This window comes from Papaver somniferum, unplaced genomic scaffold, assembly GCF_003573695.1.
Source record: "Papaver somniferum cultivar HN1 unplaced genomic scaffold, ASM357369v1 unplaced-scaffold_133, whole genome shotgun sequence".
Classification (NCBI taxonomy): domain Eukaryota; kingdom Viridiplantae; phylum Streptophyta; class Magnoliopsida; order Ranunculales; family Papaveraceae; genus Papaver; species Papaver somniferum.
Genome location: NW_020622492.1, coordinates 17,621,251 through 17,693,339, shown reverse-complemented (window position 1 = coordinate 17,693,339; position 72,089 = coordinate 17,621,251). Strand labels below are relative to the sequence as shown.

The 72,089-nt window shown below is 35.9% G+C and overlaps 1 protein-coding gene and 3 long non-coding RNA genes across 11 annotated transcripts; 2 read left to right on the top strand and 2 right to left on the bottom strand.

Annotated features, from left to right (window-relative positions):
• Positions 1-31,237: 31,237 nt before the first annotated feature.
• On the bottom strand, positions 31,238-35,270 carry LOC113333714. 2 transcript variants are annotated; one of them, XM_026580142.1, is made up of 3 exons: positions 32,798-35,270; positions 31,901-32,134; positions 31,486-31,579 (listed from the first exon to the last, which is right to left on the bottom strand). In XM_026580142.1, exons 1-2 carry the CDS (start codon positions 34,927-34,929, stop codon positions 31,945-31,947), a joined length of 2,322 nt encoding a protein of 773 aa, XP_026435927.1. In that variant the 5' UTR covers positions 34,930-35,270; the 3' UTR covers positions 31,486-31,579; positions 31,901-31,944. The 2 variants fall into 2 exon arrangements, with proteins under 2 accessions (XP_026435928.1, XP_026435927.1); XM_026580143.1 differs by lacking the exon at positions 31,901-32,134 and having other exon boundaries at positions 31,238-31,579.
• Positions 35,271-37,682: 2,412 nt separating this feature from the next.
• LOC113333775 lies at positions 37,683-40,956 on the top strand. Of its 7 annotated transcripts, none has more exons than XR_003352345.1 (4): positions 37,687-38,325; positions 38,877-38,958; positions 40,095-40,209; positions 40,670-40,956. It is a non-coding gene; the product is annotated as an uncharacterized LOC113333775 (long non-coding RNA). The 7 variants fall into 7 exon arrangements; XR_003352343.1 differs by having other exon boundaries at positions 40,075-40,209; XR_003352346.1 differs by having other exon boundaries at positions 37,688-38,325; positions 40,706-40,956.
• An 11,984-nt stretch (positions 40,957-52,940) lies between these two features.
• LOC113333435 lies at positions 52,941-55,948 on the top strand. Its single transcript, XR_003351983.1, has 3 exons — positions 52,941-54,343; positions 55,085-55,168; positions 55,712-55,948. It is a non-coding gene; the product is annotated as an uncharacterized LOC113333435 (long non-coding RNA).
• A 10,518-nt stretch (positions 55,949-66,466) lies between these two features.
• Positions 66,467-67,847, bottom strand: LOC113333529. Its single transcript, XR_003352114.1, has 3 exons — positions 67,555-67,847; positions 67,232-67,316; positions 66,467-66,554 (listed from the first exon to the last, which is right to left on the bottom strand). It is a non-coding gene; the product is annotated as an uncharacterized LOC113333529 (long non-coding RNA).
• Between the last annotated feature and the right edge of the window lie 4,242 nt (positions 67,848-72,089).

Here is a 72,089-nt window from a genome sequence, read left to right as displayed (position 1 = left end):
AGTGATTGTTTATAGACTGAGTCGAGACAAAACAACAAATCAGTTCACATTTCGTGTAATTGTATATGGATACCAGATCGAGACAATGCGACAACAAGATAACTTGTGTGATTGACTACGGATACAAGATCGAGACAATACTACAACGAAGTATGATACTTGATAATAGGTTCGGACTTAACCAAACTCTATAGGATCACTATCAAGTATGTATGAAGTTAATGTTTGTGTAATTTACTTTAAATTATAATAATAACAATTATAATTTCGGAAAGGTAAAGTAAATGACACAACAAGATTTTGTTAATGAGGAAACCGCAAATGCAGAAAACCCCGGGACCTAGTCCAGAATTGAATACTCTCAGAATTAAGACACTATACAAAATCTAAACCAACTTCGTATAGTTGAGACCAAGCAACTAACCCTAGTTCACTTAGTTCCTCAGTATCCCTGCGCTTCCGACTTCGATGAGTGCACGCACTGGAACAATTCCTTTGGATCGTATTCCAAACAGTAAAGGAACAACAAATCTGTTTGGTAACAACTCTATTGATTCTTTAAGATAAAGATATCTCAAGTCATATGCAAAGGATCTTCTGTTTAATCTAATAAACTCCTTTGTCTAGTTAGAACAATCCAATCTCTATTGCTAAGTAATAAGATTCGGATTTGTAACAATCAAAAAATATCTCAAGAGAACTATTAGGCGTTACCGATCTCACACAACTAATCAATCGAATAAATCTGATTCTAGTTGAATCCCAACCGATCAAGGTTTGTGCAACACAACGATATAAGAAACCAATAAGAAATCTTCTTCGTCTTCAAATTTTCTTTAATATTCAATTAAAACCTGCACAACACCACTTGAATATGTTGTCATCAATCATGCACAGAACGGAGTTTGTTAACAATGGATTATCACAAGATGTCTTTAGATCTACAAAAAGTTCTAAAGATACCGTCGATACTTCGATCTAGTTTGAGTGAATCTTATATCAGAAGAGAAGATTCTCAAGAATAAAAAAACTAGGTGCAATCAAAGTTTCAACAACCTTTAGTCAATCAAATCAATCGAAAACTAATAACACTACAATCATCTAGTTTCCACCAACAATACTCGTAGAGCTTCTTTATCCCACAGAAGTCTTTAATGAGCGGTCGTAAGAGATATCACCTGATTAGGGTACTTTCCTTTCCGATTATACGGCTCCACCAGAAAAAACAAAAAGATGAAGTTTTCCTGGCTCTTAGGATAGTTTGCTAGAAATGAAAACTCAGGTATTTATAGACCAAGGATGTTTGGACACCAAGGAATTTCCAATACCGAAAGTATTTTCAAGATATGCAATAAATGCCCACTCGGTTTCCATAATCCCAGTAAATGCTTTCTCCAATATTTCTCGAAATATCTCAATATAAAATCTCCAATTAGTAATTGCACATTACTAATTTTTATTCTCTAGAGATATGCCTTTAATTGTTGGTAATTAAATCATATAAAACTAATAACCTTAATTAAAAGCTTCTTAATTTATTTCAGAACAGGATCTCCTTGAGTACTAAGGAATATCGTTGAACAATAATAGATAAGAGTTATTGTACGTGTTCAAAGAATGTTGACATATCTTCTTTTTAAATCCTCTTTTATATTTACAATCTTGGAATCGATTATACCACACTTCCAAAAGAGTTTAGAATTGGTTCATCTGTATTTCAACACAACTATGTGATTGATCAAGTATCAAATCACATCCATGGGTTCAATCGGTTCTATCAATCACTGGGATCGGTTATACCGTAATATGGAACACTTGTGGTCGGTCACACAAGTTACCAGGACCAGTTACATCAGTTACCAGGATCAGTTACATCAATTACCAGGACCAATACCATATACACATGGTATTGATTTTGATCGGTCACACGACTCACACCAGTCACTAGGATCGGTTATACCAATTACCAGGATCAATCACACCAATTACTATTATCGGTCACATCAATTACAATTATCGATCATACCATCTCAGGTGATTAGTTAGGATCGGTTACACTAATTAATCAAAACTAGTCACATCAAATCATAAGTCATGCATTGTGATTAGTTGTATCAAGATACATAACACAGTTATGATCGGTTCTACCATCTCACACATATTGGTAATCCAAAGATTTGCAACGAATAGCCGTACCAATAAGCCTAGCGATTTCCCTTTTGATTCATAAAACAAGTTCATGAATGTACTTCATTTAAACAAATGTAAAACATTATTTCCTAGGATGAAATCTTCACCTTTACCCATTCACATAATCATAACAGCATTCTTAAGATTATGTCGATGTCATATCTATGAAGTTCAAAAGATAAGCGTTATACTTCGTAGCCTAATTCCCTAATACTATGATCATGTGATCATGCCTCACTACTAGAGTAATATATCCATACACAGCTTCGCAATTGTGTTTTCAATATATCACGACTTGAAAGATACATTAGGAATGAAACATTTCAAGTCAATATTACAAACCTCAAGAGGAAGGATGATGTCGTCTTTGTAGCTCGTTGCTTCTTCACATTCTTATGGTCTTCGAGTAATACTTGTACGTCTCAACATTCCTAGACTTTCTAGTCTAACCTAAACGAAATTGTGTCTAGTACATAATCAAGCGACTCTTAGATGAGTTTTGACTCACTAAAATATAACAAGCAAACTTGACATACCAACGCTTGGTGGGTTCAACCGATCTATGCTCTAAAAATCTCCCCTTTGTTAATTTTAGTGACAAAACTCTTAATACATATGGATAAACAAATTACAAGAATTCATTATACATACGCTTGATTCCAAGTTTCAACAGCACAATAACCTGCATATATTCAATCAATAAATGTCGTTGTTGATATCTGAATAACAAAACTTATACTCCCCCTAAAGGTAAGGCAGGTAGATATTCAATCCGAACATCTTTGTTATTCCACTTGTAGTACAGAATGACTACACAACAATATGATATGTTTCTCCCCCTTAGTCAATGCTTTACTCTTTCGTTATATATAACGTTTAAGCACAATTGTCCTTTCCTTAGTGATTGCAAATCACTTGTTTACTCCATATTTTCTCTCCCTTTTTTTCAAAAAATAACAAAGGTTCGAGCAAAACAGGTCAAACCGAAAGGATCTTACAAATCCAAAAGACTTGTAAACAACCTATAAGAGTTAAGTACGACGGTTTCACATACCACTTTTAGATAACCAACATTAAAACCGAAACTACAAGTAATTTAGTTTTAATATGTTATCAAGGAAAACTATTCCCCGAAGCAATTTTCCCTAATAGTTTAACAAATTGACCAAGAAACTTAGTTCCCTTGTTAAACCGATTGTACACATACAATCGCTTATTTCGATAAGACCAAAATAAAGATCAGGATTAACTTTATTTCTCTCACCAGGTTCTAATTATTCAGAAAATAACTTAGACCTTTCTCTTTAGACAAGACAAGCACTAGGTCAGTTAACTAGTATTTCTTTTCAAGGCATTCGATTAGACTTGAGTAACCGAATCCTTCAATTTGATAAGTCTAACTAAGATCACAATTAGATTAGTTTCTCTTACCCGGAATCGAATTGCACTAAACAAATGATCCTGGATTTTGTTAAGCCATAAACAATACATACAAACCAAAATAAATTGACTTGCACAATTATTTTCTTAACCGGAAGCAATTGAAACAAACAAATACATTATAGCACCGCAATTGCACCGAAATTTCGTTAAGCAAAAACACTTGATACACAACAATAAAGAAGATACCAAACAATAAGCCAAATAAATTGACACAGTTTTTCTTAACCAGAAGCAATTGAATCACACACACACACACACACATCCATACACATCATAATGGAATATATCAATTGTACCGAAATTTTATTAAGCAAAAGCAAAATATGCAATATAAACAGGCTTTTATTAAACAGGAAAACGATTAACTAACAAATTCGTTAACTCAGATTCCGCATCCTCTTATCCCCAGAAAGATATATCATTAAGCGCAAGTTCACATAAGAGCTCTCTCACAGTATGTCGTCATCCTCTCATATTGTGACTTTTCGCATATGAGTTTCAATCGGAACACCTTAGGATCCTTTGATAAAGCCTACCAACATGGGCTAGAACTTAATCCCGCTAAATCAAAAGGTCACACAAACCATAAGGGTTCATATCATATGAAATCGAATATTAAGGTTATGAAAACCGAAATCAGACATCCCATAAACCGAAAACACATAGCAAAAATATAGACATTGAAGCACACGCTATGTAATCGGAAACTATCACAAGAAAAATTATAAAATAATAATTTTATTCATAAATAATGATAGTTTTATTCAAAAATAGACGTTATACAATAATCAAAATAAATCAAAAACTGATGTTTATTTTCTTGTAAATAAAAATCTAATCTTATTTCATATTGTCATCTACTTGTTTCCATACAAAGGGTTTTCTCAATACCACTTGTAATTCCATTTAAGGGGAAATCTCATCGAGTAGAGACTGAAACTCCCACAAAATATCCTCATAATGATTAAAAGTGTTGTTGTTTGAGGTTGAAAATTGTTTCTGCGGTTTTTGGTAAATTTAGGGTGTGTTGACGAGAAACGAATCTAAACCCTAAACAAATGCACTACACGGGAGTACTTTAGATTCGAGATATCAATCTGTACAATTCTGTCCTAAACCAAGAAATGAACGTTCCAGACTTACTTCAGTCACAAAGTGAAGGAGAAGGGTTGATCTTAGGGAGGGAAGCAAAGAAGGTGTTGAGATAAAAAAATATTGAACTTTGAAGGTGCGGCTATTTATGACTTGTATCAGAATGTGGAACTGGATTACATAATGTAAGCTATCAGTTCTGGGTGTTTTCTGGATACTTGTGTTAACACTTGCGTTGTTCGTGTTGTTTTAAAATAGGTGAAGGACCTATTTATACAAGTCATTGAGCGCAACCCTCATCTCGTAGGAAGTGGAGTGATGGCGTAGTGGGGTCGTGTAGTTCATTGTCGCACGATCACGCCTTTGCCCACTTCCCTCATAATCGTTAACCATCCATGCCTCCTGAAACGTTCTCGTAATGGGCGCGTTGCACGCCGCAAGCTGTAAACCGCCAAAGCAATTCCCCAGTAAGTATCCCCCAGTTTGTGACATGTTTGATGTCTCGAATGAGCGAGTCGTGGTACCCACCGCAATAAATAACATGTGGTGCTATTAGGTTAAATAACCAAGTTATTTATGAAACTGATATTCATGAAACATCGTGCATGCTCGATGCATGTAATGCATCGCTTTTAAGCAAGCATCTCAAAACAATCGATATGCATGAAGCATCGTTGTTTTATAACTTGATTGAGTAAGTCACGGATTAAGCGTCTTAAAATAAAAGCACGTCCAACCATCTTCGAGTGATCGTTTGAAGGCCACATGGGTGGGCCATCATCTGGTCGATCACTCCCCGTGACAGAGTGGCAGACGACGATCATTGAGGCACTTCATTGATTGCCTAATTTTTAATCCAAGCCTTCCGACCAAGCTGGCAAAGTTGGACGGACGAGATGATTTACGGCACATGTTTGCTGCCGTTGAAAGAATTTAGGGTTTTTAGAGGTGCGCTAACATACCTATTTGACTTGATCGAGTTCAAGCATTGGCGCTATTTTTTCAGTGGGCCGATCGGGGATGCGTGGAAACGGCTCACTGGCGTGCATGCCTACACCTCTCGGTCCCACAAAGATTCGATTTAGTCCACTCAACTTGACCTGCAAAGATGAGTGGTTGTGATCAATTTGTGACACAAATACATTGTTGCAAAGAGTTTAAAAGCCGTATGGTATGCCACCTTTGGGGCGCATGTTTCGAGACGCCGGGCCCTAGTCTGCATAGGCTGGTCGGTCACATGAAAAGGTGGTCCCACAATGATCACGTTTGCATCCTTGGGACCTCTTGAGTCTATATCTACACCTTCCGTTTAGGCTGGTGAAGATGGATGGTCACGATTAATTTACGACAGATGTGCATTTCCGCAAACCCTAAATAGGGTTTTGAAACAGCCACGCCCACACGACTTTGGCCAAGCGGTTTGGCACGTTATGGGCCTCCTTTTGGGGAGATCGATCATGTGGGGCCAACGTTGGTCTAACGGTGAACGCACGTGCACCTTCATGATGGTCCTAAATGCGATCTAAGCCATCCAAATGGGCTGGCTAAGTTGGATGGTTGTGATTAATTTAAGACACTAGTGGAATTACGCAATTCTTAGAAGCATCACGCCCGTCATGGTTTGAGCAAACGTTTCATTGATCCATGGCCTCATCGTGAGAAAACCGATCGGGTGAGGGAAAAGTGGGCCCGCCAACGTGTGCGTTAGCGCTTCCCTAATCATCCATGGGATGATATAATCCGTCCAACCAGGATGGTGAAGTTGGACGATTGCAATGGTTTTAAGACTGCCCTGGACAGTCTATGCTCGTTTGAGCTTCTCCAAGCAGCGCAGATACCTTACTTTGGGATGGCGTTTGACGGCGCTGGAGAAGTGTGTATGATGTTCGACCGACTGGGCATTAGTGGGCCCGCCGGTGGTCATCACGGTGATCACCTATTCCTGCCAGGGTTTGGCTAGGCTGGTTAAATCATGCGGCCAACTTGTGTGGCCGTGATCGTTTCTGAGACTGACATGGACAGTCTAGAAATTCCCTTAAGCATGCTCGATCGGGTTAACCAAAAGCGCGTCGATACGAGATTCTCTTTGTTAGAGAATGATGTAGCATGTGTGGTTATTTAACGCCTGCTACTCTGTTGAGAGTGAACACTCAGTCGTCACGTCATGTCAAATGATGAGAGTTCGGCTGAGAACGTAGCACGGAAAATACTAGGCAAATCATACACTAATCAATAATGCTAATAAAATTCATAGAATATTTGGGATTGTTGTTGCACGCACCATTCTGGGTGAATTTCGTGTATTTATTGAATTGCCTCAAATAAAGTGAAGAGGTTTTTTGTACTCATAACTTCTTAAATTGCTTTTCTCTTTGCATGGTGACAACGCATAAAATACTGGTTTTACAATTTTAGCCCTGAACTAAAATCCACCATCAACATTAAGTCCCCTGCTTAGCACGTAACAGTGACATTGTTGTGGGGGTAAGGATGAGATGTTGACAGACAAGGATGAAAAATCGAAAGGGAAAGACATGAGAAGATTACCAGGAAAATTCGATTGACCTTTGGGAACAGGTATGTGCAATTTGTAATCTTTGTGCTGGCGCGCTTCTGTCTTGGCCACAGAGTACTTGTGCCATGTAGTGTTGGTGCAGCGATCCGTGAATACAAAGACGAGTGTTGAGGTGGTGGAGCCCTCATCACTATAATGTATTGGGGCTGTTTTCCTGGCAACACAGTGAGGAATCTCAACACTAAGAGGAGAGATGTGTTGAGGCAGTTTGTCTGGCAACACAATGGTGAGTGTTTAGAAATTTTTCACGTCTCAACACTAAGAGGAAAAAATGTGTTGAGGCAGTTTTCCTGGCAACATAGTGACGAGTGTTGAGGAATTTTCTCGTCTCAACACTAAGAGGAAAAATGTGTTGAGGCAGTTTGCCTGGCAACACAGTGATGAGTGTTGAGAAATTTTCAAGTCTCAACACTAAGAGAAAAAATGTGTTGAGGAAGTTTTCCTGGTAACACAGTGATGAGTGTTGAGGAATTTTCACGTCTCAACACTATGAGTAAAAATGTGTTGAGGCAGTTTGCCTGGCAACATAGTGATGAGTGTTGAGGAATTTTCTCGTCTCAACACTAAGATCAAGGGCTATGGAGTGAGGGTTCTCATTTAAAATGAATGATTTTCACTAGATTTGATCAAATTAGGTGCTGCTATGGAGTGAGAACACCCACTCATTCATCAAAAATCACTCACATACTCATTCAAGCAAATGAGTGGTCGACAGTCTTCACTAGGAGGCTGATCTTCTGCCTCCTAAGAAAAACTTGAGTTAGGAGGCTAATCTTCTGCCTCCTGGAGAAAAAATTATCCTAGGAGGCTGATCTTCTGCCTCCTAGAGATAAAAAACAAAAAAAAAATATTAAAATATCTAAAATCATATTGGGGAGGCTGATCTTCTGCCTCTTGGGTGATTTTTTCTCTCTTCAAGAAATTTTTCCTCCAAGAGGCTGATCACGTGCCTCTTAGTGTGTATTTTAGCCTCTCTCATGGTTAGAAACACACTATTTCACTCAGTATCTCACTCGTTTAGGTAGTGAATGAGTGTTAAAAACACTCATTCCATAGCCCTTGATCTAAGAGGAAAAATGTGTTGAGGCAGTTTGCCTGGCAACACAGTGATGAGTGTTGAGGAATTTTCTCGTCTAAACACTAAGAGATTTAAAATTTATTTGATATGCCTAATAAAAAACATTTAGTTTAAGGATAGTTACTTAGCTCTATCTCCGCTAGGCATGTACTTCGCATGATTGGGCTTTGAGTGTATCAGTCTCTCCTGTGAGGAAGCAGCGTGACAAAAGTCCCCATGTGCAATTATCCTGAGCTCATTTCCTCATGGAAGATGTGCTTCTATTGCATTTGCTGGTAAGGCGGAGTCTGCGTTTAAACTTCTAAACCTGAAGTAAGCTTCAGTCCCCAAGTCTAGCTTACTTCGATTGTACCACCTTGAATCCACGTCTCTGTGATTTGATACAAGCTTATTGTACTTTCCAGGATGCGATGTTGGGATGCTTGGAATATCACATGGACGAAATATTCTTTGTAGTGGTTGTTCCTATGGTGAAGCTCTGGATGGTATCAACAAAACGAGCAGCATCGGTTCTTGGCAGCAACTTGGCTGGCTGCGATCACGATCCTGGACAGGAAGAAGTGGGGCGGCAGCGGCTCTGGCTCTGGTGATCGAAGGCGTAACGCCTGAGGGAACGCTTCCTACGCTGCTGGTGTTGATCATGCTGACAGGTGGTACTGTTAGAGCATTGCTCGGTCGAACTCGCATGCGTTGCTATGTCAAGCATGTTTGTCAATGTTAGTGATCAAAACTACAAGTCTTGATTTCTAGTCTATTATAGCTAAGTCTCGGACTAGGATAGAAAGTGTAGTTGAGCTCAAGGAATTCATGGCGATTCATCATACAAGTAGAAGAACTACTCAAGGAACCGGTGGAACTTCTCGACAAAAAGGTATGTGAAGACTTGAACTTATCGATCACTCAAAAGTCTATCTACTCTATCTCCTACTCTTTGAGACAAGTAGTCGTATGCTATATATGTAGACTTTGATTATACACATTTGGTATTTCGAGCCAAGTATACCTCGCCTATCTATATATCGAAATATGAGTTGGTAAGCTTTTCGGTTTAACCAAGTTTATCTTTACCATGTGACGAAAGTCATGATATGTTTAAATCATCTTGAAAATTGGTTTGACGAGAAATGGTGTAACAACTACATAACGTCCTCTAAGAATGTTTCAATGATTGAATTGAGTGTTTAGATTGCATAACCAATGGTGGACATCAACATTATTGTGGAAACACATTTATGTATAAGTCCTATTCCTTGAACCAAAGTTTGCGAACTTTGTTGATCAAGAGAACTGGAAGAATGGCGTGAGCCAAGTCCGCGAACTGCCGAAGTTCTCAAACCCGAGAATTTCTGCTGGAGTTGACAAACTATTTGCGTCAAACTAAGTCCGCGAACTCAGTCCGCGAACCGGCGAAGTTCTCATGCCCGAGAATTTCTGTTGGAGTTTGTAAACTCTGCCCGGTAACTTAAGTCCGCAAACCTAGTATGCGAACTTGAGAAGGTTATATCTGAAGATGATTTCTGAACTTAAACTTAAAAAGACTAAGGAATGCAGTTTGCAGACCGTGGCTATAAAAGTTCATGAACCGATTCGAGTGAATCAAATCATCTTTGCTTCAATTGTGTCTTGTGTAGTACATGAGATTTCTTTGCAATTGAACAACTCTCTAACTAGTTCATTTGAAATCATTTGAACTAGTTATGGTGAAGAAGAACGTGGTTGATATGGAATGCTCATATGGCTAACCTTTTGTTTAACTATTGTTGAACCAACAAGTGCATACGTTTGGGTACGGTTAACAAACCTAGAAGCGTGCATTTTCAAGTGTGTGTAACAAGCTAAGTTTTCGATCTAACGGTTTAGAAATATTAGCTTGAATCTAAATCAGGTTTTCATCTAACGGTGGATATTGATTTCTTTGTTACCAAGGTAACTTAATTGCAAACCCTGATTTGAAAGACTATATAAGGGGAACTCTAGTATCTGTGAAAAACTAATCCCCACACCTCACGTGTGATACTAGTTTTCATACTAGAGTCCGTTCTCCTTTAACCTTTGGTTTTATTCTTCTAAAATCAGGTTAACGACTTAAAGACTTCATTGGGATTGTGAAGCGAAACCGATACAATACAACTTTTATCGTAGTTGTGTAATCTGATCTTGCATCTTCTATATCGTACGAGTACAATCAGATTGATTGGCTTGAGATTGATATCTCCGATAGGAAAGATATAAAAAGTAATCACAAACATCTTCGTCTCGTTGTTTATGATTCCGCAACATCTTGTTTCGTTACCATACGATTAAGATTGTTGTGAGGTGATTAATAACTCTAGGCTGTTCTTCGGGAATATAAGACCGGATTATCAATTGGTTCCTGTTCACCTTGATTATTATCAACAGACGGAACAAAACCTTTTAGGGTTTATCTGTGGGAGACAGATGGATCCTTTGATATACTTGTCGGAGTGAGATAGATTTGTTCATTGTCAAGTCTTCGACTTTGGGTCGTAGAAACTCTTAGTTGTGGGTGAGATCAGCTAAGGGAATTAAGTGCGGAGTATCCTGCTGGGATCAGAGGCGTAGGGAGTCCAACTGTACCTTGGATCAGTGGAAGACTGATTGGGGTTCAACTACAATCCATTCCTTAGTTAGATTGGAGTAGGATAGTGTCTGTAGCGGCTTAATACAGTGTGTATTCAATCTGGACTAGGTCCCGGGGTTTTTTTGCATTTGCGGTTTCCTCGTTAACAAAATTTTTGGTGTCTGTATTATTTCAATTTCCGCATTATATTGTTTTATATTTATAATTGAAATAATACAGGTTGTGCGTTAGATCATCAATTAGAGAATCCAACCTTTGGTTGTTGATTGTCATTGATTGATCCTTGGATATTGGTCTTTAGTACCATCCAAGTTATTCTTTGTGTTTTATTAAGGACTCGCTGATTTCTGTTAGCTCGAGTAAATCAAAACAAGAGAGATATATTAAACTCCTCGATATACTTTAATCTAGATTGGAGTTAGTCCATACAGATTGCTAAGAGAAATATTGGGTGGTGTTGTTAAACCCCCGCTTTTTCAGGTACATTGATGTTGCTGGAAGGAAAGTTGACATCAAGGGCGTTTTCAGCGCCGGCGGCATCAGGGTTTGTTGCTGAAATACTTCCCTCGAATACTTGTGCATTTTTCTTTTATATTTCCCTTTTAGGTGTCTTGAGTGATGTAAGGAATTCCTTTCACAGTTTGATTTTCCGGTTTTTGAACTAGTAGGTTATTGAATTTTTGAATTGGTTTATTTTTGAGATGATTTTATGAATGACTTTCTGAAAGGAATTATGTTTGAATCGGTTGAAATCCGGCATTCTGGTTTTGAATTCGATCATTCTAAGTATCTCGTAAAAATTGCAAATGTTGCGTAAAAAGGGAAACATGTAAAAGGGAGATAATGTGGTGTCTAGGAATAACTGCATCATTGAATTCCTTCCTCGATGTGGGACGCATGTGTCAAGTCCCCAGCAGTCTTTTAAAAAGTAAAATTGTTTAACGAAACTTACTTGTTCACAAGATCTCGGTTGAACGAGACTTGAATTCTCCAAGGGTGATCGCTTCGAATCCAAGTTGTTATGGCGCGCCTCGAGAAACCCTTAGTTGGTTCAATCACTTCGATGAAACTGCACACGTTAATCTTCGGATAAAGGGGGTAACTCTCCTGAGTTAATCTTCCTTTGTAGAATATGTTTCAGGCCGTTGCATTCACTGGTAAAGCGATGAATGAATCTGCGGCAGCGGCAGTACCTTGGGTCCGTCATCTCTTGACGATTTGGATGTTCGTTGTTTCGCTAAAACGTTCTTGAGTGATTCACCCAAACTGCGGATTCTTTCTCGACATGATGACGCGGGCATCCTTATCTTCTTGAGGATATTCTCTTGAGGTGTCGGCTACAGTAGACCTGAAGATGTCCCGGGCTCGCTCCTATCCGGGTTGACATAATAGGCGAACCCTTTATGATGATTTGAAGACGTGTCAAGCCTCCTTTGTTATTGTAGATATACGAATTCTCGGGATTACACCATATTCTAGATCTACACATTTTGTTGATGAAGTAATAGTGGATACTCATGATCTTAAATTGGTAAAAGTGGTGGAATAGAGATAGACATTTTCTTTTGTGACCTCTGCAGGTGTATTCCCAGGACTCCACTGGTGTTGAATTTGTTGTTGACTATCTCCATATTGAAATAACGGCTACCCGAATGTTCACTTCGTCTTTCTGGGTATGGACCCTTTGAGGCATTTCTGGCTTTCTCCATACAACACTTGTGGTGTTGCAGAAAAGGTGATTGCTCCATCCGGATCTCGAGAGAAGTCGTTGCGTTCTTCTAAGTAGTAGTCGCATCTTGTGCCTCCACGCGGCTTTCTGGTCCTTTCAGCTGGGAGATTTACTGGTGCTCAGCTATCCAAGGTATTTCCAGTAGAATTGCTTGAAAAGGCATTTTTGTGAAGCTTCTTAGTGAATGGAACACCGGAATTGAAATTGGTTGTTGAACCTAAATTGAATCTAATGATTGAATTGAATCTAAGATTTACCCTTTTGAAATTGAGAAAACTGGAATGAATCTTGAGAAACTGATTTTGCAACCGAGAGATCAATCTCCTAATGTGGTCGCCAATTGTTTGAGGGTGAAAATTGTTTCTGCGGTTTTTGGTAAATTTAGGTGTGTTGATGAGAAACGAATCTAAACCCTAAACAAATGCACTGCACGGGAGTACTTTAGATTCGAGAGATCAATTTGTACAATTCTGGCCTAAACCAAGAAATGGCCGTTCCAGACTTACTTTAGTCACAAAGTGAAGGAGAAGGGTTGATCTTAGGGAGGGAAGCGAAGAAGGTGTTGAGATCAAAAATATTGAACTTTGAAGGTGCGGCTATTTATGACTTGTATCAGAATGTGGAACTGGCTTGCATAATGTAAGCTATCAGTTCTGGGTGTTTTTTGGATACTTGTGTTAACACTTGTGTTGTTCGTGTTTTTTAAAAATAGGTTAAGGACCTATTTATACAAGTCATTGAGCGCAACCCTCATATCGTAGGAAGTGGAGTGATAGAGTAGTGAGGTCGTGTAGGTGATTGTCGCGCGATCACGCCTTTGCACACTTCCCTCATCATCGTTAACCGTCCATGCCTCCTGACACGTTGTCGTAAATGGAGCATTGCACGCCGCACGCTGTAAACCGCCATACCAATACCCCAGTAAGTATCCCCCAGTTTGTGACATGTTTGGTGTCTCGAAAGAGCGATTCGTGGGACCCGCCGCAAGAAATAGCATGTGGTGCTATTAGGCTAAATAACCAAGTTATTTATGGAATCGATATTCATGAAACATCGTGCATGCTTGATGCATGTAATGCATCGCTTTTAAGCAAGCATCTCAAAACAATTGATATGCATGAAGCATTGTTGTTTCATAGCTTGATTGAGTAAGTCACGGATTAAGCTTCTTAAAATAGCAGCACGTCCAACCATCTTCGAATGATCGTTTGAAGGCCACATGGGTAGGCCATCATCTGGTCGATCACTCCCCGTGACAGAGTGGCAGACGAAGATCATTGAGGCACTTCATTGATTGCCTAATTTTTAATCCAAGTCGTCCGACCAAGCTGGCAAAGTTGGACGGACGAGATGATTTACAGCACATGTTTGCTGTCGTTGAAAGAATTTAGGGTTTTTAGAGGTGCGCTAACATCCCTCTTTGGCTTGATCGAGTTCAAGCATTGGCGCTATTTTTGAATGGGCAGATCGGGCATGCGTGAAGACGGCTCACTGGCGTGCATGCCTACACCTCTCGTTCCCACAAAGATTCGATCTAGGCCACTCAACTTGACCGGCAAAGATGAGTGGTTGTGATCGATTTATGACAAAAATACATTGTCGCAAAGAGTTTAAAAGTCGTATGGCATGCCACCTTTGGGGCACACATTTCGAGACTCCGGGCCCTAGTCTGCATAGGCCGGCCGGTCAAATGCAAAGGTGGGCCCACAGTGATCACGTTGGCATCCTTGGGACCTCTTGAGTCTATATCTACACCGTCCGTTTAGGCTGGTGAAGATGGATAGTCACGATTAATTTACGACAGATGTGCATTTCCGCAAACCCTAATTAGGGTTTTGAAACAGCCACGCCCACACGACTTTGGCCAAGCGGTTTGGCACGATGTGGGCATCCTTTGGGGAGATCGATCATGTGGGTCCAACGTTGGTCTAACGGCGAACGCACGTGCACCTTCCTGATGGTCTTAAATGCGATCTAAGCCATCCAAATAGGCTGGCTAAGTTGGATGGTTGTGATTAATTTAAGACACTAGTGGAATTCCGCGTTTCTTAGAAGCATCACGCTCGCCATGGTTTGAGCAAACGCTTCATTGCTCCATGGCCTCATCGTGAGAAAACGGATCGGGTGAGGGAAAAGTGGGCCCGCCAACATGTGCATTAGCACTTCCCTAATCATACATGGGATGATCTAATCCGTCCAACCAGGATGGCGAAGTTGGACGATTGCAATGGTTTTATGACTGCCCTGGACAGTCTATGCTTGTTTGAGCTTCTCCAAGCAGCGCGGATACCTTACTTTGGGCTGGCGTTTGACGGCGCTGGAGAAGTGTGTGTGATGTTCGACCGACTGGGGCATTAGTGGGCCCGCCGGTGGTCATCACGGTGATCGCCTATTCCTGCCAGGGTTTGGCTAGGCTGGTTAAATCATGCGTCCAACTTGTGTGGCCGTGATCGTTTTTGAGACTGACATGGACAGACTAGATTTCCCTTAAGCATGCTCGATCGGGCTAACCAAAAGTGCGTCGATACGAGATTCTCTTTGTTAGAGAATGATGTATCCTGTGTGGCTATTTCATGCATGTCTCAATATTGGCACGGAGATTCATGCTACTCTGTTGAGAGTGAACACTCAGTCGTCATATCATGTCAAATGATGAGAGTTCGGTTGAGAACATAGCACGGAAAATACTCGGCAAATCATACACTAATCAATAATGCTAATAAAATTCACACAATATTTGGGATTTTTGTTGCATGCACCATTCTGGGTGAATTTCGTGTATTTATTGAATTGCTTCAAATAAAGTGAAGAGGTTTTTTGTACTCATCACTTCTTAAAAGGCTTTTCCCTTTGCAGGGTGACAACGCATAAAATAATGCTTTTAAAATTTTATCCGTGAACTAAAATCCACCATCAACAGTTGGTAAGATGCATAACATTATTTGAGGAGTTCGCATGGGTTGTTTTTATTAAGTTTTTATAGTAGAGTAATCATTTTCATTCAGCATTAACTCTTTCATCAAGAAAAAATCTTTTGTTGATTAGGTCTAGTACACCATCGAGTAAACTGGATGCATGCACCTTTGAAGAGGATATGCGTTGAATCGAATGATGGCATGTATTGTTTCACAACGTCAGCCTATCATAATCTAAGGAGTCAAGATATTTCTCAATCTTGTGAAGACAATAACCACTGACAATCTCCCCGCAGACTATTCCATTGACCACATAGAGAATTTGATAGCACTTTCCCTTAAACATGCGAGCAAGTTTCTTGGTGAGAATCATTGTTGTCAGTTTTCTCCTTAAATCTTCATTAGGTATCATTTTTGAAAGTACCCTTGTGAGAACCTCAAGACGAATATTTTGAGAAATCAAAATATTTATCTTATCCGAAAATATTACAAAGACTTGCAGAATACTCCAAGTTTTTATTTCCGATGTTGAGAATACATCTACATTTTAGAAAACATATTTTCGGAAACAGGCTCTTTCGATAATGATGATACTGATCCATACATGGACTTTTAGGAACCGAAATGCCCCATAGAGCCGAAAATCAACCCACAAGCTGTAAGTTATGTTTGAGGGATTTTGAAACATAAGATAACTTGACTTATTTAGGTTACTGATTCCTTTTAGCCTATCACTGGTTTCAAATAAACCATTGTGTGGTGAATGCATATGGCTACTTTTCATAGAGAAGATGAAAGAATACTTCTTTTTCTTAAACTCATAAGTTCGAAGTATTTTCTTATCTTGAATTATATTGCAATAGGATTTTATTACCATATTGTTTTTTAATACAATAAGAATTCTTATTTTATTAATAACGTTTCGAGTTATTTGATTATTTGTTTGAAAATACCTCTCCACATGGTTGCTTCTAGAATCTAATCCAATATGATTGTTTGTGAATATTGATGATACAGGACCAAAGGTAAGATTCACAAAACTTAAGATTTCGATATGACAATTTCTCTTAGTGAAATGTTCGCGGTGAGAAACAGAAGCAACTGAGGAGATATTTCGTAACCCACCCAAATCAACATTATGAAATCATTGGGTTGTCTCTTAGATCTAAGAGAGTTTTCCTCAAGAAATCGCAAGTTCCTGACCAACTTATAGACGATTCTTATAATGAGAGTATTGCATTCTTCATTCGTGTCCTCCAGCATGGAACCTCGAAAATGTCAAATCCTTCTACTACGTTAACTGAATCTCCCATTAGATTTAATTCTTATAGGTTGGATCGCACCAAACATATATCGTTAGGTATTTTCGTGTTTTCCTGCTCTGATACCAATTGAAAAGACGAGGGTACCCAAATACACCACAATCTTTTATTTATCCACATATAAGTCCTCTACCGAAAGTGATTTCTATTGACTAAGTCGAGACAATACAACAAATCGGTTCACACTTCGTGTGATTGTCTATGGATAAAAGATCGAGACAATGCGACAACAATATAACTTGTGTGATTGACTATGGATACAAGATCTAGATAATACTACAACGAATTATGATACTTAATAATAGGTTCGTACTTAACCAAACTCTATAGGATCACTATCAAGTATGTACGGAGTTAACGTTTGTGTAATTTACTTTAAATTATAATAATAACAATTATAATTGCAGAAAGGTAAAGTAAATGACACAGCAAGATTTTGTTAACGAGGAAACCGCAAATGCAGAAAAACCTCGGGACCTAGTCCAGAATGGAATACTCTCAGAATTAAGCCGTTATACAAAATCTAAACCAACTTCGTATAGTTGAGACCAAGCAACTAAACCTAGTTTACTTAGTTTTTCAGTGTCCCTGCGCTTCCGACTTCGATGAGTGCACACACTAGAACAATTCCTTTGGATCGTATTCCAAACATTAAAGGAACAAAAAATTTGTTTGGTAACAACTTTATTGATTCTTTAAGATAAAGATATCTCAAGTCACATGCAAAGGCTCTTCCATTTATTCTAATAAACACTTTGCGTGGTTAGATCAATCCAATCTCCATTACCTAAGTAATAAGATTCGGATTTGTAACAATCAAAATAGATCTCAAGAGAACTATTAGGCGTTACCGATCTCACGCAACTAATCAATCGGATAAATCCGATTCTGATTGGATCCCAGCAGATCAATCTTTGTGCAACACAAAGATATGAGAAGCCAATAAGAAATCTTCTTCGTCTTCAAATCTTATTTAATATTCAATTAAAACCTGCACAACACCACTTGAATCTCTTGTGATCAATCACGCACAGAATGGAGTCTGTTAACAATGGATTATCACAAGATTTCATTAGATCTACAAACAGTTCTAAAGATCCCGTCGATACTTCGATCTATTTTGAGTGAATCTTATATCAGAAGAGAATATTCTCAAGAATAAACAAATTAGGTGCAATCGAAGTTTCAACAACCGTTAGTCAATCATATCAATCGAAAACTAATAACACTACAATTATCTAGTTTTCCACCAACGGTACTCGTAGAGCTTCTTGATCCCATAGAAGTTTTTAAACGAGCGGTCGTAAGAGATTTCACCTAATTAGGATACTTTCCTCTCTGAATATACGGCTCCACTAGAAACAACAAGAAGATGAAGTTTGCCTGACTCTCAGGATAGTTTTCTAGAAATGCAAACTTAGGTATTTATAGACCAAGGATGTTTGGACACCAAAGGAATTTCCAAAACCAAAAATATTCTCAAGATATGCAATGAATAGCAAAATTCGGTTTTCCTAATTCCAATAAATGCTTGTCCAAAATTTCTGAAATCTCTTAATAGAAAATCTCCAATTAGTAAATGCATATTACTAATTTTCATTTTCTAGAGATATGCATTTAATTGCTGGTAATTAAAGCATATAAAACCAAAAACCTTAATTAAAAGATTCTCAATTTATTTCGGCACATGATCTCCTTGAGTACTAAGGAATATCCTTGAACAATAAATGATAAGAGTTATTGTACATGTTCAAAGTACGTTGACATCTTTTCACTGTAAATCCTTATTCATATTTACATGAATTTACATTCTTGGAATCGATAATACCACACTTCCAAACAAGTTTAGAATTGGTTCACCTGTATTCCAAGATCACTATGTGATTGATCAAAGGATTAAGTTCTAGCCCATGTTGGTAGGATTTACCAAAAGATCATAAGGTCTTCCGATTGAAACTCATATGTGAAAAGTCACAATATGTTGAATCAATTTATGTTTACATGAGTTATGTTTAGCATAACATATGTGTTTCGGGTTTCAACTTTTGCTATTGGCACGCATTAGTTAAAACCGTTTCAAACTTTCTCTGGTAAAGGTTTCTTTTGTTGTTGTTATTTTGTTCTTGCGAGAGGATGACAACACACTAGGAGAAAGTTCTTACTTGAACTTGCGATTAATTATATATCTTTCTGGGGAGAAGAGTCTGTAGAATCTGAGATAACGAATTTGTTAGTTAATCGTTTTCCTGTTTAAGAAAAGCCTGTTTATATTGCATATATTTTGCTTTTGCTTAACTAAATTTTGGTACAATTTATATTTCATTATTGTGTATGGATGTGTGTGTTTGTATGATTCAATTGTTTCCGATTAAGGAAAACTGTGTCAATTTATTTGACTTATTGTTTGGTATCTTCTTTATTGTTGGGTATCAGGTGTTTTTGCTTAACGAAATTCGGTGCAATTGCGGTGCTATAATGTCTATGTTTGTTTCAATTGCTCCCGGTTAAGAAAATAATTGTGCAAGTAAATTTATTTTGGTTTGTATGTATTATTTATGTCTTAACGAAATACGAGATCATTTGTTTTGTCCAAATCGATTCCGGATACGAGAAAATAAGTTAATTCTGATCTTAGTTAGACTTATCAAATTGGAGGATTCCGTTATTCAAGTCTAATCGAATGCCTTGACAAGAAAACTAGTTAACTAACCTAGTGTTTGTCTTGTCTAAAGAGAAAGGTCTAAGTTATTGTCTGAATAATTAGAGCCTGATGATAAAAATAAAGTTAATTCTGATTTTTATTTTGGTCTTATCGAAACAAGCGGTTGTACATACGCAACCGACTTAACAAGGGAATTGAGTTTATTGGTCGATTTGTTAAACTAATAGGGAAAATTTCTTTGGGAAATTGTTTCCTTGATAACATATTAAAATTAAATTACTTGTAGTTTCAATATTGGTTATCTAAAGTGGTACGTGAAACCTTCGTGCTTAACTCTTATAGGTTGTTTACAAGTCTTTTAGATTTATAAGATCCTTTCGGTTTGTCCTTTATTTGCTCAAACCTTTGTCATTTTGTGACAAAAATGGGGAGAAATATATGGAGTAAACAAGTGATTTGCAATCACTAATGAAAGAACAATTGTGCTTATTAAACGTTATATCTAACGAAAGAGTAAAGCATTGACTGAGGGGGAGAAACATATCATATTGTTGTGCAGTAATTCTGATTACAAAAGGGGAATAACAAAGATGATCGGATTGAATATCTACCTAGCTTTCCTTTAGGGGGAGTATAAGCTTTAGGGGGAATAACAAAGATGATCGGATTCAAATGTCAACAACGGCATTTATTGATTGAATATATGCAGGTTATTGTGTTGTCGAAACTTGGAATCAAGTGTATGTAAAATGAATTCTTGTAATTTGTTTATCCATATGTAATAAGAGTTTTTTCACTAAAATTGACAAAGGGGGAGATTGTTAGAGAATATATCGGTTGAACCCACCAAGCGCTGGTATGTCAAGATTGGTTGTCACATTTTAGTGTGTCAAAACTCATCTAAAGTCACTTGATTATATACTAGAGTCAACTTGGTTTAGGTTAGACTAGAAAAGTCTAGGAATGTTGAGACATACAAGTATTACTCCAAAGACCTGAAGAAAGTGAAGAAGAAGCGAACTACAATGACAACATCATCCTTCCTCTTGAAGTTAGTAATATTGACTTGAACTGCTTTCATTCCTAACGCATCTTTCAAGTCGTGCTATATTACAGTGAAGCTGTGTATATTGTACATATTGTATAATACTCTAGTGGTGTGACATATATTTGTATGATCACAGTAATAGGGAATTAGACTACGAAGTATAACGCTTATCTTTAGAACTTCGTAAATATGACATCGACATAATCTTGTATATACTGTTATGATTATGTCAATGGGTTACAGTGAAGATTTCATCCTGGGAAACAATGTTTTACATTTTTTTAAAAGAAGTACATTCATGAACTTGTTTTATGAATCGAAAGGGAAATCATTAGGATTATTGGTATGGCTATTCATTGCAAATCTTTGTATTACCATTATGTGTGAGATGGTAGAACTGATCGTAACTTTGCTATGTATCTTGGTATAACTAATCACAATGCATGACTTATGATTTGGTATGACTAGTTTGTATTAATTGGTGTAACCGATCCTAAGTAATCACCATGAAATGGTATGATCAATATTTGTAATTGGTATGACCGATCCTAGTAATTGATGTGCCCGATCACATAGTGTTGTGTAATCGATCCTTGTAATTGGTAACCGGTCCTGGTAATTGGTGTAACCGATCCTGGTAATTGGTGTAACCGATTCTGGTAACTGGCGTGACCGATCACAAGCAATAGCATGAGTATATGGTACCCGGTCCTGGTAATTGATGTAACCAGTCCTGGTAACTGATGTAACCGGTCCTGGTAGCTTTAGTGACCGAGCACAAGTATTTCCATATTAAGGTATAACCAATCATAGTGATTGGTAGAACCGATTGAACCCATGTGTGTGATTTGATATTTGATCAATCACATAGTGATCTTGGAAAACAGGTGAACCAATTCTAAACTTATTTGGAAGTGTGGTATAACAGATTCCAAGAATGTAAATCCATGTAAATATGCATAATAATATACAGTGTAAAGATGTCGAAATACTTTGAACACGTACAATAACTCTTATTATTTATTTTTCAAGGATATTCTTTAATATACAAGGAGATCATGTGCCGAAATAAATTGAGAATCTTCTAATTAAGGTTTTTGGTTTTATATGCTTTAATTACCAGCAATTAAACACATATCTCTAAAGAATAAAAGTTAGTAATGTGCATTTTCTAATTGGAGATTTTCTATTGAGAGATTTCGGAAATTTTGGACAAGCATTTATTGGAATTAGGAAAACCGAATTTTGCTATTCATTGCATATCTTGAGAATATTTTCGGTTTTGGAAATTCCTTGGTGTCCAAACATCCTTGGTCTATAAATATCTAAGTTTGCATTTCTAGCAAACTATCTTAAGACCCAGGCAAACTTCATCTTCTTGTTGTTTCTGGTGGAGCCGTCTGATAGGAGAGGAAAGTATCCTAATTAGAAGAAATATCTTACAACCGCTCGTTTAAAGACTTCTGTGGGATCAAAAAGATCTACGAGTACCGTTGGTGGGAAACTAGATAATTGCAGTGTTATTAGTTTTCGATTGATTTGATTGACTAACGGTTGTTGAAACTTTGATTGCACCTAGTTTGTTTATTCTTGAGAATCTTATATTCTGATATAAGATTCACTCAAACTAGATCGAAGTATCGACGGGATTTTTAGAACTGTTTGTAGATATAAATACATCTCGTGATAATCCATTATTAACAGACTCCGTTCTGTGTGTGATTGATCACAAGAGATTCAAGTGGTGTTGTGCAGGTGTTTATTGAAGATTAAAGAATATTTGAAGACGAAGAAGATTTCTTTTTTGGTTGTCATATCTTTGGGTGTGCACAAACCTTGATCGGCTGGGATCCAACTAGAATCAGATTTATTCGATGGATTAGTTGTTTGTGATCGGCTTCACTTTATAGTTTCTTATTGGAATTTATATCGATTGATTGCGAATTTAAACTTGACTACTTTGGTAGTTATTGGATAGATTGATCTAACCACGTAAAGGAGTTTATTAGATTAAACATAAGAACCTTTGCGTATGGCTTGATATATCTTTATCTTGAAAGAATCAAAAGAGTTGTTACCAAACAGATTTGTTGTTCCTTTACTGTTTGGAATACGATCCAAAGGAATTGTTCCAGTGCACGCACTCATCGAAGTCGGAAGCGCAGGGATACTGAGGAAACTAAGTGAACTAGGGGTAGTTGCTTGGTCTCAACTATACAAAGTTGGTTTAGATGTTGTATAGCGGCTTAATTATGAGAGTATTCAATTCTGAACTAGGTCCCGGGGTTTTTCCGCATTTGCAGTTTTTCTCGTTAACAAAATCTTGCTGTGTGATTTACTTTTATTTTCCGTAATTATATTTGTTTATATAATTTAAAATAAATTACACAAACGTTAACTCCGCACATACTTGATAGTGATCATATAGAGTTTGGTTAAGTCTGAATCTATTATCAAGTATCACACTGTGGTAGTCGTATTGTCTCGATCTCGTACCCATAGACAATCACACAAAGTATGAATACCAATTTGTTGTATTGTGTCGACTCTTTCCATAGAAGATCATTTTCGGTGAGAGGACTTATAGGTGGATAAATAAAAAATTATGGTGTATTTGGGTACCCTCATCTTTTCATAAAGTAACTATGAAATAGAACAAAGTAAACTAAGTAAATCGAATGAAATTAGTATCACCAGCAGATTTCTCACCTTTACTGATTTATATTCACCAGCAGAAGCATTTGATTCCTTAAACACCAACAGAAGCAGTTCGATTTGTCTTTCATCACATGCAACATTAAATTGAATGAAATTAGTATCAATAACACCAACACAATCAGTTGATTTTGTTGTTTTTCATTACATGCAACAAAATCAAAGAAATCAGTAAGGAAATCAGCAGAAGCATTAATCTATAATTGATAAATTACTATGAAACTTTCTTCAAAATCTCAGAAAACTTATTATGAATCTAAGAAATCAGTTAAGAAATCAGCAGAACCCTGAATCGAACAAAATTACTATGATTTTTTTTCAAAATCTCAGAAAACTTTTTCAAACCCTTAAAAATAGAAATCAAATATAAATCAAATAACTGTTTACCTTCGTTTGATTAATTTGTTCTTCTGAAAATGATGTTGTCGTCAGAATTTGAAGAATTTTTTATATGTTCCTTCGTTTTTGTGCTTAGGTTTTTCCAAAATCTCTGAACTAATCTACTCCTAGATATAGTTTGTTGTTTTCTGTAAGCATTAATTTTTTTTGTTTCAGTTTTTTTTTCTTTTCTGTTTTTTTAGTCGATCGTTGCGGTTTTTTTCAGTCTTTATTTTTTTTTTGAATTTTTTCAGTTTCCTTCTAGATTGAAAGAGGAAAGAGAGTGAGAGAAGAAGAGAAATGAATGAACTAACCTTAACTTTCTTTTTTCTCCTGAACGTTTATGTTTTAAGGAAGGCTATTTTGGTAAACTAACAATTCAGGTATTAGGCTTCTAAAACCCTAAGGGTATATTTTAAGTTGGAAAGGGTATTATTTAATGGGCCTCATAGTAGAGGTATATATATAATGTTCCCATCGTAATATTTTGGCTCAGGGTGCTATGATCAATAATTTGTATCCCATTTCAAACCTCCATAAATTTTCATCTCCTCATTATTCGTTCACATCTGCTTTATCTGCTTCTCCTACTATGTGGCATGATAGATTAGGTCACCCATCTCATCAAATTGTTAAAATTTTGCATGATTCACATCATATTGTTCTAAATTCATCTTCTTCATCCTCTTTATGTGAATCCTGTCAACTTTCAAAAAGTAAAAGATTACCTTTTGCTTCATCTTCCTATCAATCTCTAATTCCATTCTCACTTATTCACCGTGATGTCTGGTGTCCTTCTCCGTATTCTTCTTTACTTGGATATAGGTACTACATTGTGTTAGATCATTGCTCTGTTAAACCCACCAAGCGTTGGTATGTCAAGTTTGGTTGTCATATTTTAGTAAATCAAAACTCATTCAAAGAGTCGCTTGGTTATTTACTAGAGTCAACTTCATATAGGTTAGCTAGAAAGTTACTAGGATATGAGACTTACAATTATTACGTGAAGACTTGAAGAATGTGAAGAAGTAAAGAGCTACAACGACGACATCATCCTTGTACTTGAGGTTAGTAATATTTCACTTGAACTGTTTGATTCCTAACGTCTCTTTCAAGTTGTGCATATTGAAAAAAATAACTGCGAAGCTGTGAATGATTATACTCTAGTTAGACATAGTATTAAAGGAATTACAACGCGAAGTATAACGTCTATCTTTTGAACTTCGTATATAAGACATCGACATAATCGTATGAATTCTATTGTGATTATGTATGGGTATGGGTGAAGATTTCGTGCTAGGAAACAATGTTTTACATTGGTTTAAAGGAAGTACAATTCATAAACTTATTTTATGAATCGAAAGGGAAATCGCTAGGCTTATTGGTATTTTTATTCATTGCAAACCTTTGGATTACCAATATGTTTGTTTAGTATAACCGCTCATAACTTGTTTATGTATCTTGGTAAAACTATTCACAAGGCCTTACTTTTGTATTGGTATGCCTTTTATTAGTTAAACCGATATTAAGTAATCACCTGAGATGGTATGATCGATATATTGTAATTGGCGTGACCAACTTTAGACATTAGGGAACCGATCCTAGTAAGAGGTGCAACCGATCACAAGTAGGGGAATCGATCCTTGTAAGAGGTGCAACAAGTTTTAGTGATTAGGTAACCGATCATATGACTTGTGCAGCCGAATACAAGATAAATACCATATATATGTGGTAACCGATCCTAGCACCTAGTCAACCAACTTTTGTAACTAGTGTGGCCGATCCTAGTACCCCACATGGAGGTAGAACCGAAACTTGTTTTGGTAGAACCGTTAAACCCATGATTGGTGATTTGATAGGATAATCAATCACATAGTTCTTGGAAGTTAGATGAACCAGTTCTAAACTTGTTTGGAAGTGTGGCAAATCGGTTCCAAGATTGTAAGAATATGAAAAAGGATTTACAAAGTAAAGATGTCGACATACTTTGAACATGTGCAGTAATTCTTATCTTTTATTGTTCAAAGACATTCCTTAATAACTAAAGGAGAATCCCGGATCGAAATAAATTGATAATCTTTTAATTAAGGTTTTTAGTTTTATATGCTTTTAATTTCCAGCAATTAAAATGCATATCTTTAGAAAATAAAAATTGGTAATGTGCATTTACTAATTGGAGATTTTCTACTGAGATTTCGGTCAATATTTGGACAAATCATTTTCAGGAATTACGAAAACCGTATTTGCCCTTATTGCATATCTTTGAGAATATTCGGTTTTGGAAATTCCTTGGTGTCCAAACTTCATTGGTCTATAAATATTGAAGTTTGCATTTCAAGCAAACTAATCCTCAGAGCCAGCAAAACTACCTAGTTGTGTTGTTACTGGTGGAGCCGTCTATTCAGAGAGGAAAGTACCATAATTAGGCGAAATCTCTTACGACCACTCGTTTTAAAGACTTCTTTTGGATTGGGAAGATCTACGAGTATCGTTGGTGGAAAACTAGATAATTGCAGTTTATTATTAGTTTTCGATTGATTTGATTGACTAACGGTTGTTGAACTTTGATTGCACCTAGTTTGTTTATGCTTGAGAATCTTCTCTTCTGATATAAGATTCACTCAAACTAGATCGAAGTTTCGACGGGGATATTTAGACTATCTGTAGATCTAAAGACGTCTTGCGATAATCCATTGTTAACAGACTTCGTTCTGTGTGTGATTGATCACAAGAGTTTCAAGTTGATTGTGTGCATGTGTTTATTAAAGATATTAGAATATTTGAAGACAAAGAAGATTGCTTATTTGAGTTCATATTCTTTGGTGTGCACAAAACTTGATCGCCAGGGGATCCAACTATAATCGGTTTATCTTTGCGATAACCTTGATTTATTAGTTGAGTAGATCGGCATGAATATATTGTCTTTATGACTAAGAGTATTGATTGCAAAATCTAGACCCAACTACTTTGGTAGTTGTATTTTTAGATAGATCTAAGAACCTGACAAAGGAGTTTATTGGAATAAACGGAAGAGCCTTTTGTCAAACTCATATCACTTGTTTGAAAATAGTTGTTACCGAACAGATTTGTTGTTCCTTTACTGTTTGGAATACGAACCAAAGAAATTGTTCCAAGTGCGTGACTTATTGCAAGTTGGAGGCACAGGGATACAGAAGGAACTAGTTGAACTATAGGTTTAGTTGCTTGGTCTCAACTGTACGAAGTTGGTTTAGATTTTGTATAGCGGCTTAATCCTGGCAGTATTCAATTCTGGACAAGGTCCCGAGGTTTTTCTGCATTTGCGGTTTCCTCGTTAACAAAATCTTGTTGTGTCTTTTACTTTTCTATTTCCGTAATTATAATTATTTTTATTATAATTAGAAGTAAAATACACAAACTTTAATTCCTAATTACTTGATAGCAATCTTATTGTGTTTGTTAAGTCCGAACCTATTACCAAGTAATCATACTTCGTTGTTGTATTGTCTCGATCTTGTATCCATAGTCAATCACACAAATCATCTTGTTATCGTATTGTCTCGATCTCGTATCCATAGACGATCACACGAAGTGTGAACCGATTCGTTGTATTGTCTCGACTCAGTCCATAGACAATCACTTTCGGATAAAGGACTTATAGGTGGAAAAGTTTTATATTGAGGTATATTTGGGTACCCTCGTCTTTTCACATTGTTTTCATTGATGACTTCAGTAGATTTACATGGGTTTATCCAATGCAACAAAAGTCTGATGTTGTACAATACTTCTCTCATTTTAAAAATCTTACTGAAAATATATTTTCCACAAAAATTAATTCTTTTCAAACTGATGGTGCATCTAAATTAGTAAAAGGTCCTTTTAAATCCTTTCTTCTGTCTCATGGAATTCAACTTAGAATTTCTTATCCAAAGACACCTGAACAAAATGGTCTTGATGAACGAAAGCATCGCCATATCACTGAAATGAGCAATTCACTTTTGTTCAAGGCTTCTTGTCCTAAAGAATTTTTATTTGATGTCTTTTCTATAGCTTCTTATCTCATTAATATTACTCCCACCAAAATCTTGCATTATAAAACTCCTTTTGAAGTTTTGTTTAACTCTGTTCCAAATTATTCATTCTTAACAAATTTTGGTTTTGTTTGCTATCCCTTCTTTGGACATTCCAGAGCAGATAAGTTATCACCCAAATCTGCTAAATGTGTCTTTATTGGTTATAACTTACTTTATAAAAGCTATAAGTGCTTCAATCCTATTTCTCGGAAAATACACATCTCACGCCATGTCATTTTTGATGAGTCTAATTTTTATTCCTCATCTTATGATTCATCTCTTTCCTTTGTTGAAGAATGCACCTCAGTTTCTATATCATCTCCTTCTAGTTCTATTGTCAATGGAATTTCAAAAAGCAAAACAATTTCCTGATCATATTGCTCAAGTCTCTGTTATACATACAATATGTTCTGCTTTTGCTTCTCTTCTTACTAGTCACCTTGAGCCCAAATCTTTTAAAGTTGCTTCTAAGGATCCAAAATGGTTAGTTTCCATGAAAGAAGATAAAATTGCTTTGGATAATAATGGGACATGGGATTTGGTCAATCCTACACCTGATATGAACATTCTGGGTTGTAAATGGGTATATAGAGTTAAACTGAAGGCAGATGGTACAGTGGATAGATTTAAATCTAGGCTAGTTGCAAAGGGATTTAATCAGCTGGATGGTATAGATTATACAGAGATATTCAGTCTTGTAGTTAAATCAACAACTATAAGGATTGTTCTTACTCTAGATGTTACCTACAATTGGCACATCAAACAATTAGATGTGTCAAATGCTTTTCTACATGGAGAATTAACTGAAAATGTCTACATGCATCAGCCTCCAGGATTTGTGGATCCAAATTTTCCTGATCATGTGTGTCACCTAAAGAAAAGTCTTATGGCTTAAAACAAGCACCAAGACAATGGTTTGCCAAATTTAGCACTTTTTTTGCTGCTGGTTTTGTTAAATCTGTGAATGATCACTCTATGTTTGTTCTTCATTCTGCTTCAGTTATCTTAGTTTTACTCCTTTATATGGATGACGTAATTTTAACTGGTAATTTTGAATGCTTGATGGAAAAACTCATTGCTTCTCTCAAGACTGAATTTTCTATGAAAGATTTGGGAAATCTGAGTTTTTTTTCTGGGTATTGAAGCTATGAGACATTCAGATTCTTTAGTTTTAACACAAAAGAAGTACACTCTGGAACTTTTGGAAAGGGCTAACATGATAGAATGCAAACCCTGTGATACACCAGTAGCTAAGACACACATAGCTTTTATTCATGATGGTATATTATTAGATGATCCAATTGAGTTTAGAACTATTGTAGGAGGAGTGCAGTATCTTACTCATAAAAGACTTGACATTTTCTTTTGGAGTTAACAATGTAAGTCAATTTATGCATGCTCCTATAGACTGTCATATTCTTCTTGTCAAAAGAATTCTCAGGTACTTCAAAGGCACTATTGGTCAAGATCTTACTATTTATCCTGGTGATTTGACCTTACTGAAAGCATACACTGATTCTGATTGGGCTGGATTCCCTGATACTAGAAGACCCACTAGTGGGTATGCTGTATTTTTAGGATCATCTCTGATCTCTTGGTCATCTAAAAATCAGCCCACTGTCTCCAAGTCCTCTGCTGAGGCTGAGTATAAAGCTTTATCTTTAGCAACTGCTGAGCTTAAATGGATTTTTCATGTACTGAATGATCTACATGTTCCCCTTCAATTATCGGTTCAGCTGTATTGTGATAATACAAGTGCTATTGTTGTATCATCTAATCATGTTTTTCAGGCCAGGACAAAACACATAGAGATTGAACATCACACTTTCAGGGAGCTGGTAGATTCTGGATTTCTTATTGTTTCTCATGTTTCAAGTGAAGAGCAGATAACTGATATACTTACCAAAGGCATGTGCTTTCCAGCTCACTCAAGATTACTTCATTTACTTCTGGATGTTCCAGTTACTTACTAGTTGTTTTTGTTTGAGAGAGAGTCTTTGTTTTTAGCTTTCTACACACTGTTTCCTGGTTACAGGGGTGTTGCTTTCTTGCTTTCTTGTTTTTGGTTTAGCTTTTCAATCTTCACATTCTGCCTGTATCAGTTTGCAGGTGTGTGTTAGAAATAATGTGTCAAGTCAAGGTTTGGTCTATTTGACTTGACTTAATTAGCTCACAAGTACAGCTGTTCCAGCTGTCTCTCTCTACTCTCATATTAAAACTGTCTGAGTCTGTCTGTAACAGTTTTATCTGAAAAACATCTAAGAAACAATTCAACATTAAATCTTCATTTCCCGTGCCATTCTTTACATATCTTGATCCACAACTGTTGCTCTTCTATGTTTTGTGAATCCGAGGATAAACACATGGATGGATTCAAATTTTTATACCAATTAATTGTACGTCACTGATAATTTTTGAGTGAGGGATTTATTACTCACATTGGAACCATCTTCATTTTTGAAGTATATAGTTTTTACGAAGACATTTAATCAATGTTATCCGTCATAATGTAATATATAAATGTGTCTATGCAATGCCATATAATGTGTATCAAAGACAGTTCCCTAAATCTCTAGCTAAAGTAAGATTAGTTCACAATAACAACGAAATAATAGTATAGTAATTGTGCTTATAAGATCAAAAATGAATTATATAACCAGTCTGAATTATAAAGAAGAAACCTGTTTTGAGGCATACATTTGTCTAAATTAGGCTGAAAAGTTATCAGCCGAACCTAGGCAAAATTTCCAAAAACATAGGTTCGACTCTTAATTTGAGCATGCCTCAAAAAAAATTGAGTTTGCCTCAAAACAGGATTCACAAAGAATGGGGGAAAATAATGATTCAAAATATGGAGGCTCAACAGATGCTGAAGTGATTGTGCTTATAAAATCAAAAATGAATTACTTAACCGGTCCGAATCACAAAGAAGGTGAAAGTGATGATTCAAGATATGGAGGCTTAACTGATGCTGAAATAGTGAAGAGGAAGATGATATTCCTTGATTTACGTAATAGACTATATTTTGCAAAATTCTTATGGTAAAGAGGCATTTATCGGCTTGGCATAAGCCGAGCAAAACCAATCTTTAACCATACTAGGTCTTATACCATTTAACGGCTGGATATGTATTGATCTACCGATAGAAACTTTAAGTGAAAAATCAGTCAAACAGTTAAGGGATCCGCTCCCAAAATATGAATCTAACCTAGGATTTCTAATTTGGTAGTTTTTGGTTTTTTTTAACGAAGAAGAAGACAATTAAAAACGGTTATAGTCACACTCAGAGTCAGTTTGACTTTTATATGTAGTATGTAAGAAAAATTGGAATGTAAAGTAAATTGATTTTAGAAATTGTGAAGGCCAATGGTAAATAGGAAAAATGGAAATGGGAAATAGAAAAAAAAAAGATAAGAAACATTTATCGTGAATAATAGGAGAAAAGATGTATTTACTATCTCAGCAAGGAAGTTCAAACACTTACATCGGAGGGTAAGAAGAAAAAAATATACATATGTTATAAACAGCTCGCAGTTTGATCTGATGTCAAGATGCTAACCCAAGAAGGAACAAAGAGCTTCACGCCTTCACCTAAGAAGGAAGGAAGAGAGGATCTTCCTTGTTTTGGTAAATTGTGAATAATTGCTTTGAGTAATGCGTGGATAAAATTTTACAATCCTCAAGCCCTTCAGGAAAGAACATTTCCAGCTCTTCTACAGACTTCTTCAAGTCACCTTCGGGATTCCCATCTGTTAGAAACACAGCTAATTCTCTTCCACTGCAGTATAATGATTGCAAAAAATAATTAGTACAAAGCTTCAATGGTGTAACTGTAATAGAAAATGAGGAATTTCAGAACTTCTCCTTCATTTTGGGCATCCATGACTCTCACGACATACTGGTCTCATTCTAAAAGTTTCTGGTGGGGAACAGATCAGAAAGCCAGCAACGAATTAGCAAACTAAACTTTCATAATGGAGATATGTGTACGGAAGTTATTGGGAGATGCTTTTGCTTGCAAACTAGAATTAACTGTTTTCTTTCTTATACTTGAAATGGTAGTTCTGGTCATTTAATTTGATTAGTCTGATGTACATACCAATGTCTCTTACACCTAGGCATCTATTAGTGACGCTCTTACAATCAAGATGATCCAAACGACGGATGGCCTATGTGCCTAATGTTCTGACACAAGGCAGTCATCATGATAAAACTTCGGCCCATCAGCTTGTTGGAGGTCAAGGACATGATCTGATAGTGACTAAAAAGCAGGACCATATTAAGCACTGTGATAAGTCGCATCTTGTCCATAACATACCAGTAAATAGAGCAACTGAAATGGAATAAAAATGCAGTAAGTTTATGGTTATACAATCATGCAGGAGAAGAGATTGGCTGGAAAAGCTGCTTCACTAACAATCTAGGTGGCACGAACATTTAACCATGCAAAGGTATAAATTGGATGTGACAGAAGGAAGAGTTCTTGAAGCACTTGATCTGGAGGTGGATACAACGAGAAGAAACAGCGGGGAGCTGCCGGGAAACCATAAAGGTTCCATAAAGAATCCAAAAACAATATGTTTAATTGTGTAGTAGTACCGAGTAAGGTAAAAACTTGGCAACACTATGCAATGCATGGTCTCATTAGGGAACCAGACATGGGGGATTGGTGGTGAAGGAGCTTAAGCACCCTCATTTAGCTAATGAAACACACTAGGAAGGCATTGGGGCTGAAATTGTTACCTACTATGTTATTGCTCTAACAGCTTTATATCAAAAAAAAAAAAGTAATCCTTCATTAAAGGTATACCTCAGGTGCTAAATTGATGATACCAACCGAATGAGATACTAAAATAAACATTAATGGATATGAACATCGATAATTTATACTCAAGCGAGCAGTTATGAGGTGCCAGCAAAACATCTAAATTTCTAATGTTATTTAAGAATTTAAGGAAGCAAAATAATGAATATAACGAGCTTGTGCAAATTATACCTGTGCGCAGCGAACTTGCTAAATGGACCCATTATTGATTTTCCCTCATCTGTTTTCTGCTGTAGAGCACAGACAGCTTTCATGCAGAGGACGGGATGCTTCTTGAACGAAGAAAGCACGTCTGCTTCATTTTGCCATTTCAATTCTTTATTTGTGTTCCTTCTTATCATTGCTACGACTTCACCAATATCCAACTCATTATCCAGTGCATCTTCCGAGTCAGTTGAGCTATCTCCACTATCACAAGTTTCAGACCCATTTACAAATAATCCACTCAAACTGACACCCACCTCATGCCCGGATACTTTCTCTCGGTCATTTTGCGAATTTAGGTTGCCTACTGTAACTTGTGATGACCCGCTCATTTCCAGATTATTTGAAGATATGAATTTTTCAATCAATGTACTATCAGCCTGACTCTTCTTCTGGTCACACTCCGTCAGTGAAACCTGTCCTTGTTGTGAAAGGGGGACAAATTCCTCAATATTTTGACCCCGAGAAGAGAGAGACACATCCCCAGCACAAAGATTCACCGGCGAGTGTTTGGTTTTAGGAATTACTAATAGCTCTTCCAGTTTCTTCTCCTGAAATTCACCAAGTGGAGTTGTATCATCTTCCTCAGTATCACTAGTTACTTCCGTCGAGAACCTTCTTCTTTTTGCTGCCGAAGATAATGGGATATTATCTTCTTCATAACTGCTGCCATGTTCCTCGCATCTCTGATCAGAGAATGATCTTTTAAAGTGCCTTTCAGTTGTATTGCCAGTCGGAACATTCAGGCTTCTTTTGCCTCCAGTACGAAAAAAACTCTTTGGGCTAGTTTTCCTTTCATCATTGTTGTCACCAATCTCAAAGATACCTGCTGGATTCAAACTATCTTGCTCAAACATATGTATATCTTCAGTGTTGTTCAACATTTTGTCTTCTATTTTCGATGAAGCAACCACATGAGTGTCATCGATCACACCATCCATTTCACTGCAAGGTCTTTTGTTTGTATTGTTATCCCCTGTATCACCATAAGATACTTTATCTGGTGAACCTGTCTGACCACATTCTCTTTCACCATCATCGTGAGAATCTAAACATCTCTGAGTTGAAATCTCATCTTCAAGCTTCAAGTCCTGCATCTCCAACTTCTTTTCCATCTTCGCAATTACCTCTTCCAAGTGAGCGGCTCTTTCTTGTGCTTTCATCTCACTTCTGGACATAACTTTCCCATCTTCTTCTAGACCCATAAATTTCTCTTTCAGTCCACTGAATGCTGTTTTGAAGCCATCAAGTTCAGTATCATAAACATCTTTAATCAATGTTAGGTTCTTCAATGGATTCTTATACCACTCACATTCCACTTCCTTCCCTTCCAGCTCCCAAGACAAACCATGATGCTTGCCAGAACCTTCTAATTCTTTTAGCCACAAGGCTGTTTGACTCTCCAATTCGCTAAATTTGGCCTTCAAAAGTTCATTCTCTTCAGTTACTCTTCTTCTCTCACGCTCCAATTCCTCGAACTTCTTCCTATTGAGCTCAAAACATTTTTCTCCCTCCTTCCTTATAGCTTTTATATTTTCTTCTAAACTTGCAATCTGCTTGTTCATCTGAACACACATTCTCCTGTTTTCCTTGATCTCATTGTCAAGACAAGTCCCTCTTACTTTCTCCACATTAAACCTCACAGACAATTCATTATACTTAGTTTCATAACCTTCCAATTTATTCTCCACATCAAGTTCATTATTCAGCCCCAAGTCTGCTTGTTTCTCATTTTCTTCACACCTTTTCTGAAACTCCTCCTTCCAATCGCTCAACTTATCACACATCATCTTATACTTACGGAGTTCAGTTTCAGTAGCAACCCTTGTCACCGTCAAATCCGTCAACTTACCCTCAATAACATCAAACTCCATGTTCTTCCTTTCAAGTTCCCCGTATAATGCATCATACTTAGTCCTATAATCTTCTAATTCTTCATTAAACTCATTAGACCTAAATTCATCTATATTCTGATTCACATACCGATTCTCTAACTCTGAATGTTTACTTATCCAATAGTCCACTTCCCCCTTCCAAAAATCAATCTCTTCGTCTTTTCTTCTTATCTCGCACTCTAACTCCTCAACGATGATTCCCATGGTAAACAATTGATAAAGCTTCTTAGAAATTCACAACTAGGTTTACAGAAATGACATATCAAGAACTAAAATTGAAGAAAAAAAAACACAGTATTGTTTACTATTTATAGTAATATCATGTCCAAAACAAGCCAAAAAATAGAGAATCATAAGATCAAACCTAGTACCGATGAACTTCGACAATGCCGAACTGGAGTTCAGGTTGTTAATGATAACTTCGGAAACTTGTTCAAAGAAATCAATAAACGAGAGAAGAATGATTGTAAGTACAGAGAGAGAGCAGAGGAAAGTACGATCACGATGTAGTGATGTTATTACTAGTGTATGAAATCGGTGCACATTTTTTGTTTTACAATATTAACCCCAACTTTATCAACTTTACAGGTTTATAAGAGGACTGAACCAGTCAATCCGACACTGTTTCCACCGACTTACATTTACTCCGTATACTTAATAGTTAAGCTATGGGCAATCGAAGAAGTTATTTTACTTTGGTTTTTGAATTTTGAATACTCTCAATAATTGCTCATGAAACGGCTGCAAACTATCGGTGGTTTCGTACTTGGTCTTGTCTTATGTTGATAGTTGCAATTGTTGGGAATAACAATTAAAATTGATAATATATCAAATAACTAATAATTAATATAAATGATAAGGGTTTTGTTATCCAATTATTGGTTTTGAAAATGATAAAAAACAATAAAAAATTATGAGAGATAATGTATTTTGTATTGGAGAAAGCAAATGTTCATAGATTTTTTGAATTTTTCTTTATAGAAGTGCAAACTTTATCTTCTCCAATGCAAACTACAACATTTTTTATCATTTTCAAAACCAATGATTGGCTCTATCTTGTGCATGAGTGCACAAGATAACAAGACCTCATAAGTGTGGTCTCTGATTCAATTGTTGATGTCTTGAACATGCATGTTTAACACCATAGAAAGAAGAAACTAGTAATGGTAGATTGAGGCACATGTTCAACACGCACTCCTTAAGACAAGATGCCCGACTACACTTTGGAAAAAAATGATGTTATAGCCCTATTGGACATCTGCCTCCAAGATACAACAATCTTAACAAAGCTTAAACAGCACATTCAAGCCTTGTTCTTCTAGAACTTGGCAGCGGAAAACTCATGAAACGTTTGCACTTAAAAACCCCGTACCAAAACATAGTAAACGAAGAAGAAGTACTTTCCATGATTGTATGCAAGAGAGGTTCATCTCTTAAAAACCCTAACGCAAATCCAAAATATATAAGGTAAACTTAAAAAACTAAGAGATATATTTGGAAGGTATTTTTTGATGCGTGTCGTAACCACAACAAATTAGTAAATATTTTTCCACCTAATTAACAAGGAATATAGTGTAGTCAAATTCGTTCCCACGAGGAGTAAGAGGTTTTAGTTGTCTTATAATGTCGCAAAAGGAGGGTTTCGGTTTTAGATTTTATAAAGCAAAATAAATAAACAAAGCAATTAAAAAGATAAAGTTGAAATCAATAAGAAAAATAAGATTAAAGAATTCTTCTTCGTTGCAAAACAATGATGCAAGTTATGTTTTTGTCTACTTGTTATTAGTCGCAGATTATCACCAACCGTAGGTTAACATGTTCGCTTAGCTAACCCCAAAATTCATCGTTTCACTGAGTAACAGGTTCGCTTAGTTATCAGATTCTATTCCAAAGAGCCATCTTGAGGTTCGCTTACAAGATGTAATTCCAAAGAACGCATTAAGATTTATGAATATAGGTTTGATACTAGTAGTTAGACTCGGGTCGCTCGGTCCATTTTCTAGTGTTGTTTTCACACACAATTGCTCCACAGAATTCCTCCGCAAGGTCTCGTGTTTTCTACTTGTGTATTGAGTCAAGAAACGATTGCTTATCCCCTAACTTTCACTAGCTTTAGATCAAATTAACAAATTAATTTAGTGTGCACTCTAAATAACCTATCAAACAATCATAAACACTCATATTAGTAAAAACAAACGATAATCATGTGAGAATGTCAAAGTAGATTTGAAACAAAACTCAAAACATGTCAAGAACTAGGAATTCATCCCCAATCAATAAGAAAAATAACTAATCATGGTCTGGAGTTCACAAAGAATAAAGAAAAGATTTAGAGCAAAAACTAAAGTGTTGTGTGTGTGGAGGTGTACAGGTGTTGAAGTGTAGAAGTAGAGAACTTGTCTATTTATAGGCTTCAATTTTCTTGCAATCTTTTTAGGATTAGGATCCCTTTCCCATTCTATCTCCAAGTCCTTGTCTTTGTAAAATTCCTCCTCTTCTCTTCCAAATTCAATTTCAAGTCAAATTCCACATCCAATTCCAAGCCCAAGTCTTCATACCCATGAGAAAAGGTCACACAAAAATCTGTTATATTGGGTGGCCGGAAAAGTCCTGGATCGTCGGAAATATGCCGGAAAAGTCAATGTCGTCCACCTGAGATTCTTCTCCGCTAACAGAATATTCTGTCACGGCGCCGTTAGAATTAACGGTCAAACATGTCAAACTGGTAGTGAAGAGGTCAAGGGGAAGGAGAGTTAGCTGAGTCAGTCAGCTACATCTGACTTGTCTGAATCGCATTACTCAATTGAGTCATTGGCTGGATCGTTCATCGGCTCACCTAGCATGGAATACCGGCAGTCCAAGTTGACTCGCCAGCTTCATTCCTGCAGAAATTCCTATACATTCATCTAAGTAGGAATGTTATAAACACCCCTACTATCCATGGGTCCTGTACAAATACCCCTAAAGGCATAATTGAAATTGCGAACAATTTTTTTCACATAATCCCATTTTTAACCTTTATATCTTATGCTTCAGCTTCTTCTTTATTTCTGAATCGAGAAAAACCAATGGAACTCTCCGCTATCTCCATCACTGCCGCCACCATCTCCATCTCTATCTCCGTCGCCACCATAACCAACACCACAATCGTCTCAGTGAGTTATCACGTATTTACTTTTTAATTTCACATCTAAATAAAAATCACTCTTCTCTATCTCTCCGGCAATCACCACCACCACCACCACCACCATCTCTTACGCCAACTGATTCAGATTCAAAAACAGATTTAAAAAGATTAAGATCTGATTTTAGGTTTAGATTTCTGATAAGTTTAGAATCGAACTTGTTCGAATTATCGAAGCTCAATTTGTAATGTAGTCTCAATTGTTGATGATGATGGTGATAGAGATGATGGTCGTGGTGGCGGTGGAGGAGGAAGTCAAACCTATGTTATTTATAGATGGTGGTGGTGGTGGTGGAGGAAGATATCAAATCTATGTTTTCCACTCAAAATCTCAACGAAGAAGAAGAAGAATTTCCACATAAGGAATCTTAATTATACCGATATCAATTTCGGAAAGGTCTCTCCTCCGTAACTCAGTAAGTAAATCTCTTTCTCTTAGAAAAATTTCTAACTTCAGGATCTGAAATTGTAATTCAATCAATACTTCAAATTTCCGAAAAATTACTTAAAATTGTTGAAATCATAAGTAATAATATGGTAGTAAGATATTGTGTAGTTTCTCTTATACTTCACTATTCACCCATCCCAGTTCCAGTTGTGGTTTAATTCTGTTGGTCTTGGCAGTAAACCATGGAACTGAATAATAAGATTGGCTTGAAATCCATGACTTTGTCTTGAGTGCACGGACAACTCAATTACACAACTGTTGTGGAGAAATTATGTGTCTCGTTTAAGTTTTTGAATTTTGGGTCTCATTTATAATTTTTGACCAACTTGGTCTCATTTATAATTCCAAATTAATATATTTTGTCTAGTGAATGCATGAGGTTGGAAGTGTATTGAAAATGTTGAATTTGATTTTACAATGTTACAGTTAAATGAGCTATGGGTTTTGTTTCATTTTTCACATATAACTGCAAGGTTAAATTGAGTAAATTCTCAGCATCGTAACTTTTTTTTATTTCAGGTTAACATAATACGAGAATTCCTTGTTGCAAGGATTCCCACGACCAACGACGCGATTGGAATCCTAACGCCGCACCCAGTAGGTACTTACCATTATAATTCATACTTCATATTGATTATTCCCAATATCGATCTTATTTCTTCTATAAGCTATCTTCTGTTAGTAAGCAAGTTTTTCTGTTCTACCATGCTTGGGGATTGGGAAACAGATAGAAAATGCTAACTGGAGAGACTAATTTTCCATTCTTCTCGCGAGGTTCTTTTAGCTCAGTTTATAGGGAATAAACATTAGATCCAATTGTTCATCCACTTATGTTTTACTTTTCAGTAGTAATTTGAATAATGGTAGACATATCTTACTTTTAAGCCTTTTAAAAAGTTTTTTCATGCCTTCAGATATAATAATATGTCTCTTATGAGTATATTTGTATATAATCATGGATTTAGTATTTTTTATGTCGCTCTATCCGTTGTGCTACATTGTGTAAACTAAAGTAGCTCATTTTGTTGAATATTTCTCCTATTTCTGTAGAAGTGGCCATTTCATTTGTTGTGGCTTCTTTGCTGCTTACACATGATGCATTGATCAATTCGGTAATTTCATTCTTCAATAGTATGAAAATGAACTGCAAAAACATTAAAACAACTATATTAGATGAACCTATGAGTGATGTTACCAAGCAAGTGTTGTGGGTTTATATGTGTTGGTGGTGTTGGAACCGGTGGTTAGTTGGTTGACCGATCACAACTGCTCTGTCGGGAAGGGACAGTAATTGTGACCGTGGACAACCTCATCAAGTTGCTTCCAACTTTGGGAAAAACTTGACCAAGTTGCTTCGAGACAACTTGTGCCGGTTACTTCCTTTTTTTGGAGACAACTTGTGCTAGTTGCTTCCTTTTTCTGGAGACAACTTGTATCTCTTGTTCTCGTAGTGAGTTTCGGTTTTGTTCTTGGTTTTTTTGAGTTTGTTTTGTCAAGTAAAAATGGTTGTTGCAGAGATTATTTTTTGCATCTTAAGAATATCTCATGCCATTTCTGATTCAACTACCGTTAGGGAGATGCAAAGTGTTGATTAGTGGTAGTTCTGGAATTGGTGGTTAGCTGGTTATGTAGGCATGTTGATATAATATTTCTTACTTCTTAGAAATTACTCATTTAACTTTTTACCAATTTGGGGGCTTATTCTTGTTATCTCTAGTGTGATACTTTCTTGTTCAGGACTTTGATTTCAGTGAACTGAATGAATATTGTAAACACTATTCCCAAGAGCATCATGGAGTTGATCAGGATGGCTAACCATTTTATATTTGGATTATCTTCCATATACTTTCAGGTATATTCTCTCTTGATTCATATATTGATTTTTGAGTCTATATAATCCGTATTTGGTAGCCAAAATTAGTCTTTTTGATTTTTATTTGTTGGGAAGATTATTTATGTACTCCTATTAGAGACAACTTCTGCTAGTTTCCTCCAAATTTGAGAAACCTTGAACAAGTTACCTTCACATTTGGAGACAACTTGGGATAGTTTCTTCCATTCTTGGAGACAACTTGAGCTAGTTGGCTCCAATTATTTTTGCAACTTCATCATGTACAATATTTTGTTGGAAACAACTTGGGCTAATTGCTTTCGGTACTTTTTTACAGTAAGTTTTGGCATATGGCTACCTTCACATATAAAGCCATTTGAAATGCTGATATTTAGTGGGATTTATTTTCAATGTTTGCATTAGAAAGAAAATTTGGTCAAATGTCTGAAATTCTAGTCATTTTTATGCGATTATGTGGCAGTATCAATAAGATGATAAGTACTGATGAATTGTGCAGAAGACTTGCACAAGCTGTCTGAAGACTATGGAGCATGTTTAAGCTTTTTTTGGAAACACTATTTTGCTTCGAGTCTAACCAACTTTCTTTGATGCTTCGAGTCTATACATGAAGATAAATGTAAATATTATCATTCGTCTCCTTTCGCACCCCCGTGGTTCCAAATAATTGTTGGTTCAATGTATTTCGAGTCTAAGACTTTGTATTTGTAAATATCATTTTAAGTGATAAATGTTATTTCTCTCTCTTAATATGTGTGTTAAGCTATATGGTTTCTGAATTTTTTTTTCCTCGCAGAACATTTTTGGAGAATTGTTTACACTTATAAAGGAAACTTGAGAAAAACTTCCACTTTTGGATGCTATACTTGTGGAAGTAGAACTTCCATATTGACCCGGTATTTGGAGCTAACTAGGTTAATGTACTCTAGATTTTGTAGAACTTGAGCAACTTAAGCAAGTTGAATCCATTTCTGGAGACAACTTGTACTAGTTGATTCCACTTATGGAGACAACTTGAGTAAGTTGAGTCCATTTCTGGAAACAATATGAGATGATAAGCATGACAAAAAACATTCAAATGAAAAATATGCAGACATCGACAATACTACTATTTCCAATTAATATGGCAATATAATAAGCAGGTAAAAAGTTGTTAACACCAAAATACGTAATAAGTTTCCAAGAAAATTCATTAGAAATGATGACTAGTGACTCCTACCATGACAAAGATGAGAAAAGAAACACTTAATCTTAACATATCATCCACCAGGGTTCATTCCTCCACCCTCACTTACGTCTGTTTTAATTCATGTGGCATCCTCCTATGTGAAAGAAGTACCTATTCCAATTAACTTTTCTTTTGCCATCTTTCTCACCTGTTAGTAGATTTCAACTTGCATGAGCTGAGCCACCAAAGCTCTAAAATATTTGTCAAACACATCCTTCATTGCTTTCTTATACTCGTCAGTTGACGAGACCCTGCTTCGGTACTCATCACTGCCAATGTTGTTAGAAGAGTACCGGGTTCGACACCAAGAATATACAATCTAGCTTCCACACAAACACCACATATGTTTGTTTCTAAAGCTTTCATTCTTCACTTGAATTTAAGATGTGGAACGACATTTCTTTTCTGCTCACTTTCATTAGACTGGTTACATCCTGATATTACACCAAAGTATTCATTATGTGGAACTCATTGTCATCCAATGCATTTTAAGAAAGCACAAAAGAGTTAAAGATTCTGCAAAAAAAAATTAAAGCAACTAATGGAGCCAACTTGAGCAAGTTGCTTCCAGTTTTGGAACCAACTTGGGAAAGTTGCTTTCAACTTTGGAGCCAACTTTAAGCAAGTTGTTTCTAACTTTGGAAGTGAAACTGAGACACAATCTAAACCTGTGGCTAAAAAGTAATATTAATGATGGATAAAATTCATTAAAAACCTAGAAAACATTTTTCTAGCAAGTTATGGAAACTACTTATGCTAGTTGATCCTAGATTTTGGAAACAACTAATGCTAGTTGATCTTAGATTTGAAACCAACTTGTACAAGTTGCTTCCCAAATGAGAATATTATAGTTTCCTGGGTTCCTGATTTGGGAAGAACTTATCCAAGTTGCTTCCACTACTGGACATAACTTATGCCAGTTGCAACTACATCTGGAAACAAATTAAAAGAGTTGCTTCCCGGGATTAAAATGTGAGATAACATTCATTTGCATATACTTTTAAGACAACAAGGGATGTTGAAGCAGACTTGTGGTTAAAATGCTAAAGGGTGCAAATTGTGATGGCATTCCCTAGATCTACACAAGTCAAAACCATCAAACTGAACGAGCTATCCTATTTCCTTTGAATATCCAGAACAAGGGTTCTCTTACACTTCTTATGTCTATAAACTGATAAACAAAGTATGACTACCCTGGTTTGCCGCTCTCATATCTCTAATATATATATTCACTTAATAGTTACACGAATACTACTATTCCTCCATCCATCCAAACATTTATCTCATAACAATCAAACTCGATATGTGAAGTGTTAGAGCATAGCTCGGTTGAACTCACCAAGCGTTGGTATGTCAATCTTGGTTGTCATATTTTAGTGAACCAAAACTCATTTAATGAGTCGTTTGATTATGTACTAGAGTCAACTTCGTATAGGTTAGGTTGAAAGTATTAGGATATGAGATATTACAAGTATTACATGAAGACTTGAAGAATGTAAAGAAGTACGGAGCTACCACGGCGACATCATACTTCCACTTGAGGTTAGTAATATTTGACTTTAACTGTTTTATTCCCTAACGTATCTTCCAAGTCGTGCATATTGAAAACATAACTGCGAAGCTATGAATGATTATACTCTAGTTAGACGTAGTATTAAGGAATACAATACGAAGTATCACGCTTATCTTTTGAACTTCGTATATAAGACATCGACATAATCGTTTGAATGCTATTGTGATTATGTATGTGTATGAAGTGAAGATTTCATCCTAAGAAACAATATTTCACATTCGTTTAAAGGAAGTAAATTCATGAACTTTTTTTGTGAATCGAAAGGAAAATCACGGCTTATTGGCATTCATATCTTTTGAACTACCAATATGTGTGATTAGTATAACCGCTCTTGCTTATGTTCTTGGTAAAACTATTCACAAGGCCTGAGTTTTGTATTGGTATGACTTTTATTAGTGAAAACGATCTTCAGTAATCACCTGAGATGGTATGATCGATTTAGTGTTATTGGTATTACCAACTCTAGCCAAAGGGGAACAGATCCTAGTAAGAGGTGCAAACGATCACAAGAGGGGAATCGATCCTTGTAAGAGGTGCGTCAAGTTTCTAGATATTGGGAACCGATCCTATGAACATGTGCAACGCGTTTTTAGAAATTGGGAACCGATCATATGGACATGTGCAAAAAATACAAGTTAGATACCATATATATGTGGGAACCGATCCTAGTACCTATCAACCAAGTTTTGGTAACTAGTGTGACTAATTCTAGTACCCACATGGAGGTAGAACCGAAACTTGTTTTGGTAGAACCATGAAACCCATGTTTGTTGATTTGATAGGATAATCAATCACATAGTTCTTGGAAGTCAGACGAACCAATTCTAAACTTGTTTGAAAGTGTGGCAAATCGATTCCAAGATTGTAAGTATGAAAAAGGACTTACAAACTAAAGATGTCGACATACTTGAACATGTGCAATAACGCTTATCTTTTATTGTTCAAAGATATTCCTTAATAGCTAAAGGAGAATCCCGGATCGAAAATAAATTGAGAATATTTTAATTAAGGTTTTTAATTTTATATTTGGAAAATAAAAATTAGTAATGTGCATTTACTAATTGGAGATTTTCTTAGAGATTTCGGTCAATATTTGGACAAAGCATTTCCAGGAATTATAGAAACCGAATTTGGAATTTATTTCATATCTTGAGAATATTTACGGTTTTGGAAATTCCTTGGTGTCCAAACTTCCTTGGTCTATAAATATCAAATTTTATATTTCGAGCAAACTAATCCTCAGAACCAGCAAAACTACCTAGTTGTGTTGTTACTGGTGGAGCCGCCTATTCGGAGAGGAAAGTAACCTAATTAAGCGAAATCTCTTACGCCCGATCGGTTTAAAGACTTCTTTGGGATTGAGAATCTCTATTAGTACAGTTGGTGGGAAACTAGATAATTGTGGTTTATCTTTTGTTTTCGATTGATTTGATTGACTAACGGTTGTTGAACTTTGATTGCACCTAGTTTGTTTATGCTTGAGAATCTTCTCTTCTGATATAAGATTCACTCAAACTAGATCGAAGTTTCGACGGGGATCTTTAAAATGTTTGTAGATCTAAAAACGTCTTGTGATAATCCATTGTTAACAGACTCTTTTCTGTGCGTGATTGATCACAAGAGATTCAAGTTGATTGTGTGCAGGTGTTTATTGAAGATCTAAGAATATTTGAAGACGAAGAAGATTTCTGATTTGGGTTCATAATCTTTGGTGTGCACAATACTTGTTTCGGGTAAAGAGGATCCAACTATAATCGGTTTATCTTTGTGATAGATTGGATTGATTAGTTGAGTAGATTGACATCAATACAATTCTTTGCGATTAAAGTATTGATTGCAAAATCTTGACAATTACTTTGGTAGTTGTTATTGGATAGATCTAAGGAGTTTATTGGGATAAACGGAAGATCCTTTTGCTGAACTCATATCACTTGATTGAAAAGAGTTGTTACCAAAAAGATTTGTTTTTCCTTTACTGTTTGGAATACGAACCAAAGGAATTGTTCCAAGTACGTGACTTATTACAAGTTCGAGGCGTGGGAATACAAACGGAACTAGGTGAATTATAGGTGTAGTTGCTTGGTCTCAACTATACGAAGTTGGTTTGATTTTGTATAGCGGATTAATCCCGAGAGTATTCAATTCTGGACAAGGTCACAGGGTCTTTCTGCATTTGCGGTTTCCTCGTTAACAAAATCTTGCTGTGTCATTTACTTTTACTTTCCGCAATTATAATTGTTGTTATTATAATTTAAAGTAAATTACACAAACGTTAATTCATATTTACTTGATAGCAATCCTATTGTGTTTGGTTAAGTCCGAACCTATTATGAAGTAAACATACTTCGTTTTTGTATTGTCTCGATCTTGTATCCATAGTCAATCACACAAGTTATCTTGTTATCGTATTGTCTCGATCTCGTATCCATATACTATCACATGAAGTGTGAACCGATTAGTTGTATTGTCTCGACTCGATCTATAGATAATCACTTTCGGATAAAGTACTTATAAGTGGAAAAGTTTTAAATTGAGGTATATATGGGTACCCTCGTCTTTTCAATTGGTATCAGAGCATGCAAACACGAAAAGATATAACAATCTGTTTTTGGTGCGATCCAACTTATAAAAAATTGAATCCATGTCTGATTCAGTTAACGCTATGCAAGAGTATGAATACTCAAAAGTTGAAGATGTTACCACTGTTAGAGCACTGCTCGGTCGAACTCGCATGCGTTGCTATCTCAAGCATGTTTGTCAATGTTAGTGATCAAAACTATAAGTCTTGATTTCTAGCCTATTTATAGGTGTCTCGGACTAGGACATAGTTTGTGTAGTTGAGCTTAGATTTCACGGCGCTTATCACTTGAAGACGAAGAACTACTAAGAAGAGCTTGTGGAACTTTATCGACAAAAGGTATGTGGAGACTTAAACTCGTCTATCACTTGGAAAGTCTATTTCTACTCTATCTCTTATATTGAGACATAAGTCGTGTTACTATATAGTTTTCTCTACACACATTTGAGATTTCGAGCTGAATATATCTCGCTTATATATTTCTCGAAATATGTGTTGGTAAGCTTTTGCTTCGACCAAGTTCATCTTATATCATGAGAAAATTGCCGAGTAATATCTTACATGGTTTGTGTGATATAATCATTTGGTATAAGACTTGGAATGTCTTGATAATAATTATTTCAATATCTTGAAAATTGCTTTGATGCTAATAGTGTGTGAAAACGGCTATTGTCATTATAGAAGAATGTTTTAATGATTGAAATAAAGAGTTTAGAATCATGTAACCATCTCTGGATATAAGCGTTTATAGTGTGTTTGCACATTAGTGTATAAATCCATAAACCGGGAGCCAAGAGTATGCATATATGTGTATACGAAATTGGTGAAGGAGACAGGTAAAGTATGTGTACCCGTACGCATACTGACGGAAGTTTTCCAACCGAAAAATTCTGCTAATTTTGGGAACTAACAAGATCTTAACTAGTCACCTTAAGTATGCTTACCCGTACGCATACTGGCGGAAGTTTTCGAACCGAAAATTTCTGCTGATTTTGGAAACTAAACCAACTTTAATCCGGTTGCTTAAGTACGGATACCCGTATGCATACTTAAGCTGGTTACTTTATCAAATAGGTTGTACATGAACCTAAAACATTTATCAATAAGGAACACAATCTTTGCAAACGGTGGCTATAATGTTCATGTATAGATTCGAGTGAATCAAACCGATTTTGCTTCAATTGTGTTTTTGTATAAATCCATGAGAATATATCAATTGAACTAATCTTTAACTAGTTTCATTTGAGTCATTTGAACTAGTTATGGTAAGATGAATAAGGTTGATATGAGAGTAATCATATGGCTAACCTCGGTTAACTATTTGTAAACCAACATGGTGTACACGTTTAGGTACGGTTACATAAACCTAAATGAGGGTACATTTCATTTGTGTGTAACAAGCTAAGTTCGATCTAACGGTTGAAAGATATTAGCTTGGTTGAATCAGGTTTTTCATCTAACGGTGATTATTGAATGCTTAGTTACCAAGGTAACTTGGATTGCAGACCCTGACTTGAAAACTATATAAAAGAGAACTCTAGAAACTGGGAAACCTAATCCCCACACCACCTGTGTATTACTAGTTGCATAAATAGAGTCGATTCTCCTTTAACCTTAGGTTTCTTCTCGAAACCCTGTAGGTTAACGACTTGAAGACTTCATTGGGATTGTGAAGCCAGACCCAACTATTCTCTTTGTAGTTGCATGATCTGATCTTGCTGTTTCTATCGTGATTGAGTGCAACTGTAAAATTGGATTGAGATTTATATCTCCGATAGGCAAGATAGAAAAGTAATCACAAACACCTTCGTCTTATCGTTTGTGATTCTACAATAACTTGTTTCGCTAGTCAATTAAGTTTATTATGAGGTGATTGATAATACTAGGATGTTCTTCGGGAATGTAACTCTGGTTTATCAATTGGTTCTTGTTAACCTTGATTTATAAAAAGACAGAACAAAAACTCTTGGGTATTTCTATGGGAGACAGATTTATTCAATCCTATAGACTTTTTTCTGTGTGAGACAGATTTGTTTATCAACTCTTCGACTTTGGGTCGTAGTAACTCTTAGTTGTGGGTGAGATCAGCTAAGGGAATCAAGTGCGTAGTATTCTGCTGGGATCAGAGACGTAATGAGCGCAATTGTACCTTGAATCAGTGTGAGGTTGATTAGGGTTCAACTACAGTCCAGTCTGAAGTTAATTAGTAGTAGGATAGTGTCTGTAGCGGCTTAATACATTATGGTGTTCAATCTGGACTAGGTCCCGGGGGTTTTCAGCATTTGCGGTTTCCTCATTAACAAAATTTTGGTATCTGTCTTATTTATTTTCCGCATTATATTTTGTTATATAATTGAATTATCACAGGTTGTGCGTTAAGATCAATCAATTTGAATATCCAACTTTTGGTTGTTGATTTGCATTGATTGACACTTGAACATTGGTCTTTGGTACCGTTCAAGTAATTCCTCTTATATTCAATCGGGCTCGCAGATTTCTATTTGATGATTGCGGATTGAGTTAAGAGTTAGAGATATTAAACTCTTTGATATACTTTATTCTAGATTGAGTCTAACTGTCTAGTTAATTCTCTAGAAAGTGTATTGGAGTAAGTCCTCTCAGATTTCCAAACGAATTGTTGGGTGTGGTTGTTAGACCCTCGCATTTTCAATTGGTATCAGAGAAGGAAAACACATTAAAGACCTTACAAGTCTGTGTTTGTAGCGATCTGAGTTGGACAGAGGTGTTATGTCTATAAACGTACCACCAGTCTTCGATGGCTTAAATTACTTGTGGTGGAAAATTGCTATGTGTGCCTTTCTTAAAGCACGAGATTTTCAATAATGGGTTTATGAAGTTCATGGCTATGATGCTCCCGTTGTGGCAGTAGGGAATGCGACTGTTCCTAAGGATATTGGTGCATATGACGCTGCTGAGATACTTGTTGCAAAGAAAAACTCCGAGGGTTTGAATGCCATCATACATGCCATTACCCTAGATCTTCAGCACCATGTGACTACGTGCACTCGGTCTAAATATGCTTGGGATATCTAAGAAACCGTATTCGAAGGAAATACCAGTGAAAAGGAAGCTAGGCTTCAAAACCTTAATTCCGATTGGGAAAACATTCGTATGGCAGATGAAGATTCATTTGATGAGTTTAATCACAAAGTGTCTGAAATTGTTAATGCAACTTTTGCATTGAGTAAGACTATTCCTGAAAAGGACATTTTGATGAAAATTCTCAGATCGCTGCCATCTAGATACGATTCTAAGAAGCATGCCATCGTTGAAGGAAATAATCTTGATGCTCTCTCTAAAATACGTTGGTTGGGAAGCTAAAGATCTTTGATCATGAGCATACATCCAAAACTGGAAAGGATGATTCCTTCAAATCACAAAGGAACACTAAATTACTTGACAAAAGTAAAAGTGTTTATGTATTTGAGGAAGATCTTTCTGAGACTGATTCATCAGATGAAGATCTTGACAAATCAGTCTCTATGATCACAAGACAGTTTAGGGATCTTCTAATGAAGAGAAGTAAACGGTTTTCCAGAGACAAACCTAGGTCGTCAGTTAAACCTTATAATCGCATTCCTCCTAAAAACAGGGATGCTGACGAGGCTAATGACAAGGATATGCCACAGTGCTTTAAGTGTAAAGGTTTTGGTCATTTTGCGAATGAGTGTCCGAACCGCAGAAAATACATTGGAAACAAAGGTCTTGCTGCAACCCTTGATGAAATTTCTGATCATTATGATTCCAACGAAGATGAAAAATCAAGTGTTGCACTTATTTGTGAAGATATTTGATTTTGATAACTGTAGAAATACATACATCAATCTTGATATCCTTCCTGAAGAAGACTCAACCAATCTAGAAGAAGAAGTTAACCTTTCTGTTAGAAACCCTATGTTTGACTTTTCAGGTTCCACTCTGTGTCTAGAATCTTGCACATCTCGGGCGTCTGAATCATCTTATCCAGTGACATGTTCTTATTGTTCACTCAAGGGTAATGAACTTTCAAAGTGTTTCAAGTAAAAACACAAGATGGGACATGTCAAGAGCCTTCAAAGAAGAGCAAATCGCCTAGCAAACAAGCTCAAACTTGTTCAGAAAACCGCTGAGGTATGTAAGATTTTATCATCTTCAAAGAAGTTGGTTTCCAAATATAATTCAAGACCACTAGACAAAAGAGTATGGTCTAAACAATTTGATAGACAGGGTTCTATGAATTCCTTTCAAAAAGAGGATGGTGGACAAATTGTTGTTCACCGCAGTACAACTTGATTGTGTTGGTTTCGCGCATCTCCTCTCATGTGCCTGATCAAAAAGAGACAAGATTGTGCACACCTCAGGCTTTAAGAAAAGAAAAGTGGTTTTTCTTTCTAGTTTGTTTTTGCTTTGGTTTGCAAATTTGGAATTCGTCCTTGTCAATTGATTTTGGAAGGGACTTTCCTGTGTATTCAATAAAAAGAGGGTTATTCTCGACAATTCTACTCTCTTTAGGGTTGTGAATTGTGCATGCGTGAACCTGTGCTGTTTAAGGTTCTGTGACCCTATATCTTTTTTCCTTCTCTGAAACTCTTTTCATCTTAAGACTGTCTGTTGAGTTTAAATTGTGATTTCCTCTCACAAACCCATACAAGTATGGAGACTCCAAGCATCATGTGTTCTGATGGAAAATATGTTAATATGATTGTTAATCCATCAATCATGAAAGAAAAAAGAAAAATCTCCGTTACCTCCAACTTTGAAGAGAAAAAGAAGGAATGTGAGGAAGCCAAGAGATGTTCCTTCAAATTCTTAGAAGTTTTCTGATGTTCTTGAAGAGTTGAAGGAAGCAAGGAAGGAGATTCAGCAAATAAAGGCTTTTGTTATGAGAACTCTCGAAATTCAGAAGGCCCTGATTTGACATCCTCAGCCTAGAAGGTTTGTTGGAATTGACTCATTTCTCCATGAACCTTATGTTCCCATGGTTGTTGAGACAAGGAGTTCGGGGATGATAAAGAATTCTTCAGAGGTCTCAATGTCTAGTGAATATTCTCTTTATGTTTTTAGAAAAATAACTAGGGTTTGGAATAGCCATTATTGTGAGTACTGATAGACGCATTTATGTGTCTAATTTGATATCTATTTTCTATATTGTTAGTACCCATTTTTGTACTTATTTTGCTATTTTGTGTTCTTGTAGGTGTTTTTGGGAAATAAAACTTGATGGACTAAAATGTGAAATTCCGCTCGTAAAATGGAGGAAATGAAGTGACTTATAATTTAATGGGTTAGGCCCAAAAGGAAGAAAATGGAGAATTATTTCATTTGGTCCAATTATTTGGATATGGGAGTGTGGAAAGTGTGGAGCCCATTATGTCGACATCATTTTACAAGATATTAAAAAGATATTTTACTATAATGAAGAAATAAAGGTGTTGGTAAGAAATTTGCATGGAGTAGTTAAAGAGAATTAAACATATGAAGAATATGGAAAGAATAATATTCTTTATGGTTGGAGTTAATAAAGAATAAATAATTCCCAAATATAACTGCATGAGAATTGCACTATTTTACGCGTGGCAATATCTTATTGGAAGGATTTGCATCGTATTGACATGTGACGAATTCTCATTGGGTGATGATGTGGTAGTGAGAAATAGAAAATGAAATTGTTTTCCTTTGGAAGCTATAAATACGTTGTGGATACAAGGAAAAAGGGAGTCCGGAGTCTGAGCAAAAGAATAGAGTTTCTATTTCATTCTTTTAATTTTCTTTTGTAATAATGGAGTAATTTCTCTGCTGGGGTGGAGGAGGAATCCAATTATGATATGTAAGAACCTCAGGTATTATCTAATAAAATATTCTTTTGGTTTAAATTGTTTTATTAATTTCTCTTCTAAAAATCTTTGTTCTTTAAACAATTTTGAATAGTCTTCGGCTATTGATATTTTATATACGAAGGAAATTATACCATTTTGGGTTTACAACAAAAGTTGTATATTTATTTAATTGAAACATTTTCCGAGGCATGAGATTGGTTTCGATACTGTCTTGAGTGATAATATGAATATTTTTTAGAGATGAAATGAGAACTTTACATGATTAGTTCGGTGGAATCCAAAACCCTAGTATTGTTTTCTTTACTAGTTTATTTATTTTCTTAGTTTTATTAATACTACTTCCTTTATTATTCTTATTTTAATTAGGAATTTAGAGATAACAATTATTTGGTCCTTGTGGAACGATCCTGTATTCTGCATACTATCTCATCGATAGTCGTGCACTTACGGTATTATAATTATATCCCATCAAGTTTTTGGCGCCGCTGCCGGAGACTAAAAGTTGTTATTTTTATTTTTTGTTAAATTCGTAAATACTAGGATAGATTAGATTTGTTTTTTTTCTTTATTTTATTTTATCTTCTATTACTTGTGGGTATCTTTTTACTTTTGGTGTGCAGGTTTAAATGCATTAAAAGTGGAAATAAAATTTGACTGCCAAAACGTAAGTAAGATAATCCATTTATTTTTGTAAATATTTATATTAGGATTCTAGAGATTTTTTTTTTATAATTAGACTAGGATATTATTTTATTTATTTTATTTTTAAAAAAATACACGTGCACACACAACAATTGCATCTTTCGGCACCGATTTTAGGAAAACTCGTGGTTTAGTACGGTGAACCCTTTGGGTGTTATCATCCGAAACACCACGAGCCCTAGCCTCGTACAGTTGACCTGTCTTTGACTGTAGGTATATTCTGCTTAAGGTAACCCGACCCTACCTATTTTAGTTGACCTTGCATTTGCATGTGCACCAAGAAAATGTCGAACTGGTATTATGAGGACCAATATAATGGATATCGACCCGAATTTCAAAATGCATAATATATGTGCTTTGACTATAGTGTGGATAGTACATGGGACCACTACCGACCTTCTGAAAGTTATGGTTCTTACCACGGTGATCCCAATTACTATTCGCACGCACACCAGTCATATGGACGGGTAAGTGAGCAATATTATTGTAAAGACCCCGAAGCTCGTCAACGCTATTAAACTAGTCAAGAGACGATATAGCCGCTAAGGACTCGATTAGTTTAATACGAACGTTAATTAATAGGAATTTATCTAACAAAAATTTAGGTACGAATTTAGTACCGTTGAATAGATCTCGAAAAGTTACGTGGAATGGACTACTTGAACGTGTCATTCGGACATCGGACGAAGAGGATATCATCAGATTGGTTTGAAGGGGGAAAATGGTCTTTCGCAGATAGGCCGACCTAGACTTCCCTTATATATGAGAGTGTGTGCAATAGTATTTCTCGTTTGTCTTATCTAACCTAGTCGAGCAGATAAGCTCATTCATTCTTATTCTTTCTCTTTTTTCTTCCTTCTTCTTCTCTTCTCCTATGTTCTTATTCTTCTTCTTATCTGGTGATTCAGAGAGGAAATCTCTGTTGAGAAAACCTTACAGAAAATTAGTGAAACCAATCAATCAAGTGTGGTGTTGATGATTTCATAGTTTGGGTTTGGTTAGAACCCTCGATTGAGTTGAAAAGAAGTGTTTCTGTGAAAGACAGGGTTTGAGTTTGATGTTGAGTTTATTTGTAAATTGATAAGTTAATCGGGATGTTAACTGGTGAATATTAAGAGGGTTGATATCTAATTTAACCTGTAAAATTATTTTGATGTTGAACCAAGAGGTAGGGTTTCTGGGAGAAATTCAAAGAAGAATTCGAAGATGGAATTGAGAGTTTAAAGGGAAGATTTGAGATGGTTTTGACCAGGTATGAAGTAGAATTGTTAGTATGAGTTTAATTTGATTTCAAAGCAAATTAGGGTTTTTGTTCTTCCCCAAAACAGAGATCAGGGTTTATAGATCGAATTGTATATTCTTATGGGATTGATAGATGAACTGAGTTGTGGTGGATGAAGAATAACTGGGTTGTAGTTTAATTGAAGATGTGAAGTGGTTATGTTGAAAGATCAGTGAGTTAGGGTTCTAAAGAGGATTGAGAAATAAATTGGGGTTTATGGTGTGGGTTGAAATTGAACTGGCTTACCAGAGAAGATGAATTAGTTTTAAGATGCTGGACATGTGTCTGAGGTAATTGTTCTTCTCTGTTATTTTTGTTAAGTTATGCAGTTATATTGAAACAATAATATTCTGGAATTAATTGAGGTTGAGATGATTGATCAATGAAACTGTAATTGTAGTTAGAAGTGGTAGAGATAGTAAAAAGAGTTGTTGAATTTGTATCTCAGTTGGATGAAGTGATAATGCAAGTGGTGATTAAGTTACAAGGTTTCAAATGGATTTCTGAATCTGAGATAGAGAAGGCAGTAGCTGCTCTGGTGATGGTGTTATGTTGAATTCAGATTGCAGAGTTGTTCTTATTGAATGGAACAATTAGTTGCAGGAAATAACAGAGCTGTAATGAGGCCTCAGGGTTAAAGATGAACTAGTTGTATGAGATGTTGTGTGGCTGAAGTGTTAGTATGATGGTTAGATGATTGTATGGAGTTGTACCCTCTGTAGAAGTTTGTAACTGCAATTTCAGGTAAGATGAATTGTGATTAAGAATGCTCTTGTGAAGTTTACTTGGATTCGGTGTACTGTTGTAATGCTGGTGGTGATGGATATGTGATGTATGAGCTGTTATAGGTGAAGTTTGGGTATAAGAGGGATTAGTGAATGTTGAATTGATATTGTAGAAAGAGTTTTGCTGTAAAAGCTTGGAACTGCAATTACAGGTAATCTGTATTTGAATTTAAAGTGAGTCATGAAGTATTTATGCTTTGATTGTATGATTGTATTGATTAGATGAAGTTATATAATCTGGTAGGATTGAAATAAGAATGAAGAAATTATTTAGAGTTTGGATTATGGAGTTGTACTGCACAATGAGTGTGCATTTATATTATTTGGCCTGAGCAATAGCTCTGGCCTATGCCAGAGTTTTGGCCTTGTGCCATAGCCTAATCAGGATCTGACTCTAGCTGACTTAGTCAATCTGACTGAGTTGAGTTAACCTGTTAACCATTCTTAAATCGGTTTGACTCAGTGGACCTTGACTGAGTTATCTTCTTTGACTGAGTTGACCATTTGACCAGGACATTGACCTTTGAATGGACGTGGACTGTTAGTTCACCCTTTAACTGTTATTGGCCGTTAGTTGACTCAGGTAGACTGGGCCTTAAGTTAATGGACTTGTTTAGTGGACTTTGGCTTAGGTTTAGGTTTCCTAATTTGATGTAGTGGACCCTTATGGTCTGATTTAGCCTTTGGTTTCTTCTACAGAGTTGTATATCTTCTTAAGACCTATCAATGGACTATAGTTACAACCTAATTGAATTAGTAAACCTTAGATGTGCTAAAGATAGATAATAAAAGGGTGTAGAACCATAAATGGACTTAGAACCATCAGATAGAACTATATAATTCTTGTATGAGCCATTTTGGTTAGATTCTTAGACTTCTTGTGTGATTAACAGTTAGTCTGTATTAACAACGATCGATTCGAAGGATGAACCAGTGGATCGTGGTCTCCAAGTAGGCGTGGCTTGTCATCAAAAGAGGTGGGAATGCATTTGACTCTTTGGTAACCATTATTGTTTTCCTTTACAAAAGTTTATGTTTAACAAACTCATGTATTTATGTTTGTGCGTTCTATGCATTGTTTAACTTGTTTTACGATAATTCTGTTGATTCTGTTAATCTTTCCATGGTTTGGAAAGGACCTGTAATGTGTTGTGGTCAATATGAATTGTTATGGGAAATAAGAATTTCCACGTGTGGTATATAGGATACGCTCCTTCACATTTATACCTAGAGCTTTTATGATATATTGGTCGGCAGTTTGCGAGTTCGGAATTGTCGACATCAATACTTACGGTTAGGTGTGGATTTGCGAGTTCGGAATTGCACAACCATAGTATACATTGTTTGAAGAAGGAGTTTGTCCATATACATGTTTGTTACAGTGATTTGGTCACTATTTAATGTTTGGGAAAGCATGTACTGTTTTCCATCTCTTGCTTATGATTACTTTAAAGTTAAATGTTATTTTCCTTGTGGGCACCCCTTTTAGGGATGATGTGCTCACCCATCCCCACTTTCAGTTTCAGAGACAGATCAGAGTTGCGCAGCGAAAGCTTCAAGGGTTGATTTCGTTAGTTGGATAACTTCTGCTATATTTATTATATTGTATATTCTATTTGTAAACCAAATGGCTATTATATAAGTATCATTTTAGAGGAGATTTGTATATATATATTCCAGAGCGAGGCTAGTTTTTGGGTTAAGTTTTGTAGCAGATTTCTTAATTGAATGCTAAAGTATATGATTTAGATTCTTAGTGCCTCTATATTTAGTTAATCTCTTGGATTAGTCAGCTGATGCGTGTCGTAACCACAACAAATTAATTAATATTTTTTCCACCTAATTAACAAGTAATATAGTGTAGTCAAGTTCATTCCCACGAGGAGCAAGAGATTTTTAGTTGTAAAATTGTCACAAAAAAGGGGTTTTGGTTTTAGATTTTATAAAGCAAAAGAAAATAAACAAAGCAATTAAAAGATAAAGAAAATCAATAAGAGAAACAAGATCAAGGAATCATTCTTCGTTGCAAAACAATGATTTAAGTTATGTTTTTCATCCACATGTTATTAGTCACAGATTATCACCAACCGTAGGATAGCAGGTTCGCTTAGCTAACCCCAAAATCCCTCGTTTCACTAAGTAACAGGTCCGCTTAGTTATCAAATTCTATTCAAAAGAACCACCTTGATGTTCGATTACAAGATGTAATTCCCCCGAATGCATTAAGATTTATGAATTTAGGTTTAGTACTAGTAGTTAAAGTCGGTTCGCTTGGTCCAATTCTAGCGTTGTTTTCACACACAATTGCTCCACAGAATCCCTCTGCAAAGTCTCGTGTTTTTTACTTGTGTAAAGTGTCGAGAACGATTACGTATTCCCTAACTCCTACTAGCTTTAGGTTGAGTTAACAAATCAATTCAGCGTGCACTCTAAATAATCTATCAAACAACCATGAATGTATAAACATTCCAATTAGTAAAAACAAACGATAATCATGTGAAAACTTCAAAGTAGATTTAAAACATAACTCAAAACATGTCAAGAACTAGGAGTTCATCCTCAATCAATAATAAAATTAGCTGCTCATGCTAAGAAGTTCACACACAAAGAATAAAGAAAAGAGAAATATTGTGTGTGTAGAGGTGTGCAAAAGTGTGTAAAGAAAAGTAGAGAACTTCTCTATTTATAGGCTTGAAATTGCTTGCACTCCTCTTAGGAATAGGATCCCTTTCCCATAATAATTCCAAATCCTTGTCTTTGTAAAATTCTTCCACCTTATCTTTCCAAATTCAAGCCCAATTCCTCAAACCCATGAGTCTAGAGAATTCTTCACAAATATCTGCACTTTTGTGTCGCCTGGAAAAGTACTCGGGATCACCGAAATCCGGACTGAAACGACACCGAAATAGTGCTGTCGGTCGCCAGAATCTTCTTCTCAGTCATGGAATATTCCGTCAGAGGATGTTAAAGTTAAAAGCTGACCTAACGGTCTTCTGTTAGTCAACTGGGTCAAAGAAAGGGGAAGTCAGACACCAAGTTAGCATCTTACTCGGCTAAATGGTCTTACTCAGTAGAGGTATATGGCTGGATCGGTCATCGGCCGGTAACGAGTTGACTCGCCATAGCAGAAACCCGACCGAGTTTTGTTTATATTCAGGGCATCTCTAAGGCCATTTTCAGGCCGATTTTAGCTCTATTTCTTGCAATCCTAACACATACATCTAGCATTCAAACTGGTTTCATTCAACAACAGAGCTTCAAATCATCATCAGCTCTTCAATTCTTGCAACATCTTTGTAATTCAACCACATAGCACCACCAACACTTCCCTGTTTGTTCTTGGTTCATTGCAAGCTCCACATCTTCTTTAATTTGCCATCATCTTCATCAGATCCCCTTAAGATTTCTCGAGCAATTGCTGTTGAATCTAAAACCAACCCATCAACAACATCTCGGATCTCAACCACCACCACAAACCCATGAACATCACCACCACTGTCATATTCTTCTCCATCGCCTAAATCAACAGCAACTACCAAGAATTTCCATCTCAAATTCAAACCAAAAACCCATTTAATTCACGGCAGATACCATCAACAGCTTCGTCTCTAACCCATCACCAAAGCCACAAACCCTGATTCCTTCAAACCCTGGTTGAATTCATCTTCGATTTCTTTTCTCTGTCTCGTAAATTTGACAGCACCTTCCTCTATGGTTAATTCCATATCAAACCCTAACTTCTGAGATCTTGAATTTCACCTCAAATTCTTCAATTTCTTTCTTTTCTAGAGACCCACAGTAACATCTCGCATCCCATGTTTTCCTTCTGAGTCCACTACATCGAGCTTCCATTAATGGCATCAGCTCGTCTCTCGGTTTCATAAGCAGCAGCCGCTGCTTTTGTTTCTCACTTTCAGGCAAATAGAAATGAGAATGATTGATAAATAAATTCTCGATTTAGGGTTATAGAAGCAGGTTATATGCGATACCCGGTCACCTTGAAGGGCTACCCAACTAGCATCCCCCTAACCTTTGTTGACTGTCTTTTAGTATTTCTCCAAAATACAGTTGCTCCTTAACCTTGGCTGGGCTCCAGATAGTGTTCGCCTAGGAAATGACCTTTTTGTGTAATTTGGATGATTTATTCTTATTTTCCTCCGCATGACTCCAAAGTAGCTATAAAACTCAGAACATGCGTAAAATACATAATTTACAAGAAAAATAACAGAGAAAGCATAAACAATATATAATAAATAGGATGTTTTCTGCACCATATCATCAGTTGTTAGCTTTGGGGGCGCTACAATTATAATGACCAAAATGTAAGTTCTTTGTCTTTGGAGGATTTGATGAAGCAGTTGCAACAAAATAATTCTTATGATCCTAGTATTTCCTTAGAAAATTCACTCAAGCAGTTGACTGAAAACTTAAATAGGAGAGTCGTACTAAAGGAAAAATTTTATGAAGAGTCACTCATGCGTGACTTAGATATGAAGAAAATAATTGCATATTTAAATATTGCTCTAAATGAACTTAATGGCCAATCAAATAAGGTTCAACCATCTTCGTATTGTTATTATGATGATGATAGTGTCTATGAAGAATTTGAAATATGTAGTCATCATGACGAGGAAAATGTTACACCAGTTGACCCTTATGATTATAATGTTGTTTCTAGTTAAAATCCTAATAATGTTGATAATTATTCACCTATTCAAAAGGATGAGGATTTGACTAGAGACACCATAGTTTTAAATGGTGTAGTATATCATTGTGATTATGAAGCCGACGATGGTTTGGAGGAAAGAGTTTATCCTGAGAGTAGTGTTTTAGAGTCTAGCGATTCGGAAACAATAGTCTCTGTTGAGGATTATAGAAATGTAGAACCACCTAATTTCAACCTAGAAGAAATAAAAAACCATTTTCCTAAATCTGTTAATTTAGAAATTAAGGAATTTGTGACTAGTTTATCCAAGGATATTGACAATTCTAAGTTTGGGGGTGAATATCATTCTCCCTATGGTTTACCTTTGACTCTTACAAATGTCCCTAGCTTGAGACTTGACGTATGTGCCTCTACCATCTTAAGAGACTATATTCATGCACGTTTTCCTGAACCTAGTTATGTCCAAAAAGAAACTCAGTTAATAAAAACCCATCATATGGTTGATGTGGTTAATGCGGTCCATGATACCATAATTGACTTTGTTGTCCCACCAAGATTTTACTTACCAAATGTGGGAGTATCTGAATTTGAAATGTGTCATTATATAGTTTTTAGAACTAAACCTAATCATTTTAAGGAATTAGAATCGTCGAAACATTCTCTTAAGAATGATCACCATTATGGTCAACTATGTAAGTCAAATCTAATTGACTTAAAGGATCCACAATTATTCAGGTTATTATTATGTGCTTCTAAGTTTTTATTTGATTTTTTCCAGACTCTACAACATGATCCTTCGGATCCTGACTATGAGGAAAATAAGCCAATGAAAATATTTTATCTTAACCTTTTTATAGAGCATGAACCCCAACCATAACTAGATGTAGTTGTCTTAAAAAGGAAACTAGAAAGGGGTATGCGTTATTTGTTCATTTTCTTGGCATTCCTTCTATTTGTGGTAGCTTTATTTGGTTTTGATGACCCACATAGGTTCCGATTATTGCTATATGATTTTAAGTGGTGACTAATTCTACCGACGTCTGGTCGAAGATACTAAACTTGGTGCTTTATAGGAGTCAACCCATACATGGTGATTTTAAGGTCCCTCTGGAGGACCCTATTGTACATTGGTTTTTTTTTGTTTTTGTTTTTATTTTCTTTCTTGCTTCCCATGGAAGGATTGCTATGCTTCATCCAGGTACTATATTTTCGATTTCTCTCTTTATAGATTCCTCTTGTTACTTACATTTTTGGTATTGCACTTAATTTGAAACATTAAGGAAAATGTTGGATTTAAGTTTGGGGGTGAGGGAAAAAAATTTAGTTAGTTTTTAATAAAAATAATAATAAAACGAAAAAAAATATAAAATAATAATAACAATAATAACAAAAAAAAAATCCAGAGCCTAGAAATTTGTGCCAATTTAGGATGGTACTAACGAGTCTAAGTGGATGGAAACATCTTGGTTGTAGGAGTTAAGGAATCAAATACTAGAGTCTATTCATAAAAAGACAGAGTTCAGGTGTTATAATGGAATCATCACATTATGTTCCGTTTTTATTTCTTTTTGCAAACTTATATATTTCTCTAAGTGATTTGGTAGAGCCCTCTCATCGAATTGTTACCACTGTTGGGATGGAGTAGAGTGATTGAGTTACTAAAAAAATAAAAGAGACCAGACCAATCAGACCAAATGGAATAATTAACACTTGGATAGCAATATGTGTGTGTTTTTCCTGTCTCCGTCGCCTAAACAAGCGTGGAACGCATGATCCATGAGAACTATCATGTAATCTGCTGACAAGAAGCATGCACTTGGATCCAAAAAATATAATCATGTTGTTACAAAAATATATAAAAAAAATAAAAATAAAAAAAATAAATTGTTCAATGAATAAAATCGACCACTGGTTCCCTTGTATATGCCAGTTGTGTTGTTTTAGATTGAGGATTATCGACCGTTGGTTCCCTTGTATATGCCAAGCTGTGTTGATATTACTCCAGACCAGTATCTCAATCAAGTAGGATATGATTCATCTTGGCGGAGGCCTTCAGACAGATATGAGAAACACCATTGACCTTAGACAACATCGTTTGAACTATATATCTCTATAATAATCTATTCATGTGATCATTGTGATTCCAATATTGAAGTCCATTGTGTGACTATCTAAGTAGAGATCTGTCACTTATAAATGTATATTTAGGAATTATTTATTCTTTATTAGCTCCGACCATAAAGAATATTATTCTTTCCATACTCTTCATATATTTAATTCCCTTTAATACCTTTATTTCTTCATTATAGTAAAATATCTTTTTAATATCTTATAAATGATGTCGACATAATGGGCTCCACACTTTCCACACTCCCATATTCGAATAATTGGACCAAATGAAATAATTCTCCATTTTCTTCCTTTTGGGCCTAACCCATTAAATTATAAGTCACTTCATTTCCTCCATTTTACGAACGGAATTTCACATTTTAGTCCAACGAGCTTTATTTCCCAAAAACACCTACAAAAACACAAATTAGCAAAATAAGTACAAAAATGGGTACTAACAATATAGAAAATAGATATCAAATTAGACACATAAATGCGTCTATCAAATGCCCCCAAACTTATTATTTGCTAGTCCCGAGAAAATCAAACTAAACTAATTTTAAAACATACAACTCCCTTTCATTGAGGAAACGGTCACACTTAGCATGTATAACAAGCCTTTAAACCCCTAGGTGGCCCTAGTGGCCCAGTTATAGTCTCGGGTGGGTTTACATGAGGTGTACCCACAAAATCTTTTACTCCAAACCCTAGATATTTGTGAAGAACTCAGGAACAACACTAAAGAGTCTCATTGGTTGACATACTTTCATTAACTACAAGAGGAAGTACCCGGAAGCGAATCATATAACTGCATGAGAATTATACTATTTGACGTGTGGCAATATCTTATTGGAGGTATTTGCATCTCATTGACATGTGGCGCATTCTCATTGGATGATGACGTGGTAGTGAGAAATAGAAAAGGAAATTGTTTTCCTTTGGAAGCTATAAATACGTTGGATACAAGGAAAAAGGGAGTCCGGAGTCTGAGCAAAAGAATAGAGTTTCTATTTCATTCTTTTAATTTTCTTTTGTAATAATGGAGTAATCTCTCTGCTGGGGTGGAGGAGGAAGCCAATTATGATATGTAAGAACCTCAATTATTATCTAATAAAATATTCTTTTGGTTTAAATTGTTTTATTAATTTCTCTTCTAAAAAGCTTCGTTCTTTAAACCGTTTTGAATAGTCTTCGGCTATTGATATTTTATAAGCGAAGGAAATTATACCATTTTGGGTTTACAAAAAAAGTTGTATATTTATTTTAATTGCAACATTTTCCGAGACATGAGATTGGTTTCGATATTGTCTTCAGTGATAATATGAATATTTTGTAGAGATGAATTGAGAACTTTACATGATTAGTTTGGTGGAATCCAAAACCCTAGTATTCTTTTCTTTACTAGTTCATTTATTTTCTTAGTTTTATTAATATTACTTCCTTTATTATTATTATTATTTTAATTAGGAATTCAGAGATAACAATTATTTGGTCCCTGTGGAACGAACCTGTATTCTGTATACTATCTAATCGATAGTCGTGCACTTGCGGTATTATAATTAAATTTCATCAAGTACACATAGCTATGTCCAACGATTTTCATCTTCAATGATTTTAGATTTATTTATTTAAATTCTAAGTTATTTGGAAGATGATTTTTTGCAATTTTAATCTTTATGATTTTATATATTACAAATTGTTATGGGATATGTTGTTTACGCCCGAGAACCTGTGACTGTCCCATACTTGTTCAAAAGTTATCTCTATTATGTCGGTATGAAAGTATTGATAGAAGATAGAATGAACTTTTGATTTTACAAAAGTTAAAGCATTTTATGTCATTGTTTTGATGGAAGAAAAGAATGAAACTTTTGTTTACAAGGATTAAATCTATTATATGTCATTGTGCAAATAGTGATGGTAAATAAAATGAATCCTTGTCTATTCCGAAGTATTGGTCGATCTCCGATCCATATTCTTGTGCATATACTGTGTTGCTCGATAAGTTTTCTTATGTTCGAGCATGACCAATTGAATTGATCACTTTTATGGTTAATTTAGTTGTGTAATTTCAATTGAGTTAATTATGGGTTTTGTTGTGGTTAATTTAATGGCGCATTTCGATTGGTAATCATGAATTCTTTTATGGATAATTCAATTGAATACTTTGGATTCAGATTCATGTTTTCATGTGATTTGGTTATGTCCAAAGAGATACTTCTTTTCTCATTAAAGTAAGGTTTCCTTTGTTGTTCTTTCGGGAATGACATTTTATGGGGGAGAGTTCTTTTTGAGCTTGTGCTTAATTTCCAAATCTTTGTGGGGAATGTGGCTTTGGAATATTACAGGGGTTATCTTGTATCTTTATAAACTCCTTGATGAATGCATTTAGCTTCGGCTTTATGATGGCATCTAGATAAGTTGATATGGTATTCTCTTTTGGTCATGAAGTATCTCTATGAAAATTTCATGAGGATCCCACTAGTTTTCGCACCTGTGCCAATTTATATTGACAAAAAGGGGGAGAATTAATGTGTAATGTGATACTAAAAATACATATGGTTTACGGATCATTATGTAAGAGGGGGTGGTTTTCATGTCAAGATGTAGTATTGACTAAGGGGGAGTGATACATATCACCATAGTATTGTTGTCAAAGTTGTGATACAATTGAACTTTGATGTTGTGTAATAATACTATGACACTGTATAACAATGATTGAGAGCACTTGTTTTCTCATTGTTATCGCTACGGATCTTCAAGAACTATGATGCTGAACTTACAACCTTTAGGATCATGGAGTACTTGGAAGTGACGAAGATTTTGAGTCGCGTTGAAGATGCCAAGGAGATCAAGCATTTGGATGAGAATAAGGGTGCACACGGTACGGTTCGGCTCGGTTCTTGCCGAGGCCGAGTACCTGTACCTCCCTAAGATCGGGACGAAGATTTTGGACCGGTATCGTGTACCTCGGTTCCGGTGCGGTTCCGGCACGGTTCCGGTACCAGTCGGTACCTTTTCAGCACAAAAATGACTGCCTTTTCTTTTACCTGTTTTTTCTATAGAACAAATTCTCATTCAAAGCAACAACTAATAAGTAGCAATATTACTAACAAACCAAACAAACAATGTCTTGAAAATATGGAAAAAAAGTAGCAGTAGCCACAGACACACACACTAAGTCTTGAAAATGAGAAAATCTGAAAAAAGAACAACTACTCAACTAGCAGTGCAGCTAGTGCTTCTGTAATCTTGAATCTTGATCTTCTAATCCATGTCAGCAGCACTTGTGGTGTCATCACTGTTGATAGGACCAAGTAACGCTGCAAAAACAAATAATAGCAGTTAGTAACTATTAGACTATATCTATTACTTCCAAACACAAGTAATAATGTAATATGTTACCTTCTTCAACTTCAACATCATCATCTGGTATGTAATCAGATAGAAGATCAAGTTGTATTGGCTTCCTTAGCCAGCTTTGTGTGCAAAGCAATGCCTCAACTGTCCTTGTAGATAAAGAGCTTCTACAAGGACTTAAGACTCGCTTTCCTGTGCTAAAAGCAGACTCAGAGGCAACAGAAGACACATGAATGGCTAATATGTCCTTAGCCATATGTCCAAGTATCTTATACTTTGTACTGTTGGTCTTCCACCAACCCAATAAGTCAAACTCCTCATCATCATCTTCTCCTTCACCTTCTTCATACTCGTCAATGAAATATTTATCCAACTCTGTTTTTCCCTCATCATCATTTGGGCTTTTCTTGAACCTCTTACTCCTTGACATCAACTCTTTCATACGACTTGGCCCTGCCACTGGTTTACTTACCACTGCTTTGGCTTTTCCCTGGATAGAACTACTTGACTCCTCCTCATGAACTGAATAGGCATCCTTATATTCTTCAAATAGAATCTTAAAATCCAACTTACCAAGCTTCATAACAGATTCAACCTTAGAAGAATTCTTCCCATACAAGAGCTCAAGAGCAAATTGTAGTCCTTTTTCTTTCTCTCTAGGATCCAACAACATGGCAAAAAAGGTTGTAGGTTTCATCTTTGCATAATCACCCCAATATTTGTTATACTTCTTAAACATTTTTCCAGCCATAGTAGCAATAAAAGGATCTTCATCTACATTATCTCTAAACTCAACTAGTTGCTCATATATGATAACTAATTGCCATAAGAAAGTGTTTGTTGTTACCTTAGTTGAGGCTGAAAATGCAACAGTGGCATCAAAGAATACTTTCAAACATTTGACAAGGCCTCTGGCAAAGATCCAGTCCTCTTCACATGGAGCAGGTTTCCTCACTACTACCTTCTTCTTCTTCTTTTGTGTCTTCTTCTTCCCTGTCACCTCAACTTCTTCTTGTTCTTCTTCACTAAATTCTTCTTCTTTTTCACCAACATTAACATCAATATCAAAATCATTAGCATCAGGTAGATCTTTCTCACTCTGTTTTGGGTAATAAAACAACTGTCGATATTCCTTGTCATACCTTTCTAACCTAATAAATGCTTTTTCTAACACTTCTGCAGCCTGTAGCATCAAGAATGTGTTGTTCCACCTAGTCTTAACATCTAATATCAATGTTACCTTAGACTCTATTCCAACTAATTTTGCACAACGCTTAAGCTTATCCAACCTAGATGGAGAACCCTTTATATACTTGACAACTGACCTGATTCTTGCAATTGATTTGTTGTAGACCCTCACAGCATCTTTTTCCACAAGTGCAAGTACATGAGCTTCACACCTTACCTGAAAAGGTGAATTCAAACAAGTTAGAAAGTAATAAACATAATCCTAAGTTAGAAAGTAAAAAATAATAAGTCATATTCATATACATATACTTACATGCAAGTACTTAGCTCTCTCTTCTTCCCTTGTCTTTGAAACAATACTAGTCTTCAAATAATCCATTGCTACCTTGTTGGCACTCACATTATCCAAAGTGACAGTAAACACATCTTTAAGCTCCCAATCTGACAAACACTTCTCTAACATCTCACCAATGTCAATTCCTTTGTGACCCTAACCTCACAAAACATAATAATTCTCTTTTGATACTTCCACTACTGATCAATAAAGTGAACTGTTACACAAATATAGTTGAAATTGTTTGGTGAAGTCCATGTGTCTGTCGTCAAACTAACCCTCTGCTTGGTTGACTTGAAGTAATTTTTCAACTTTTCTTTTTCTAATACATACATGTCTAATAAACATCTATAAATAGTCATTCTACTTGGCACAACTGGACATTGTTCTAAGCATAACTGCTCTGTTATAAAGATGTCTCCAAAGGCATGTGTTCTGCTGCAAAGATTACATATGGACAACATAGACCATTTCTAGAATATCAACAAGTGTTACCAGCTCTATCCTAATCTCATAGATAAATTCCTATCCACGAAGGGAACCTAATTAGCAACTTGAATCTTGTAATTCAACCACCACACATTCACATTTACATATCCCTTGAATGCACAAATACCAAATGACAAACCTTGAATGTGCAGTATCAGCAACCCTCTAGAATTACTGAATTAGTGAACTCCAAGAACTTAAATCTGCACTTCAGCACCTAATCAAAAGCACAAGAAAAACAAATAAATTAGATTTCAACAACATTTAATAAACCCAATTCAGAAAACGCACTCCACTCCAAGAACTTAAATCTGCACTGCAGCACCTAATCATACACTTGATCAAGTCAGATAACTTCTCAGTACCTATTGATTCTTCATTTCAATAAAATCCATTTTATTTAGACAAACATGGAGGTGATGAAACATAAGAAGATTCATGAAACATAAGAACTAACTACTTGTCATTCTTGTCCTGCTCTAACATGTAATTGCAGTTAACTACTTGGTACTTATATAGCATCATCAACAAAGTCTAACAGCAGTATAATGAACCAAATCGTAATCCCAAATTTCTAATTGTAACTAGTAGGAACACCTAACCCATATTAACTTTATAAACAAAAGTTACAAAACCACAGAATTGGAGCATCACTGCAAGTAAATGCACTTTGACAACACCAAAAAGATTGAGTAACTAACTAATTATCTACCTACTTCTAGCAATCATGTAAATCAGAAATCAGAACAATTACTAACACCCTAATTTCATTAACAAAAATAAAAAGAAGTACTCAAATTACTAAAACAGCACCATTACCATTCAAAGATTAGCACTAGACACTAGACAGTGAATTAGGAACAACATAATCCAAAACAACAACAAATCTCTAACCTTTTCCTTCTCTTTCTCCACTCCCTTAGATAATCTGATTGATACTTAATCCAGTTCAGTTCCTTTCTTTTCCCTTTGTCTTACCCTGTGAAAGTGAAACCCTAATATAATCAGACATAGCTTTCAAGATCAAAAGATTCAAAACTTCATAAAAGTAATGATTACACATTGAAGCTTTGTCTTGATTTTTCACGAATCATCAACGAAAACATGATTATAATGAAAGAGAGGTACACAGATAAGATTCATAAGAAGATGCAGATTAGAAGAAACGTTAACCTAAATTGAAAAAAAATAAATCAAAATCCGCAACATCTGATTACCTCTTAGTAAGAACTGAGACATAAACTCATATCAATCAACGAGACAGAGGAGTAATCCAAGTTCCAACAGAGTTCTTCACTTATTCTCCTTCTCAGAGACAGAGGAGAGACGGAAAGAAAAAAAGAAACGAAATTGAGAATAGAAACCCTAGCCCTATAATGTTTGCTTATATACCACCACTTAATCCAACGGTTATTATTGATCTATCATCCCCTAAATCTGACGGCTACAACTAATCGGTACAGACGGTACGGTTCGGCACGGGACTAGGCCAGGGCCGTGTACCTGTACCTCCCTAGCCTTGGTTCCTATTTTTAGGACCGGTAACTGTACCCCGTACCTGGTTCGGTACTGCTCCACCGGTTCCGGGACGGTCCGGCTCGGTTCCTGTGCACCCTTAGATGAGAAGCTACAATTTTTATTTATTTTGTAATCCATATGTATTGATAGTTTTGTCATTAAAATTGAAAAAGGGGGAGATCGTTAGAGCACTGCTCGGTCGAACTCGCACGCGTTTCTATCTCAAGCATGTTTGTCAAGTTTAGTTGTCAAACCTATATGTCTTGATTTCTAGACTACTTATAGCTAAGTCTCAGACTAGGACGTAGTTTGTGTAGTTGAGCTTATACTTCATGACGCTTATCACTTGAAGACGAAGAACTACTAAGGAGAGCTTTTGGAACTTCATCAATAAAAGGTATGTGGAGACTTAAACTCATATATCACTTGGAAAGTCTATTTCTACTTTATCTCCTATATTGAGACATAAGTCGTGTTACGATATAGTTTTCTCTATACACATTTGAGATTTCGAGCTGAGTATACATATTTCTCGAAATATGTGTTGGTAAGCTTTCGTTTCGACCAAGTTCATCTTATATCATGAGAAAATTGCTGAGTAATATCTTATATGGTTTGTGTGATACAATCATTTGGTGTAAGACTTAGAATATCTCGATAATGATTATTTCAATATCTTGAAAATTGCTTTGATGCTAATAGTGTGTGAAAACGGCTAATGTCATTATAGAAGAATGTTTCAATGACTGAAATAAAGAGTTTAGAATCATGTAACCATCTTTGGATATAAGCATATATAGTGTGTTCACACATTAGTGTATAAATCCATAAACCGGGAACAAAGAGTATGCATATGTGTGTATACGAAATTGGTGAAGGAGACAGGTTAAGTATGTGTAACCGTACGCATACTGGCAGAAGTTTTCCAACCAAAAAATTATGCTGAGTTTGGGAATTAACAAGCTCTTAACTAGTCATATTAAGTATGCGTACCCGTACGCATACCGGCGGAAGTTTTCAAACCGAAAATTTCTGCTGAGTTTGGAAACTAAACAAACTCAAATCCGGTTTCTTAAGTACGCATACTTAAGCTGGTTACTTTATCAAATCAGTTGTACATGAACCTAAAACGTTTATCAATAAGGAATGCAATCTTTGCAAACCGTGGCTATAATGTTCATGTATCAATTCGAGTGAATCAAACCGATTTTGCTTCAATTGTGTTCTTGTATAAATCCATGATAATACGGAAATTGAACAACTCTTTAACTAGTTTCATTTGAGTCATTTGAACTAGTTATGGTTAAGATGAATAAGGTTGATATGAGAGTAATCATATGGCTAACCTCGGTTAACTATTTGTGAACCAACATGGTGTACACGTTTAGGTACGGTTACATAAACCTAAACGAGAGTACGTTTCATTTGTGTGTAACAAGATACTTTCGATCGATTGAAAGATATTAGCTAGGTTGAATCAGGTTTTTCATCTAACGGTGATTATTGAATGCTTAGTTACCAAGGTAACTTGGATTGCAAATCCTGATTTGAAAACTATATAAAGGAGAACTCTAGCAACTGGGAAACCTAATCCCCACACCCCTTGTGTGTTACTAGTTGCATAACTAGAGTCGATTCTCCTTTAACCTTAGGTTTCTTCTCGATACCCTGTAGGTTAACGACTTGAAGACTTCATTGGGATTGTGAAGCCAGACCCAACTATTCTCTTTGTAGTTGTGTGATCCGATCTTGTTGTTTCTATCGTGATTGAGTGCAATTGTAAAATTGGCTTAAGATTTATATCTCTGATAGGAAAGATAGAAAAGTAATCACAAACACCTTCGTCTCATCGTTTGTGATTCCACAATAACTTGTTTCGCTATTCGATTATGTTTATTGTGAGCTGATTGATAATACTAGGTTGTTCTTCGTGAATATAAGTTCGGTTTATCAATTGCTTCTTGTTCACTTTGATTTATCAAAAGACGGAACAAAAACTCTTGGGTATTTCAGTGGGAGACAAATTTATTCAATCCTATAGACTTTTCTGGGTGAGACAGATTTGTTTATCAAGTCTTCGAATTTGGGTCATAGCAACTCTTAGTTGTGGGTGAGATCAGCTAAGGGAATCAAGTGCGTAGTATCCTGCTGGGATCAGAGACGTAAGGAGCGCAACTGTACCTTGAATCAGTGTGAGATTGATAATGGTTAAACTACAATCCAGTCCGAAGTTAATTGGTAGTAGGCTAGTGTCTGTAGCGGCTTAATACAGTGTGGTGTTCAATCTGTATTAAGCCGCTACAGACACTATCCTAAATCCTATAAAATATCTGTCTATTAAAGTGTTGATATTAAATACAGAGTCAAATCTTCTTAAGAATGAGATCAGAGATAAAGACATTCAACTGAATATTCTAGCCAAAGAGAATATGGATCTCACTGTCAAATTAGAAGCTCTTGGTAAATCTCTTACTCAAGGTAAATAGACACATCCTATGACTCTGACTAATGATACTGTTGTGATTTCTTGTGATGCTGAGGAAATAAAAGTCCTTGCTCGACTTTTACAGATTGTGATAAAACCGGTTTATTCACATCTGAAACAGACCAAGATGATAGTAGTTTGCCTAACTACATCAAGTCAGAAGAGGATAAGAAATTATCTTCTATATCTACTGATGATCAGACGAAATATTGTCCAAAGGAAACTTTGAACCAGCTCCGTGAACATGATCTTAAAGAATACAACTTTCAGTCACTTGACATGAAACTTATACTTCTTCAAAATACGGTAGTAAAAATATTGAAGGAAGTTTTTGTCTTAAAAAACTGAAAAACCATTCCTCAGTAGAAAGAAAAATTATGCCACTACCCGTTAAGATCAACTCAAAAGAATCCGAGGAGAGAGTTGATAATTATTTCTGGAAAAAGGTTCCTCCTCACCCATATCGAAACAATTCTTGTTTTGATGAAGAACGACTCCAGAAGAAATGGAAACATAGAATCTCTGCCAAAGGAAACAATCAGGAATTTCCGATAATTGTTTCAGACAATCTTACTTATGTGCATCATAAGGAAATCCTTAGAATGAGAAAATCTTATGAAAATCTCATTGATAGAATTAAGAGAGATTTAACGATCCCTGAAAATTTTCACATTAGTATATCTTCTCCACATGATCATATCTTAAGAGTTAGAAAAGATCATGATTCTGAGAGAAGATATTTTGGGCAGAAATTCCCAAGAAGGAACATGAACTATGGTTATGATATTCGCTGTAAGCTAGAAAAAGCTTATTCCGATACAACTTAGTTGTATCGAAATTGTGCACTCCAATCCTCTTTCGTGCTCTTAATTATGGATGAGAAAAGCACAATAAAATGAAGAGCACATTTTTGTGTGATTGTTTATCAGAAAAATCTGCGACATTTTATGGATGATTGCGAATCCATGTCTGTCTAAAAAGTGTTCTTGTTTATCATGATCTTCCAAAAATAGGTTTTATTTAGAATTTTCGAATTTTAATAAACCTTCTAGCATGAGAAGTTCAGACAAAGTAAATAGAATATATTATTGTAGCATTTTCGGAATTTCCTGATATTTTCGGTCCAAAAAGTTGTCTCTTTTTAAACAGAAACTATCTACTGTTTTTATTCTGAAACCCTGATCAATCCCTATTTAAATAACCGAGCATGCCTCCAATAACTCGCAGTGTCACAAAGACTAATAAGGAGAAAGCTCAAAAGGTTAAGGATTGTCAAGGAACCAATACAGAAAGAAAGAAGAAAATCATATCAAAAATCATGTCTGATTATGATTCCTATAGTTCCGTTGGATCACAAGATGAGTCATTTCTGTTGGCTTACAATTTACAAGATCCAACCAAAACCAAGTGGATTCGTTCTGATAGTATGATTGACTATATCCAAGGTTTTTAAGAACTAAGAACCAAACTGGTAATGACGGTTCAAAATCAAGATTGGCTCAAAGATAAAATTAAGGAGACAAAAGTTGATCTTGCTGATATGAAGGTTCAAGTTGAAAAGCTTGAGAAACAAGAAGTGGTTGCAGACAAGTCTCTTGAGATATGCTTTAAAAGTTTGAGCACTGAAGAAACCTCAGTGAACAACAAGAGCACCACTAGAGATTAAGTTATTTGATGTAATACTTAATCAAAGAAAATGGACATCAGTTTTTGATTTCTTTCAATAATTGTGTAACGTCTATTATGAAT

What these genes read in the sequence shown, in the direction of transcription:
- LOC113333714 (XM_026580142.1), bottom strand. Translation starts at nt 34,929, where the DNA reads ATGGGAATCATCGTTGAGGAGTTAGAGTGCGAGATAAGAAGAAAAGAC. An exon ending in AGCAAGTTCGCTGCGCACAG is followed by an intron (nt 32,135 to 32,797) that starts GTATAATTTGCA and finishes ATTCCATTTCAG; the next exon opens with TTGCTCTATTTACTGGTATG.